General features: G+C 41.1%; 2 protein-coding genes across 6 annotated transcripts; both read right to left on the reverse strand.

Moving 5' to 3' along the window:
- Positions 1-26,971: 26,971 nt before the first annotated feature.
- On the reverse strand, positions 26,972-35,449 carry ASMT (acetylserotonin O-methyltransferase). Its single transcript, XM_059840386.1, has 8 exons — positions 34,959-35,449; positions 33,042-33,216; positions 31,710-31,839; positions 30,946-31,014; positions 30,308-30,426; positions 29,383-29,523; positions 28,072-28,194; positions 26,972-27,439 (listed from the first exon to the last, which is right to left on the reverse strand). Exons 1-8 carry the CDS (start codon positions 35,028-35,030, stop codon positions 27,228-27,230), a joined length of 1,041 nt encoding a protein of 346 aa, XP_059696369.1. The 5' UTR covers positions 35,031-35,449; the 3' UTR covers positions 26,972-27,227.
- Positions 35,450-41,220: 5,771 nt separating this feature from the next.
- AKAP17A (A-kinase anchoring protein 17A) lies at positions 41,221-49,242 on the reverse strand. 5 transcript variants are annotated; one of them, XM_059839371.1, is made up of 5 exons: positions 49,176-49,242; positions 47,626-48,841; positions 45,411-45,559; positions 44,542-44,782; positions 41,221-43,131 (listed from the first exon to the last, which is right to left on the reverse strand). In XM_059839371.1, the coding sequence occupies exons 2-5, from the start codon at positions 48,385-48,387 to the stop codon at positions 42,235-42,237; spliced, it is 2,049 nt and encodes a 682-aa protein (XP_059695354.1). In that variant the 5' UTR covers positions 48,388-48,841; positions 49,176-49,242; the 3' UTR covers positions 41,221-42,234. The 5 variants fall into 5 exon arrangements, with proteins under 5 accessions (XP_059695354.1, XP_059695352.1, XP_059695355.1 ...); XM_059839369.1 differs by lacking the exon at positions 49,176-49,242 and adding an exon at positions 48,957-49,125; XM_059839372.1 differs by lacking the exon at positions 49,176-49,242 and having other exon boundaries at positions 47,626-48,368; positions 48,709-48,901.
- Positions 49,243-68,150: the final 18,908 nt, after the last annotated feature.

The following is a 68,150-nucleotide window of genomic DNA, read 5'->3' on the forward strand; positions in this document are numbered from 1 at the left end:
GCAGAAATGGGTGTGGAAAAAAGCCTCAGCTTTGTAAAATCTCAACTGAAAATTTCTGGTTGTATAAGCAACTGTTTTCCAGACTTGTGGAATAAAAATGTTGACATTTTGAAATAATTTCCCCTTATTTATTTTTTTAAAATTAGATCTAAGAATTTTCTCCGGACCTTAGGCAATAAATGAGTTAATTCTTGTTTGGGTTTAATTTCTAATGAGATAGATCCCTCAGCCTTTCTAAATGCAAATCATATTTGTTATATAAGAAAAACCCATTCTGCAGTCAAAATAGCCTGAAAGACAGGCCAGGTATTATTATAAAATTACTTCATTTTACTGGAAATAGTTACGCCTGGAAAGTCAAGAATAGAATTCGTCAAGAAAATCAGTCTATTCCTAGGTCTGTGACAAAGATATATATTTCCTTTTTTAAAAAACCTTTTCAACTAAAAGGCATGTGGTGTCAGTAAGAGACTTAGAAGAAAAACATGCTAAATTCAAACCAAATTGTCATTTTCAGAGCATTTGTGTGCTCTGAAAAGTAGAGAAAGACACTGAGTTCCACCAGTCAGCTGATGGCCTGGAAGGAGATAAACCAGTCCATGAGATGCTCTGTCTGAATGAATAGGCTGTCCAGAGCAGTAGGGTGAATTGGGCCAGGGTCAGCACTGTGCTAGCTCCTCTACCCTTGGGGCTGGTGCTGGCCCCTGCAGAGCATTGTCCTGCAGAGCATGGATGCATTCCTTAGCTTGCAGCTGCCTTGGAAATGCTACACTATGCTTTTCTGTGTGTGCCTACTTACCTCTGGAGCTGCTCTCTTCTGAAATACCTGTGTTCAGCCATCTAACTTGAATTCCTGAACCCTGATGTGATGCCACAACTCTAGTAAGTCCTAGCTCACTTCAAATTATATGTACCTTCCTGAGTTTTATCATTCCTTTCAGCAAATACATCACTTGAAAAATGGATGTTAAACCAGAAAGACAAAAGCCAAACATGCAGATTTCATATCCCAGTGGAAATGTTTCTACTAACTCTGTGTTCCTCCTGGCACATATGCATGTCTCAGCAATATTCAGACCTTTTCCTGAATTTTATGTTTTGACTAAGGAGAATAATATAGCATTTGATTTGGAAATCTGAGAATATATCTGACACAGGAAGCAGCAGCTCCACCCCACACAAGTGCTCCTCAGTCTTCTTACCGTCCCACTCTCCCTTCCTTAACAAAACCATCACAGGACCAAACAAGCAAAGTAAACCTAGACAAAGATGTATTAAGAGCACCATCTACCAATTACTGTGTCTGCAGCTTCTACAAGTGAGTCAGCACCAAGTAAAACTCTGCAACTACAAAAATGTGGAAGTTGTTGTGATGTGTGAGAATGGAGGTACCCCGCCAGGTTCCTTGCAAGGTTCCACTCTGGCCAGGCTCTGCAGGTGACCCTCGACAGGAAGACATTGTCCACTGTTGTATTTAGCTTGTCGCTGGGTGTCCAACTGGTGCTGTCCCCTTGGCTTATTTGTAAATTGTTGTAGTGATGCACTAAGGATGTATAAGCAATTTGTCTTCAGCAGCCAGTCTCCTTCTTGTCCAGAAGGACTGTATGGAGGTTTTGAGGTAACTGCTGAATGCCCCTTTCCCTTTTTATTCAGTGAATCTCTATGCCCACTCTAGCATACCAATTCAGTTTTCTAGGCCATGTAAAGTCTCTTCCAAGGAAAGAATGATCCTAGGGTATTTTCTTATCAAATTTTTTCTACTTGCTAAATTGTAGCAGCTCCTTATATCCTGCATGGAAGCATAATTTTATGGGATCCTTGTTTCATCCCTCAAATCTTAAAAATCCAGCCATCGCTTTTGTCCTTCTGTTTTCCTCAAGGCACCGAGACCTTATTAATATGTCCAGATTGGTTCTATGTTCTAAAAGCTAAAAAGTCTGTAATTCAAAACAGCTTTTCTTGGGAAAGAAAAGTCAACAAGAGAGTGACAGCTCTCTAGGACAGTAGGTGCTGAAAGGTCTGATATAATGGCATGAAGAGAAAATCCTCTGGTTTTTCTTTTCTCCCTGGTCGTCTGTGTTCTTTCTATAAAACTAAAGTGCTTTATGACTCCTTCCACCAGCATGGTACCTCTGTATCAAATAGAGTACAGGTCTGAGACATGGAGTTATTTAAAACCTCTGAGCCTGAAAGTTCAATTCATTCTTGTCTGTTTTGAAAACCATATTTTGCAGGAAAGATGGAAAGTGTTCCTTTCTTACAATAAAGACAGGACTCAAGAGAAATATCTGCTACCATACTCTGAGCTTTCCTTGTCAGATGAAGAAGCATGAGCCACAGAGTGTATGAACAAATTCAGAAAGATAAGCTATTCTTCACTCTTTTACCATAGACTATCCTCTGGCTTTAGCATATGGCCAGGATATCACACAGAACAACAGTTTCTTAATATAGATTAGGAACAGCACTGAGCCAACTGCAGTTTCAAACCCATCTGCCCATGCAAAAATACTTTTTCACTGGGATCTTCCTTCTAATGCTGAATTATTTCTGCCCACAAACCCCTTCTTCCCAAATAACTTATGAAACAATGCACTTAAAAAAAAAAAAATTAAAAGAAACAGAGGGCTCCTGCCACCCAGTGTCCCTACAGTGGCCTGTCATTAGGCATGAGGCTCACAGTCTTCCAAGGTCCTGCCAGGACAACTTCATAATGCTTATTGTCATTGTGTTGATTCTACAGTCTGTGAATATCCATATGCAAGCTTTCTCCTGTAATCAGACTGATCAGAGCAGACTAGTGTCTAGGCAGAGTCCCTCCATAGTCTGTAACATTCAGCATCTTTGCAAAGATCTACGGCACGCCCCGGACCTGCAGCTCTGGGCCATTTCCTAATTTTCTTGTTGCCTAGACAAGATTTCTCTTTCTGAGGGGAAAAAAATTGTGCTAGCTTTTTTGGGTGCTTGCTAGCTTTTTTTGTTTTTCCTCAGTCTGACTGGTTTTTGTTCTGTGGGGTGTTTTTCCCCCAATTTTCCTGTTATTCTTCCCAGACTTCTGATAGTCTCACTCAACATTTCTTTTTTGCATGATAATAAAAATACATCCACCATATTTTCAATCTCTTCTAATCATTATCAGCTCAAAACTAACTACATTTCCTTCCAACAGAAACAAGACTTATTCAACAATTTGTCGTGAGTTTAAATGTTTCTTCTCTAAATTGTCTGATGAAAACATTACTCATATTTGTAAAAGGGAGTGAGTGAGGGTGTGGGATTAGTTTAATATGACTGCTTTCTCTTTTGCATTTTGAATTCAATACTGCAGATCTGGCACTGCACTGCAGCATTCTTCCCAAAACTCACAGGAGCCCAGCTCTCATCTCTCTTGCTTTTGCTGTCTATTGGTTTAACTCCATGCAAGCCTAAGAGATTATACCTATAAAAACTTGAGATGACGCATTAGAGAATCAGGTCTATATTAACTTGATTTTTACAAAGCCAAATCTTTTTCTAACTGAGTTCAAAGCATTCAGAATTGTTTCTAGCTATTCTTCCAAATGATTCCTTTCAATTTGGAGCCTGCTGTTGAAGTACCTTGTATGTAGCTCAGCCACTTCTGTGCTTTTGCTGCATTTTAGTGAGCTGTCTATCATAAACATCACTCCCAGAATGAAGAACAACTTTTTGGAGAGGCAGAAATGAAGTTGTATAAGCTGAAGTAGCTGTATGAACCTTCTTACTCATAGGTAAGTAACTATAAGGAAATTGAGATTGAAATCAAATACTACATTAACAAGTTAACAGCCTATGTAAATCATAGCTGGCCATCACCCATTAACTTAAGAGTATCTATTCTAAAGGTCTTAGACTTTAAAAAAAATTTAGAAATGAATAAGAGGCTCAAAGTGCTTTTTAGTAATTAAATCATTGTCTAGATACACATTACAGATTCATCGAAGAAGGATGAGATTTATGTTTTCCATTAGCTGTTGAAATGGTCCATTAGCTGTTCTTGGTTCCCAACAGGAATACTTTGTAGGTACACAGTTTGTGGTAGCTGGGGGTGGGGCTGAGACCACGCTTCATCCCCCATGGGCTACAGCTGTGAAAAGCAAGTGAGCAGTATTGAAGGTAATGAGGTGCCCAGGTGCACTGACCAATCACCAAAGGGAACCGAGGACACACACAGGTGCAATGCATGAACCATGAGGGGTATAAAAGGCTGGGCTAAAGGACAAGAAGGGTAGCTCCTTGAAGCCTTCTGAAGTGGTCTTATTCTGCACAGGTTGAAGTCTGCTGAAACTGTGTGATGTTGCTCTGTGTATCATGTCTGTCTCATCTGCAACATATGCTGCATCAAAACTTGTAAGTAAATAAAGGTAAATTGCTGTAGACTGTAGCTCACTTTACTCTTCACTGAGTAAAAAAACTGGCTGGATGACTGAGCCTAGAGAGTGGAGCTGAGTGGAGTTCCAACCAGCTGGTGGCTGGTAACAAGTGGTGCTCCCCAGAGTGCAGTACTGGTTCCTCCTCTGTCTCAGGGGAGGGGATCAAGTGCACCCTCAGTCAGTTTGCAGATGGCATTGAGTCATGCTGGACCATTGATCTGATGGAAGGTAGGAAGGCTCTGCAGAGGAATGTGAATAGACTGGGTTGATGGGCTGAGGGCAACAGTCTGAAGTTCAAAAATTCATTGTTCTGCCCTCAGGTCCCGTTGACCCACTGCAGCACTACAGGCTGGGGGAAAAGTGGCTGCAGAGCTGCCCAGTGCAAAACGACCTGGGGCTGTCTGTTGACAAGTACCAGCATTTGAGCAAGAACCAGTGTGTGCTCAGGTGGCCAAGAAGGCCAATGGCCTTATGTCAGAAATTGTGTGGCCAGCAGGACCAGGGCAGTGACTGTGTGCCCCCATATACTTGGCACTGATGAGACCACACCTTGAATCCTGTGCTCAGCTCTGAGCCCCTCACTACAAGAAAGACATGAAATTGCTGGAGAAAGTCCAGAGAAGGGCAGCAGAGCTGGTGAAGTGTCTGCAGCATGGGTCCTATAAGGAGTGGCTGAGGGAACTGGGGGTGTTTAGCCTGGAGGAGAGGAGGCTGGGCAGTGACCTCACCACCCTCTACAACCATCCTAAAAGGAGGCTGTAGCCAGGTGAGGTTGTTCTCTCTCCCAGGCAAACAGTGACAGGAAAAGAGGCAAGTCCTCAAGTTGTACCAGGCGATCTTTACATTAGCTATTAGGAAAAATTGCTTCATCCAGAAGCTTGCCATGCACTGAAACAGGCTGTCCAAGGAAGGTGGAGTCACCAGCCCTGGAGCTATACAAAAGGCATGCAGATGTTACACTAAGGGTTGTGGCTTAGTGGTAGAGTTGGCAGTGATGGATTAATAATTGGACTTAATGATCTTAAAGGGATTTTTTTAACCTAAAGAACTAGGTTACTTTTATTTTGGCTTTTTATTTTTTAGGTCTTTTAATTAATAACAAGCTTTGAAAATATTTTGTTTGAAAAAATAGTAACTAAAAATGTTATTAGTTTTTCTTCATGTTGGGGACATGTCCTGAGATATATGACAAGGCATAATGCAAGTCATAAAACCAATTAATTTTAAGAGGGTTTCCATCTATTCTGCGAGGGTTCTTTTCCATTCAGATTTCATGTGTTCATCTCAGCTTCTGTTACTTGGCCTAGGTAATTAGCAGACATTTTAAAAGAGATGACAACAGAAGACATTTTCTGCTTACTCCTACCCTTCTCTATAAGAACTGAAATGCGGAGGATTCCTGGTGACAATCCAGGTCTAAAATCCACTCCAATGAAAGCTAGCAAACAATGTCCATGGTTTTCCGATTTCCCCACAAAAGAGATGAGCATATAACAATTTTAGCCTCACTTCCCCAAAAAATGAGAATAAAAAATCTCATGGCCTATGCCAGACCAGCCTTTCACCTGGTAACTATGGACTGCCGTCACCTATATTAAAAATAAATTTTTGAGGAGAAAAAGCCAGCATGGTATTTTATTCCTAAGAGTGTGAGAAAAGAGGGAGACCCTAAATTGGTGATTGTTGATGTTAAGGGCAGCAGTAGTGAGACATACATTACTTTTTTTTTTTTTTTTTTTTTGCTTGGAGAATTTATATAACAGTAAGAGTGTAGTATTTGCCATTGGAATATTCCACAGTAAAAAGAACTGAAAATGTACTTAGATATGTCCATGCCTCGCAAAGAGCAGATTTAACTCAAGAGCGAAAGTTCTGATGGACGCAGCCAGGATGGGATCTGAATTCCTAGTGTGCAGGTGGTTAAATGTATTGCTAGTGGACCCAACTGGAAGCATCTTTTAGGAGGCTTCAATCCCATGGCTTATGGAGCCTCCTGGGCTGCGCTTAGTGAGTCTTAGAGAGCTTAGGAAAGCCATTTACATAGGGGAAAACAGGGCAAAGCAAAGAGACACTAGGTCTTGCCTTTACACTTGTTGAAATGGACCCTGCTGTATTTCACAGAATTACAGAACTGTTGAGGTTAGAAAGGAACTCTAGAGATCATCTGGCCCAGTCACCCTGGTTAAACAGGGCCACTTAGAGCTGGCTGCCCAAGACCATGTCCAGGCAGGCTATGAGCATCTGCAAGGATGGACACTACAACTTCTCTGGGCAGCCTGGGTGACCTAGAGGAGTTAATTCTTAGGTTATAAATAAAATCAGATGTACTTTTCAGAATCTTCTCTCCAAGGATGGTATAAGGAGGTTTGTGACTTATTTATCAATAGTTCAAAAATATATAGAACCATACTGTAAAAATCTAGTTTTTACCCAAGCTGACAATATTCAACCCCTTTTGACCAGCCTTTCAATGTTTTCCATCATATTCATTCAATTGTGCACTTTTTTCCTCACTTATCTAGTCAACCAGTAATTTTTTAGATACTCATCTTTCTCCTTAGTGATTAAGTACAGCCATTAATGAAAGATTTGCCAGAATAAAAAGTGAACAATTACTGCTCTGTACAAAAGCTAACAAGAACATTTCTTAAACAGCTGGAATAAAGTACATGGGAACTGTAAATGTCAGTCTTCTGCAAAATAATTACAGCAAGATATGCACTCTCAAACTCTTTTAATGGGAGGCCTGAAAGAGTGATACAAAGCTTATGCTTTTCATCCAGGTTCTTACACCCTTCATTTTCCTTCTTTTGGTGCAAGTTCTCATGGTGAGGCAGCTCAGCCTCTGCCTCACCTGCTGCAGTGTTGGTGCTAAGTAGGGAGAGCCCTCTATTCCAGCATCCATCCAGCCTGATCCCAGCTCTGTTTCATCTTTCTCTTCCTCTTTGTGTCTCCAAGCATTGATAATACCTCTTACTCCTGGGGCTATCTGCATGTTCTGGTTGCTTAGAAACCATTCCTGAATGGCTACAGAGGATTTTAAAAAATTGTCTTCAATAATTCTCCCACCTCTTTTCTCATAGTGGAGTACTGTTTTAAGTACTGTAAGCAATTCTTTTTAACTTTCATTTCCATTAAGTTTAATGTGGTGGTTGTTAGGTTGTCCTCTGATCTTACAAACACCACACTTTTTATTTTTTCTTTTCTTTCATCCTTATGGTCCAATGTAACTTTCAGTTCCACAGTTCTATAGTATCCTTCTGCTGCAGAGCAACTGAAAAATCATCACAGCCAGAGCCCTGGAAACAGGATTTGTTTGGAGGGACAATTCAAAATCACAAAGGTCTAGTCCTAAAAATATCATAAGAGCATAAAGAAGAGCTGCTTCCTTTAACCATGCTAACTTGATGATGTCATGAAATGCAGAGACCTGCAGGGCCCTCCCAGGCACTTCTGAGGCTGAATAAAAAGTGTGTGATAAGGTCTTACCAGATTAACACCTTTATAAAGATCAAAGGCCAAAACAGGTAGCAGATCCATTGTGAGAACCCAAATAAAAGCAGAAAAAAGGCTCTTTGTCTTGGCAAGTACTTAAATTGACAAAACATAATTTACCAGTAGCCCTGTAGCTTTTTTTATGAACACCATCAAAAATGCATGTTTTATGCTGTATATTGATTTTTCAATAGTCTGATACAAAATAACCAGTGTTATATGTCCAGCATGGGTTCTTGTAATACACTTTATTAGATCTAGAGGACAGAGCTAATATTTTCAAAAAGACAACATATTTGTTTCATCTTTTTGTAACTCTTGAATCTATACCCACATTTCCTATAATTCCTTGGGTCAAATATAAAATTTATGTTATTTTTCACTACAAATGTGTGTCTGAGTCTTATGGCTATTCTAGCTGGCTGTCTAAAAATTTCTGTGAATAAGAAAGCAATAACTTTGAATAACAGCTTCTTTTGATTGTCCTACATAACCTGGATCACAAATAAACTCTTTGATAGCTGAGCAATTAACTGCCCAGTTAAAATGGCTGTGGAAAAGTTTCTGGTTAAGACCAATAATAGTGACTACCATCAGTTGTGCACATTCCTTATCATCCTTGCCTGGAGTCTGATCTTTCACAGCATCCCGGCACAGGTCATTCTCTGATACTTTGTAGTTGTAAGTGCTAAAGGATCTGCAGATGGACAGAAGGTGTGAAGGTTGGTGAAAACACTTGACTATGCTAGTGCAAGCCAGGGCTAGAACTCCCTCTCTTTATTGCACACCAAGATGCAATATTAGTTTGCTATTTTTCTTTTCTGTGTTTTATGGTATTCCAAGGCCAAGAAGCTTCAAGAGCTCAGAAGTCAGATTTAGATAACTAGAAAAAAATATTTTGAAAAGTGAAGCTCTTAGTGCTAAAACCAGAAGTGTATTTGACACCCCTCATTATGATTACAAAAACTATATCCCTGCCTGGGGGCAGCTATGTCTTCAAGTGAAGACACAGCATGATGGACCCTTGCAAAGGGTCTCCCAGACTTCACTTATGCTACTATGATTTCCATCCTGCAAGATCTGCTTCTGTAAGCTACAAGAGAGGCATGACTCTTCTGTCTTTCCCCGGGAATGTCACACATGTCTTGCACTGCACAAGAGCAGGGAACAGCCTAGCCCTTAATACAGGGGAATGTCCCCCTCCCTGCCATTTGAAAATAAAACCCTCAGCAGCTCTTGTTTCTACCACTCTTCAAGTGATTTTATTGCTGCATCATACCCCTATCTTAAAAGCAGAACTTATAAGCAGCATACAGTCAGGGTTTAAAATTTGTACATAAGCACCTGTTTAAGCATGGTGAACTCTTCAATAGACCTGAGACAATTCAGTGGTCATCTTGTTGTTTTGGCTCAGTCCTGTAATCCTACTACTTCTCTTACTTTTTCTGCTAACATTTTAAAGAGCAGCTGAGTGCTTATACCCCAGTGTCCTATATGCTGGGGAAGGAGGGAGAGGGAGGGAAAACCATTTATTTTGCTGCCTTTATTCCCATGAGAACAACTAATCACGTGGGAGTAGAACAACAAGTTCTGCTAGGCACACAGAATCTGCTTATGAGACATCTCTGCATGCTCTTGAGGTTTCATTAGCTTAAAGTGGATTTTTTCCACTCCTCCAGATCATTGTTATTTCAAAACCAAATTTATTCAAACTAGGGAAAGACACATCTCTTCAAGTATGTCTACTTCAAACTTAAGCACAAAATGTACTATATGTATTTTTTCAGTTATTAAAAAATGCATCAGTTACAACAATGGGTTTGTGGAAAACTCTTTTCGTGCTGTAGGGAATGCTAATAATTAGTGTGATTTTTGTCATCCTTCTAAGACACCTCTGAACCAGGAGTTATTATGGAGAAATATTTTTTCTATACAGGCTGTCTTGCAAAAATAACCAGTTCTGTGTTTGTTACACGATAGTCTTGGGAGAGAGTAACACAATAGCTACACCCAATGGCAACTTCACTAACAGCTAGTTTTCAAGGAAAACTAGGATTTTCTTACCAGGGGCTCAACAAATAAGGTCAAATATAAGTACTTAGGCCAGTTTTAACAGTTGTTTTTTTCTTGAAGATGAATGCATTTTTAAAAGGTGATACATTGTGTAATCTTTGATAATTCAATTTTTTTCTTGTAATTCATCTTTTAATACACAACAGTGTTGTACTATTGCCTGGTTTATTATTTTCACTCAGACTAACATAACGAATTGAGCCACTTATGCTTCTCCTTACCAGATTCTCAGGTTTTAATACGCCTATTCCATTGTTGTGAAAAAAGCAGCTTTCAGATTATTGACCACAGGAATTGATCCTATGTTACACTGTGGGTTTGCAAAGAAAACTGTAAGTGATGCTCTAATGTGCATAAAATATGTCTCAAATTCTGTAGAACAGTATAGTAGCCCGTGAAACTATAGAAACCAATAAAAAATAAGGAAAGAAGCCTAGTTCTTGGCTTCTGAATTTTATTAGGACAATGATTTTTCCTACTGCAATGTTAGAAAATTTTCTTGGTAGTTAAAAACTTCCATTTTGCTTTAAGGGTAATGAAAAACCATATTACATTGTTTCTCGGTAGGTATAGAATTACACATTGAGTAGAAAGAAGTACATTTGGGAGCTTGCTACTAATTGAACCAGACCAAGGAAAAATAAAGTGAAGTAAATCATAGTCTGAAATTTTAGAGTCAACAGTGCATAGGACACAATTTTAACATCATAAAATTAATGTCAAAGAAAGACCTGAGAAATAGGAAGAAATAAAACAATGGAATTGCAACCAAAGCTTCTGATGAAAAGCAGAGACCTCCATACAATGATTTTTCTAAATTTTATTTTTGCATCACAGCTCCTTTAAGTTTGATGGATTAACTTTTGCCTCAGAAAAAGTGTCAAAATACTGAATTTCAGTTAAATTTCACTACTAGGAATTTTGGGTTAATTTCTCTAAAATTTAACAAACGAAAGGCTAGAATTTACATATGTCCTTATAGCTTCTAAACTTGTGGAGTTCATACAAGTTTATACATTCATTTTCCAGTCACATTCTGTACCAGTGTGAAAGAAAAGGGATTCATGAGCTGCATCATGCTTTCAGAGCCATGAAATTCAATGGAGAACAGATACCTGTCCCCTGCTCCCCGAGCAGTTCCATTTCATGACATGTTGCATGTCACAAAAAACCCAGTGATATTCCTTTTAGACACATAAGAAGATTTGATCCTCCTCTTCAGCAAAGACCCCAAGATATAATAAAATATAAGGGCAGAAAAGGTGCAAGGGGATCTTAGGTATGGGATTAGCCAGTTTGCTTCCCCCATTCCCCTACTCTAAGAAGAACCCAGAGAGATGCCAAGAAAACCAAAATGACACAGAATGATTGAGCACAAGTCATCACTCAAATGCACCAACATGTTATCTCAGCTGCACCTCAATAGGCTTAGAGTGGCACTAAAGCCTCTGCTGAAATCCTGCAGATATTTTCCTTTGAAAATATCTTCATCACTGTTAAAAAAAAAAAAAAGCCTTCATCATTGCCATTGCCCATGAAAATAAAACAATCTCACTGTTTGAAGGCATCTTTCCATACTCAGCCTACATATTTGCTCAAAGCTTGGAACTGCTTTTTGGTTTCATAGCTGGAAGTTCAATCCAGCTGAATATTTACCCACGTGGAAAACTTAAGTTCAAAGTTACTTGCTTATTAGCAGGAATGCTTTTAGAGAGAATTTTGTAGATTGTACTATTTAACCATATGTAAGAGCCTCCCACACATTCCTCAATCCAATTTCTGCTAAAACTAGTTAGGCTGATTGCAATTTGCTTCAAGGACAGTTAAAGGTTGCTGGAAGGAAGTCTGTGTGTCTATTGCTGGAATATATGCATTAAAAGACCAATGACAGGCAAAAATACAACGGGAAATTTTCAAAAACAAAAAGGTGTAATCAGAAATCCCTGTTTTAGCATAAAAATGATAGCATAGAGTTTTCATTCCCCTGCATACACTAAACCACTTGTTACATAGAAAGACCCCTGAAAAAGCATTTTTTTCCTCAAGATTTATCACCAGTGTTAGCAGACACCTTGCAATGGTGGCTCCTCCTCCCACAGCAGTGTCCTCATAAGCAAAAGAAGCAACTTGGTTCTGCTAAGCACATGTGTTCCCAATGTCAGGAACAGCTCTTCTTTAGTAATTGTCATTTATGGAGAAAAATGGGAGGAGTCTGGTGAGACTAATGACACCTCAGTGCCTCAGTTTTAAATGCAGAGCACCCAGAGATTACCCTGTCACTGATCTGGCCACCACAGCTTCACTTCAGGCTCTTTCAGATCCTCAATACAGAATTCATTCAGAGAAAAACAATAAGGAAAAAAAAAATAAAGGATCCTTTTGAAGGAGAGGTGGCAGGGTTTTAGATTAACCTCATCCATCCAAGCTGATAATTACCTTCCCTATAAAGAAGCTGATGCCTTAACAGCAAAATACCTTCAGCATTCAAAAGAGCAGAAAGGACTCTGAGCTCACTCTGTAAAACTTTCCCAGCAAGGACACTGTTGTGGTAGGTCCATGTCATAGTCCTTTTCCTCCTGAAATGAATTCATTCACAGAAGCACTGTGTTTAGGGAATTAGATCTGACAAATCAAAATGCCCCATTCTTGCACTTACTGAAGACAAGAGAAGAATCACCACTGACTCTGAGACAGGAATTTTTTGACTCACCAAGCTTAAATATCAGTTTATATATGCAATTAGCACATTGACTAGGACTAACCTATTTGCTAACTTGGGGAACAAAGCAGCAGCATGAGCAAGTGGCAGTCCATGGGCATGCCCTGGTTTTACCTCTTTTTCCACCTTTGCTTCCTTGCACACCTTGCATTCATCCTGGGAACCAAAGGCCCCTTGTTTCATCTTTTTGGCAAGCCTTCTTATTTATGGTGTAAAGGTCTTCAGGACTGAGACCACACCCTGAGAGCAAACTTTCTCTTGAGTTGCAGCAATCTGTGGGCATGAAGGGTGTTTTACAAGCACATGAAGTTATAGCTCCATAACCTAAATATCTGACTTTTTATAGCTGCTTCACACAGCAAGGGCCACAGCAGGGAGTGGCAGGGTTGAAAAGGATATTAGAGGACAGAATTATAAGAAGGGAAGACATTGGGATGGGCTTGTTTTTGTGTGTCCACTGTGGGAAGGAAGTTTTTGGGAGACCTCGTGGGCCCACATGTAAGGGAGTTTTTTTTATTTTTTTCCCCCCAGCATATAACATTGGCTGATTTTTGTAGTATTCCTCAATCAAGAGTAAATTAACATTTTCTTGGTAAAAACTGTGGAGGGTTCATATCTAGCCACTTAATTCCTTCACTTAAAAGGGTAATTAATTCACAGATACCACCACTTCCTTCAGGCTACTTCTTAGCATGATACTAATATAACTGGTACCATCAAATAAGCAAAATCATTTCTCTGAACTGTTTTATTTTTAAGGTGGTGGTAGGGAATAGCCAAAGATCTGAGTCAGCCCCACACATCCCTGCTGGCTGTTTGGTCAGCCTCACATCACTATTTGTGTTGGTGCCTGGCTGCTGCAGGATGTAACACCTCACTTTCCCTGGAAAGTGAGCAAGCATTCAGAATATATTACTCACAGGCTGCAGTTCCTGGCAAAGTCACCTTCATGCCACATAACTTGCAGGTAGGAAACACTGCACAGGGACTGCAGCTTGAGGGAAGTCCTCAAAACCACTTGCCCAAACTCCTGCACTATCTTGCAGATAACTACAGGACAAGATTCTACTTGAGATTAAGCGGCTCATTAACTTTGTCCTGTTAGTTGTCAGGATAATAAAGACCATTACAGCCTTATGATTTCATTTTATGCCTATCACAGAATGTGACAAATGGCCAACTTTCCTCTTCTGAGGCTACTTTCTCCCTGTGATCCTCCTACAACCAAGGGAGAAGGATGCTCCTGTATATGGCTATGAGTTCAGACTCCTTCTGTACCTGATTCATTCCATCTCCTCTGACTATAATGGGAGCCCAGTGAGATTAGCCCCACAACGTTTATAGCTTTTGCAAAGACTTCTTAATCATGCTTTGTTGTCCATTACTGAGCTCAATAACTCACTGAAGTGAACATTCATTTCAGAAAGGCATCTGTTCTTGAATTGAAGGCACTACAGATAAGATTATCTGATATCTTTGTCTCAGCCAGTCATCCTCATTTTGCTTTCCAGTCCTTCTAGAAAAATAGAGCATGCAAAAATACTTTGGAGAAATGGTACTGTGGAGTGCCTTGAACACAAGAGATCACTTTAAAAGGCTCAGATGAGACGAGTCCACCCCAAACAATGCTGAATACACCACTGCTTCACTGCTTTCATTATCCCTAAAATTTAATTTTCTTTTTTCACCTGGTTTTTCCTGATAGCGAGAGAATCACAAGCAAGTAAATATCATCTTTCAATAAAAGAAAGAGACAGAGAGGCTTCTAGCCCATGTATCTGTGCAGACATGCTCATAAACATAAAAAAACTTGTCCTACACTCTCATAAATGTGGAAGTTTAAAATGTCAATACATTTTAAAAATAAATCTCATGATTTGCAGACCTTCCTAATCTCTGAGCAGTTAAGGTTGACAACACTGTAAATAGCAGCTTCTGGGCAAAAACACAAAGCAAGTTTTAAAACTTAATTCAGAATGACACAAAAGATAAATAAAGATGACCTTAAACTTCTGTCAAAAAGTTCATAAACAAAATAAGCCATCCAGGAGAAAAGTATCACATTTGAATTATCTGCTTACACCATAAAACAATCTTTCAGATTCACAAGACAGATTAGCAAAGAGTAGTAATACATTTCCACCATCTGCCCCAGTGCAATGAAAAGAGAAATATAAGACTTTGTCAACAGATCCAGAAGGAACTCCAAGCCTACAGTCTGCACAGCAGGTGAAAAACAAGAATTTAAGTTTGGGCTGAGTCTTCAACAAAGTCATCAAGTCATTATCATGACCAAAAGCTTCTTCCAGTCAAGTTCTCTTTGCAGTAAATCATTCCTGTTGATAGTTCATTTCCAAAATCACTCCACCTGGAGCTCTAGGCTTTTCTTCTCTCAACCCAAACATTGTCACTAGCCCAAACCCTAAATGAACCAAGTAGATTGCCCTCTTTCAAACCCACACTTCCCACAGTATCTCTACTATGCCATCTTTGTGCAGACTGGGTGTACAGATTTCGTGAAGGAGCTGGGAAAGCAAACTGCAGCATGTCAGGCTCAGCTCCTTATTTCAATTGCCTCATGATAGTTCCTTGTCATACACCTGGCATTGCCTTCTTCCTGGTACTTATACTGCCCTCTTCAGCAGATCTTATGTGTCTCCTTCAGTAGTTTTGTATGATCTAACCCTCCAAGTTTCAATTTCCAGGTGTGTCAGACCAGAAGATCCCTGATGTACATCCAAGTGCTCAGAGAATTAGTTTTTAAGACAACAGGACAGGCTTAAAAGTTCATTTACATAAATATAAATAGCTCATCCTGAGAAGGTAAGCACAGCAGAAGCCTGCACTTTGAAAGTCATTAATTAGATTTATAAGAAGCCTTTCTTTAGAAAAATTCAAGATTTTTTTCTCTTTTATTTAGCATTGATTTGTTAATCATTACTATGCACCTAGACTGCATTTTCAGGACTTTTCCTTTGAATAACGTAATTAAAAGGTATTTAGAAAATAAGAAAGGTATTCTTAGACACAGATCACTCTTAGAAGCCTGAACTTTGACATGGTCATCACATACACAGAATAAAAACGTGTATCCCATTAAGTGCTTTCATCTACCTCCTGCAATGAAGGATAAGACATGAAAGAAAGTGAAGAAGACATTACTTTCTCAGATGAAAAGCACTGATCATTCAGATGTTTACTTTAGTTAACAATACCAAATCATGACCATGAATCCCTACATAATTATATTTTAAATTGGTGTACTGGGTCTATTTGAGATGGGGTTAATTTTCCTCATAGCAGCCTGTATGGTGCTGTATTTTGATTCTGCAATTTAAGCAGTGTCAATAATACACCCATGTTTTAGCTATTTCTGAGCAGTGCTTGCTCAAGGCTGGCTCTATTTCCCTCTTTGCTCCCCCAGTGAGTAGGCTGGACAGCTGACCCAGATTGACCAATATGATATTGCATGTCACACTCAGAAATAAAAACTGAGGGGTGGATGGTTAAGGGAAGCAACACATTGCTTGGAAACTAGCTGGGAATTAATTTGCCTGTGGGAGGCAGTGAGTGATTGCCTTTATATTACTAGATTGTTTTTCATTTCTTCTTACTCTAAGCTTTTTATCTCTCTTTATGTCAACTCATGAGTTTTCTCACTTTTTGTCTTCATATTCTCTCCCCTATCCCACTGTGGGAGCTAAGCTGACAGCCAAGGTCAAAACACTGTCATTGGGATGAATTTGGGTCTGGGGAAAACAGTCCTTCACAATCTCCCTGCAATGATGCCTTTTGCCTTCAAAAGTCAGAAATTGTCCAAAAGCCAACAAGCTCTGGTTTGCATGAGTTCACATGCACTTGTTGAATGCAGGAACATGACCTCAACTACTGCAGGAAACAGTACTGCATGGACTTGTGCACAGCATGAATCCAAAGCTAATAATATGTACTGTGTGCTCATCACAGACTACTGTGGGTACAGGAAGTTGAAGAAAAACTTCAAAAATATTCCAGTTGTAGCACATGGACCGCTGTCTACAGTGCGTGTGTGGGTGCTGGTAGTAGGGGAACTCTGGAATGACCAGATCCTTGGAAAAACAGGTTAAGTATCATGATTAGACCATGCCAACGACAAATACCAGTGGAGTTTCTCTGGTGACAGTGCATCCACACGGTGTTGGTGGGGTTGTTTCTACTGCTGTGTTCACCCTGGGTGGTGGGATGTTTCTATTCACAGAGTAAGGAGAAGGAATTAAACATAAGGGCCACGTGCAAATGTTGGTTTTCCTGTGGTGCTGTTACAGGGATTTACAGCCCACCTCTGAAAGACCTCAGAAGAAGGGCCCTGGGCTCAGCTTGGCAGTAAGGAAGGATGGGCTCATGTTGTCATTGCCATCGCTGCACACAAACAAGGTTTTGATCCTTCTTCCACGCACGAGCTGCAGGACAACACCAGGTCTGAATTTAATGACAGCTGGGTACAGAGGCTCTTTAACCACTTTCACTTTGATCCTCAGTGCCTAAAGTGCTTCATTTAGGCGGCACTTTGACTGCAAATGGCTCAGAGCTCGGTTCTTTCCCCTTCTCCCCTGCCGACCCCTCTCATCAGACCAGCGCAGCAACAGCAACATCTAGTGGCAAGTGGGCTGGTGGCTGCCAGCGCCGCAGAAACCACCTCCCAGTTAAGGAAGGATAAACCAAGCACAAACAATCAAGGTTAAAAGTAGCAAACAGAAAAAAAAAAAATCTGCATTAACTTATATTTCAAAGTTTTATCATGTTTTCATGCATACATAACATATAGAATATATATACCTCAAAAATAAACTAGTCTTAACTCGTTCTTTGCTTCACACGACTGACACTACTTCAAACGCCAACTGATTTGATGACAATATGTTTATATCCTATTTAACATGCTTAGATTTTACACACCAGAAGCATAACAGCGGAATTTCAAGGGAAATTATACATGCAATTATGGTTTTGTTAGATACTCAGTCAGAGAACAGTATGATGCCTTAAGCATCAGAGAAACATTAGCTGTACAATAAGACATTCAGTTCTCCTGCAAGGACAGGATTTTACCTTGTCTTTCCTATGCAAGTTTCAAAGCAAATTCAGGTTTTTTTTCCCCTTTCTCCCTTCTGGTACAAGTCCTGGGTTTTGCATGCCAAACAACCATTGTTCAAGATGATAGATGATTTTTTAGTTAAAACATGCACTTAATCTACATGTCCTCATTGCCATTGTACTGAGTCTGTCTGGGATGGAGTTAAGTTTCCTCACAGCAGCCCATATAGTTCTCTGGTTCAGATCTGTTATCAAACCACTGTTGATAGCACAGATATATTTTAGCTATTGCAGCACAATGCTTGCACATCATCAGAACATTCTTTGTTTCTCTCTCTGACCCCACACTGATTAACCTCGGAGTGGGCAAGGGGCTGGGAGAGGACATAGCAGGTACACAGCTGACCCAAACTGACCAGAGGAATATCCCATATCATGAAATTTCATGCTCAGTGGTAAAAACCTATGGGTAGTCTTTCCAAGGCAGCTGCTGCTGGTAGGAAGTGGAGAGTGATTGCTTTTGCCCCGCTTGGAGTTTTTTGGTTTGTTTTTTTTTTCCCTTACCCCTTTCTTTCACTTGTTAAACTGTCTTTATAATGACCCAGAAGGTCTTTCTTGCCTTTCCTCATTCAATTGTCTCTCTCTCACTGCTGGGGGCAGGGAGTGAGCATGCAGTGGGTCTGTTGTGTGATTGCTGGTCAATGTACCCCACCACAACCAAGCCTCCTTTGCTTAATATCCTGTTTTAAATATGCACATGACACTGTTTCCAGAACTACCAAGTGTGATATTTCACATCCTGATGTGATGTTGCTATGAAGTTCCCAATTTTCACAAGTTAAACTATATACTGAAGGAAATACAGCATCATTTTTCATACCTGGAACATTTCTTGAGTCTTGGCTTCTTCATGAACTCATCCCTGGACACTGCCTTTCCCTTGAACTGATCACTTACAACCAAAGTTTCCACCCCCTGAGATTATCCCAACAAAACTCAGTCTGGACTTGTGCTCCCCAAAGTCCATTCCTCATCCACGATGCTTTTTCCATGAAGAACATTTTTCACAGATGAGAAGAACCACAGCAAAAGGGCACCTTTCCCCTCTATTCAGTTTCTGGTTAGAGAAAAGCTGTCTTCAGCAGCAAGGTTCCTCCTGAAATCTGGTGTAGATAGGCAAGACAATGCATATACAGAAATCCAGTGCTTAAATCCTAAGGAGGATATACAAAGAGTATATTTATTCCTCTAACAGCAAATCATATTACTAACCCTCTCCAGACCTTGTGTAAATGCTGTTCTACACCCTGTACCTATATGTGACACAAGGAGACAATTAATTTGCTAGGTTCTTCTATTTTTTTTTTAATTTCCTATATCAACTATCACTCATTCCTATGCTTTAGGACAGAATTACAGGTTCCAAAGAGGTTCATCACAAGGAGTTAGAATTTTCTCTGTATTGTATCAGTCCACAGGGAATGTGAAGAAACTGGGAACTCACTACAGGGAACACTTTTATTTTACAGGAAGCAAACAGAGTACAATTTGAAAATTGTATTTGTCAAGTACTGTGTTAATGTTGGAAAAAATAGGGGTAAAACATGAAGCAGAGACTGTGAACAGAAAAGGAATTATAATCTCTCCTTGGAAAACTTATTTTCATAGGTAATTTCTTATGGAGTACATGTTAATTTATTTTTCTCACTCTCAGAAAACAATTTGTATGTGTTCAACAGTCAGTGTTTCTACTGACAATGTGTCAGCTTACCAAAGGGATAATTGCCCTAAATAAAAACTAAGTGGATGGCGTATTTCATTTTCCCACTTATGCATGCAAGATGGCAGAAGAAAGAAGAGACAATTATTTCCTTCCTAAAACAGCATCATAGAGTTTTCCAGTCCTCTTTACTTGAATCACTCCAAAGCCAGCTGCCTCCAGGAGCTTGCTGTACTCTGCTGCTGTTCTCTCTATCCCTTCTGTCTGCACCAACATATTCATCGAATACAGCTGGGTTTCTACAGGCCCACTTTTATCTTCCTTCAGAAGGGATGCAGCCAGAAGCACTCCCCCACCTGGTGGAGAGAAGAGAAAGAAAACACTCTCTGAGTAATGAAATATTACATTAAGTCACATTTCAGCATCACAGAAGACAATGAAAGAGCCAAAGCACCAGAGAATGCCTTTGCTTGGCCATGTAGGTACTGATGTCCCAGGGAGGAAGTGGGTGCTATCACTGGGATAGAAATTTCCCATTTTCCCCAGCTGAAATTGACAGGACCTCCCTGATTTTGGTCAGAAGATGATTCTGTAGGCAGTGCTTTCAAAGCTCCTAGGGTTCAGTTTAATGCTTAATGGGATTTTTTCTATGATGTATATACTTGTCAAAGAACACAGTGTTATGGCACATATCTGATATTCCTTCTGAGAGCAGTTATTTTTAAAATAAAATACCACAAAAGATTAAAGTATTAATCCCTCTCAGAAAAATAAATGTCTTTTAAAGAGCTCACACAATTTTCTCATAAAAAAGGCACAAACATTGGTAGACATTAAATAACCACTCTGTTAAATTTCATTATCTTGCACAAAAATAAGCTAAAAAATATGGCAGCTGAACCTGAAGCACAAAGACTGCAGGGTCTCTCCCCCTGGAGATGGCTGAACCTCATCAGAGGCACGTAGGGAGCCCTCACTGCCAGACATGCAGACACAGAGTTCATGAGAGCAAAGAGACAAAGGCTGATGAAAGAGAACGGTGCCACCTCCAGCCTAATGGTAACACCCTAAGTGGCCCCTGGCATCAAAACACTGGCAATCACAACTTTGGTATTTATAACGTGAAAAAAGTCACTGCAGACTAGCCTTCTTTGGCTTACTCTTTCCAAGATGGGAAATTTAAAACAGAGCCACTAAACCAGGCACTGGGAAAGCAGTGATGGAGCCCACAAGGGAGCCATATGACTCTTATGAATCCTGGCAGTGCTCAGCAGCACTGGGACAGCAGTGTAAGAGGCTTCTGAGAGTCTCTACCTAATGGCACTGACTGAAGGGCAGAAGGGAGACTCTGGCACCAGAAAAATGTATCAAGCAGGGAAAAAGAGAAAAAGCCACAGCTGCCATGTACACAAGGGGATAAACCACCACTCACACAAATGAGATGGTAGAAAAACACTGAGCTTCCTAAAGCTCTCATCACTGTCACATTCCTCTTTTTATCCCAACCAGGACAGTAAAATGCTCTCTTTACAGCTTACAAGATTCTGACATACGTCCTGTTTTCCAATGTCATACCTATCACATATTATTGGAGTTGTTTTTTTCTTTTCATAGTTTGTAAAAGAGAGTTCAGAGGCTTGTTAAGAAAGATCTATTGCCAGTCATATCCCAGACCACAGACCTACCTGAAAGGGAAAAAGTATAATGCAGCAAGAACATCTCTACCACATTTATCCACAAGGTTCTGGTCAGACATTAATTTCAGCATTTCTATTCAGCATTAGTTTAATTGGAAAACAGTTATTTTTATACCCTTATATCATGGAGCCCAAAGCTACACACAGTGCTCAAAGTGGGACTGCACCTACCCTGAGTGTAGTGGGCCAGCCACTTCTTTCCACAGCTCAGTTACACTGTGCTTCACACACCAAATGAGGCAGTTGTCCTTTATGGCCACCACAGTAAACTGGTGGTTCCTATTGAGCTTACAACCAACCAAAACCTCCAGATCCCTTTTCCTGCAGAGCTAGTCAAGCCCCAGTACCCCAGTCTATAAGTACATCCAGGATTACACCATCCCAAGTGCAGAATCTGGAATTTGTCCTTCTAAAATTTCATACAGTTGGTGATTGCACAGTGGTCTAATCTATCAAGTTAACTCTGTAACTCCTCTCTACCCTCATGGGAGCCAATGCTTCCCCCTAACTAAGCAACATAAGCTACCTAGTTTAGCATCATTGGCAAACAACCTGGTAACGTCCATCAGAGGGAGGACTCTTTTATCCTCAGTTAGAACATGGCTGAGATTACTTCTCAAAAACATGACAAGAATGTGAATTTTGAAATCACTGTAGATTGTTAATGAGGAACATTCAAACTGAAATTGAAAAGAGGAATTTTATGCAAATGCACATACAGACAGGAAAACAGCATCAGCAAACATTAAGGAAATTGAAACTGCTCCCTGTCTGCCTTAATGGTATGCTGTCTGGGAGAGAGTCATTATAAGACACTCTGTATTCACAGTCCCTTCCATCTGAAGGGACATAATATACAAATGTTATCAAACTTTGCCATCTGCATGGCAAATTAGGAAAGGGAAGAAAATAGGTGAAAAATCTTGTTCTTGGCATGGTATAACAGAGGGTGAGAAAGGCAGTTGAAGTCAGCCCTTTGTTTCTCAAACTTCAAAAATTAAAAGTGGGAAGAAATCCCACCATGGAAGAAACCTTCCACATTTAAAGCAATCAATCTGTTATGTATAAACCACTTTGTTTTTAAACCTTCATGCAGAGACAAGGTCTATTCAACCAAGCCTCCAGAGGTGAGTGGGGTGTCAATAAATGTTAGGTCCATCCTGAGGGCCAGATCTGCCTTAGTTGTTTGCTGGGGTTTTTTCCTTTTAGATTCTATCATGCTTGTTCAAGTTCAAAGTCAGTTTACATTATGACGCTTTATTATGAACTATTTTATCCTCAGAGAAGAATGTCCCTGAGCATTTCAGTTTTAGACTTCTATATAAGACTAAGTTATATTTCTTACCTTGGGGACTAAAAAATCTGCTGATGTATTGCACAATGATTTGGGAATAGTCAAGGTCTTCTGTCAAATTCATCTTTCTGGACTGAGACACAGATTTCCTGGCTCTCTTAATTTAAATAAGCTTCTTTCTACCAGACACAGAGCATCTGATCCACATAATCTTATTGCTTCTGAGAAACACACTGGTTACAAAACATGCTGTTTGGCTTTGATGTGTTCTTTTATCAGGTTCAGCTGTTTCTTCCATCATCAAGTATAAGGCTAAAGAAGCAGTGTGGATTAAAGCTTGTATTGTCAGTTCATCAGTCAGCAACACCTCAGAAGCACTTGAAAGCTTGTAACAAGCAAAACAGGATTCAGTACAGAAGAATACCAAGAACCTGAACTCAGCATGATGAACCAGAGTTCATAAACCAAAGCAGAATGTTACTTTAGGCTTGTTCAAAAGCATAGATTCTCCACTGAACTGACTTTTGGTGTGGGAAGGCTTCACAAAAAGAAACAGAAGGTATCAAGGGATAGAATGAAATATGAAGAAAACCTTAATTGATCTGGCATGCAGCTCAGCCAGACAGATGTGGGAAACCGCAGCTTGCAAAATATGATCAGTACATTTTCCCTCACCTTTTCTCTGTTTCACTGGGCTGGTTCCTCCCCTACCCACCTTGATTCCTCCATTTCCTGCCTTTGGCCCTTTCTCTAAACACTCCAAGTTTCCCACAAGTCCCACAGTAATTACCACAAACCCCCTTCAACTTCCCATGATGTTTTCACTCTGATAAGCCCTTTGATCATTTTGTTTCCACCCTTCTCAGCTAAAAATATTTGGCTGAACTTCTTCATGGCTTTGTGGGCATTCTCCAGTGGGAGGGGACTAAGGGGACAGGGAGTTCTAATATTTGTCCCTGTGCTTCTCATTGCCTGTTTGCTAGCTTTTGTACCTAGATGTGGTTGATTACTGCTTTTGTGGTTGATTCTGCCTTTGTCTGTGAGGCTGAAGAGCCCCTTAACAATCTGTCTCAAAACTCAGGTACCCTCACATTATGGATTTCTTAATATTCTTAACATTCAAAATGTCATAATATATACAGATCAGAGACAGTATCTGTTTCCCAGCTTCTAATACTACAGGGTCTCCTGTGTTACTAAAATACTAGTCCTAAACATACAAAAATCAGAGCAAATTCCAAACTCCAGAAAAATGTACAGCTCCTCATTCTGGACAACGTAGCCCAGAATCTGTGAAGCTTGCATTTAGCAAGACACCATTTTTAATTTTTGCATGTTTTTAATAAGCATTGAGAGGTGAACAGTTTTGTCAAGCCACAGCATCCTTAGCATTCCTATCACAGCCTGGAACTGCAGTCTTACTTCTGTACTATAAATGCTGAAAGAAGAAATCAGCAAGGCATAATACAGGCACTGCTTCATTCATCACACAGAAGGTTTATGGGTTTAAGAGTGTATTCCATTTCAACAAAGCATTACCTGTTTTAAAGGTACAAGACACAGCACTGAACAAAGACTTAATACGTATCCTTCTGTCAGCATGAGTCTTAAGTCATTCTCAAGCCTCGTACTGAGATGTTGGAAAAAACCCCAATAAATTTTATGTGCTGTAAGTCAGCCCCTGACAGCCTGATTGCACCAATATGTAACATAAAGACCTATTTCCTATTTAAAGGGATCTGTTTTACCCTGCAACAATTAAATTGCTTTTAGCAAGCCTGGACATGTATACAGCATCCTTTCAGAAGCTGCATGTTGTGAAAACACCCAGTTCTGAAAAGGCCACTTCACTGGCAGCCTTTCAGAAGACACTGTGCTCAGGGAGTCAGTGTCTTGGACAGGCCACATCTGCTCTTAGGGCATGAGAAACACATGTGTTATTAAGGTAATCTGTTATCCATAAAATATTTGGGAAAGGTAAGCTGCAGGTGGACCAAGGGATGGAAAGATTGATCCTGAGCAGGAGCTTTTTGTACATGCAGGAGTCAGTGCCGCCCATGGCAGCTGCCATGCTGCATTCCCAGGGTGGCCTCAGGCCTGGGCTGTGCCACAAATATCCCAAATATCAGCTGCAGGGGGGCTCCCACTCCCACACCACCATCACAGCCTTGCCTTTAACAATGCAGCAACAAGTGCTTGTGAGAACAGCCTCTTTCTTGTGAGAAAATTATAACCCAAATGACCCAAAATGAGGCGTTTCCTTCCAGGCACAGTGTCTGTACAGCATACTGTGGGAAAATCCAACAGGGCTCCAACCACTGCTGGATGGAGAATGAACATATGTGGCTGGCATCTGAAGAAACATCAAGATTTACTTGCTATCTGCCTATTCTTTCTCATTAAAATAGTTGTTTTATCAAGCCATTTGTCGCAGGCCTTCCTCACTGAGTTGCAGAAAGCACCCCTGCAGTCTAGAGCATTGTCCATAACCCTGAGAGAGCTTCATTGGAAATGCTGCATTCATTCAAACAGCTGCTTCAATCAAAGCATTGCCCTACACTAAGCTAGTCTGCAATAAGGCTTTTCTGAAGGGCTAAAGCATTAGAAGGGAGAACTGTGGAGAATTTTGGGGGGAAAACCCCACACATTTATAGAAGCACACACAGTTCAGGACAGCCTGTGGACAGGTCCCCGGTGCCTCAAGGGTTCTCTAGAGCAGGGCAGTGGAAGAAGGGAGAGCTGAACCTTGGAGCCAGCAGGGAACCTGGAGTGTGGGTCCTACTGTCCCACAGTGGTTCTACAGCCGCAGATCCCATGGGACAATTTCTCACCCTTCTGCCCTCCATTTGAGGTCTGATTTGGCTGGATGTTTCTAGGCAGCATTCAGCCCCCAGCCTGATCCTTCTGAAGTGGGCCAGTTGTCTTTCTAAGCAGGGATTCCTTACTCTGCGCCTCTCCTGCTTTCTTCTCACTTAGTTACTATTTCTTTTGTTATATTTGAAGCAGCATCTTCCTAGTGCTCAAAGCTGTGCTTCTTCAATGACCCACAACCATCAGCAAGTTCTGAAAAGCAGCAGCCACCAGCTTCCAGTTAGCACTCTGAGATGGCAAATTTCCTGGCTTTTCCTGCCCTCTGCTGTTTCCTTAACTCCCAGGCCGTCAGGCCAGGGCCCTGCTGGAAGTTTCTGTCCTCCCAGACAGAGGAGCCTGGGGAGCAGCTGACTTAACTCAGCCCAGCCAAGCACAGCCAATCTCAGCTATTTCCTGCCCCGGGCATTCTTCTGCTCTGGGCTGATTCTCTCCAGCTGTGGCCAGCTTTCATTCATTACTCCTAAGCCATACTGGAGCTAGAAAATGTATCTCAGTCTATACAGCAAAAAACTCTGTGGAAGGGGGAAAGAACTCTATTGGCAGAGCCATCTGCTTCCAACAGAAAACCTCCCACTGCAGCACCAAGAAAGGGCGTGAACTTGAGAACAGCTTTCATTACCCAAAACATGGGTAACTTGGAAACCTCCACCTTCAGTCCTTTCTTCTGGCACAAGCTTTTTGAAAGTTAACATATCCAAGAACAAGCAAAAAACAAGGACACGAGACTTTATATATAGCAAGGTGTCATCAGAAATGTCTGTTGGAACACGGAAACTATAAAACAAACAGGGTTTTAATTTGTCTGCATATGGCAAAGCCCTTATTTCATGTTCTCTTCACAGTGTTTGTCATTTAGAAGAAAAAACAAAAACTCCCCAAAACCCACCATTCCAATCATGCAAGCTGTCCCACCATGCCCCTGTAATTGAAATGATTTTAAAGCCTTGTGTCTCCTGTGTGTACTGAGGCTACTTTCTCCCTGTCCTTCTCCTACAGTCTCGTGAGTGGGAGGCTCCTGTAGATGGGTACTGAGTAAACTATATCAAGCTCCTCTATTATCCAGCTTAATGGGCAAATACAATTACTGTTCCAGAAAAAACTGCAGAGTGATTTTTAGTGCCTTCTCCAAACGTTTCTCACTGCAGTAATGTATTATTCTGCTTCCAAGAACTGCATGGGTAACAGCAGACTGTTTGATCAAATGATTTTAAAAAATTGCAGGAGTCATGCAGTAAGGACAACCCAAGTACATAACAGAGTGACTTGGCTTCATCTTCTTCCTACCTGTCTTGTAATAAGAATCCCTGGGCTTCAACCAGTCACTAAAGTACAACACTTCTTCATAATTTAAATAAAAGTCTAGAGGAAATAAAAAATTAATACATATTTTCATGCAAAACTCCCCAAGGCTCAGGCAAGGTTTCTCCTGGAACTATGAAAAGACCATAAGGAAACATGATTTGGTCTGATTTTATTATATCAATATTTCAGGAATAAAAATGCAGGCACAAAAGCTCAGTACAGGGATTAGTTTAATTTTGCTGGAACTCAAGTACAAATTCAGCTATGCTTTTGTCAGATGCAGTGTTAAAAATCAGAGAGACTGATACAAGCTGAAGCAGACAGACTACACATTTCTTTTGTGGATTGTTTCTTGTAGAACAGGTGCTGATTTCTTTCTTTTCCTCCCAGACCCAAAGGCAAGCCAAGCCAGGCTTCCAGATTTGTAATACATGCAGGTTGAAAATCTATTATTAGTGGCTCTTCTGACAATGTACCAGCTTACAAAAATGTTGGCAGCCTTAACTAAAACCTAAGTTGATCATTGCCCACTAAGAAGAATAGCACATTTCTCAACCTCTTCTGTTTTGTTCCATACATAAAACACATACTACTATTTCCTTCCTAAAACAGCATCATAGAGTTTTCCAGTCCTCTTTACTTGAATCACTCCAAAGCCAGCTGCCTCCAGGAGCTTGCTGTACTCTGCTGCTGTTCTCTCTATCCCTTCTGTCTGCACCAACATATTCATTGAATACAGTTGGGTTTCTACAGGCCCACTTTTATCTTCATTCAGAAGGGATTCAACCAGCAGCACTCCCCCACCTGGTGGAGAGAAGAGAAAGAAAACACTCTCTGAGCAATGAAAAGGTGAGCTATTTTTGAGCTGTGACTAGGACAGATCCTAACCTGACTTTCAGGAAGAAGCAGTCTCTACATTAAGTCACATTTCAGCATCACAGAAGACAATGAAAGAGCCAAAGCACCAGAGCATGTCTTAGCTCGACTATGTTGGTACTGACATGCCAGAGGTGAAGAGGGTGCTATGGCTGGGATGGAAATTTCCCATTTTCCCCAGCTGAAATTTACAGGACCTTACTGATTTTACTTTATAGGCAGTGTTTTTGAAACTCTGAGGCTTCATTGTGATGCTTAATGGGATTTTTTTTCTGTGATGTATGCACCTATAAAAACAATACCTAAAATTCTCAATTCTTACACTTGATGCCTTGGTAGAGGAGTCCCTGCAGAGGAGACAAAAACTGGAAGCCAGACAAAGAGATCCTAGACAGTGTGCTGTTTTTCTTAGCTGCATGTGGCTGGCTTAGGGAAAGCAAATGACTAAACCAAGGAACTCCTGCACTGAAACTCATCCACCCAAACCGAGCATCAAGACTTTTGTCCTTCTCATTGCTGATAGGTAAGAGTCTCTCTGCTCTTCAAGAGCTCACACCTACCAGGTTTGCAAGCTTTGTAAACTTTTGCCAGCAGCTGTTTGCATTTGTCATCATCCCAATCATGCAGTATCTTGGATAAAATATACAGTTCAGCTTCAGGTATTGAATCATTAAAGAAGTCTCCTGTAAAACAAGAACACATGCATTATACAAATCCCCACAACACTGAGAGCTGAGTTATGCAAATATTTTCAGTTCTGTTCAATTCCAGGCTCGCAATGTCCTTCAGACATATCAGAGAGCAATGGAGGTACCAAGTGAAAGTTGCACTGCATAGGGAATTTTGCCCTTGATCAGTCTCAAGAAGATCTGAAACATTTAAAGGTAATAACTTATTCTGAAACAGACTGATACACAGGAAAGCATTTGAGTTTAGGTTTTTCTCCAGTGACAGAAATTCAAATTCATACCGCACTAAGGACATAGGTTCACACAGTTCCTGTAATGAGAAAGAAGGAAAGAATACTGACTTCTCTAGGAAAGTTTTCAAAGATCTTTGGTAATCATGGAATTACTTTAGAAATCCATAGGTAAAAATACCCATCTCTCACCTCCTAGCACTAGCTTTGTTATTTCTTTTGTTTAGCACCTGCTGTACTGCATCAGATATTTTTTTCTCAGCATTTTAATTTGTCATTTCTTCCCCCATTTTGTTGCATCTTTGTTTTTATAAACTCCCTTCGCTCCTCAAGGCTCCTTTTCACTCTCTCAGCTTTGAGCAATTTTAAGCACTTCCATCACTTTGAAGATGTTTGTAAACACTGAAATGAGATCTCCCTATACTCATTTTCTTCATACATAGTACAAAGACTATGCAGGATCAGTGGTCTAGCCAAGAGGAATAGTAGCTAGCTCACTCACTTTCATGCTCTAAAATATCTTAGGACTTGAAGATCAATCAGTTGTGACCAGAGAAGGAAAAACCCTTGTTCAGAGCAGACCTGGCATCCCTCACATCTGCCAGAAGGTTTGCATGGGAGAAAAAGGGAATGTTAGGAAAATTTATAAAAAAGCATAGCAGATTTCAAAATTGCATGATGCTTTTTTTTGGTTTTGCCAATGTACCCTTGTTTTTAAGAGATGAAATAGTTCTCTTCAGGAATTAATGTTGCTGAATAACTGAGTTGTATCTCTGACAGCTGCTGGTGGACAACTGGGACAGCTGCAGAGCCGGGTTGGGGAGGCTGCAGCCTGAGACACTGTTCCCATAAGGAGCAGCTGGAGACCTGAGCCTCCAGTATGACACCTCTGAGCAGAGCCAGGGCTCTGGAAGAACAGCTGTGACAACACCACACCACTGTCCCCACCTACCTTCGTGGAAAGTGATCTGATGCTCCTTGGGGGAAACAAGCTGTTCTTTGGCCACCTGCACAACTTTGGGCAGGTCATAAATTGTGACGGTGGAATTTGGATACAAAGAAACACACTCTCGGGCCAAAGCTCCTCCACCTCCTTTGGGCACAGTAAAAGAAGGTCAGTACTGACACAAACCCAACCTGTTCAGTAACACCCCCATGAAAGTATACAGGCAATGGTGCACTCAGCCTCATGGAAGATGGTAATGTACATCTGCACCCCTTGAAACCCCTCTTCCCATGTGTTGCTGGGAGGGAAGAGGAGGGGCAGGAGAAGTCATTGTCTCCATGTGTTCTGCAGGAAGGTCTGGGGCCTTCAGCACTTAGGCATGTGGGGTCAGCCCCAGCCCTCACCACCCTTATATCCCCACCTAGCCAGACTAGCTGCGGGTGCTGGAAGGTGAAAAATGAAAAAGAAAGTCACTAAACCAGGCTCTGAGGAAGAAGTGAGGGAGGCCAGGAGGGAGCCTGCCTTGTCCTGTGAATCCTGGCAGCAACCAGCCGTGCTGGAACAGCAGGATGCTGCAGGATAAGAGGCTGTAGGTAGGACCTCAACAGTGACTGTAGGGGATGGAGCAAAGAGTCTGGCACTGGAAGAATGCATCAAGCAAGGCATGGGAAATGCTAAAGCTGCCACATCCACAAGGGGATGAGTGACTGCTTACATAAATCAGACTGTAGAGAAAAACATTCAGCTTTCTAATGCTCTCATCACTCTCATATTTCTGTTTTAACCCAACCAAATCAGTAAAATTCTCCTCATATTGCTATGTCCAACTTTCCATTGTTTAGCCCATCATATAATATAGGATTTATTTTCCCCTGCAGAGCTTATAAAAGACAGTTCAGAGGCTTGTTAAAGAAGATCTTCTGACACTCACCTCCTAGGTCATAGATCTGCCTGAAAGGGGAAAGGTCAAATGCAGCAAGAACATCTCTGCCACATATACTCCATACTGAGTTCTGGCCAGCCATGAATTTTAGCATTTCTTCATCTGATCTAGCAAGGCAAGCAGAGGCAGCACAGAGAGAAGGCTCCTTACCACATCCTCAGAGATTCCTATAATATAACTGCTGCTACATATTTTAGGTTAAACAAAAATCTCTGGTTTTATTGACACAGAATATGTCCTCTTTGCATATAAACCTACCTTGAATATTTCTGTATCAGGAGTGAACAGCTATGAATTCATGCATTTAAATAGGGAATTAAGACTAGTGAAATCCAACAGTGTATTATGCTGCTTATTCTCAGAATTTCCAAGGGACTTTTGTTTTCCTTCAACTGCCATTGCCTCTGTCAGAGATCTGTGATGTTTTTCAGGTTAGGAAATTATATACTTCTATTCAAAATATCAGACAGTTTCCCAGCAATTGATATTGTTGAGAAGTAAAAACATTGCATGACGCTGATGAGAAGAATTGTCACCTCATCATATTTAATTGTCCTGAGTCATAATTAAAAACATTAGTTTTATCCACAGCAAGAAGAATAAAAATTCTATATTCTAATGATTACCTGTACATTGCTCCAAAAGGGTCTTTAGATGAAACACCAAAAGCTCTTTCGTATTGGTTTCTTCCTTCTCTAAAATAGCAATTGAAAAAGCCTATGAGAGTGCTGATATATTTCCCAATCTCTCACAAGAATGACTGGTTCTTTTCAAGGTCAGGGAGGGACAGCACTTTGAGCAATCTGATTTAGTGAGTGGCATCCATGGTAGGAAGGTTAGAACTAGATGGTCTTAAGAGCCTCTTACAGCCCAAACCATTCCAGGATTCTGTGATTTATGGGAGCACACCTGAGGTAAAGGTACAAGACTGATGCAATCATCACCATCACCTACACCATGCTGGGTCATCAGTTGCATGGACTGGAACGAGTGAGACTCCAGACCCATATTAAACTGCCCCTATAAACCTTTGCAACAGAAGGACCCTTAGCCACCACTACTCATTATTTACTTGGTTGATGCCACGTCCAGTAAGATCCACTGTTATGATAAAGTGCTTTACTGAAGGTGACACGTAAAGAAATCTGATTTCTAGATCATCTCTACAATGTCAGGGAAAAGGAAAACAAGAACATACACAAATGGAAAACAAGGATGGGGGGGGGGGGGGGAACACACATATGGCCATGCTAACAGCTGAATTATCTGTTGCTTTTAATTTCTGAGAGCCAGCCAGCATCTTTATTGAGCTCTTCCACAGAAACAGACCACTCAGAGGAGTGACACAGATGCTGCAAAACACCAGACAGCACAGAGCACACCTCCTTACCTCACAGCATCAGCCAGGTACTGCCAGCACAAGTAGACTGTGTTGGAATAATACATCATAATATGATACTGAGATTTTGGACTTGATTTTGTAAGGTAGACATTGGAAATTTCTGTGTTTCTGTAGAGGGCTAAAGGGTAAAATAAATATATTTACTAACATATATGATATATCACCTTGCCAAATCTGTTGTGCAGCTTGTTTAGCACCAGAAGATGTCTATACAGCCACATTACTTCTACAACCAAAGCCTTCTTCTGCAGTGAGCAGTAGGTGAGGGTTGCTGAAATCTGTGTTACCCCATTCTATCTAGGTAAACACCATCTCTCTAGGCTTACCTCCAGCCCCAAACATTCCTTTCAAGAAGAGCAAAAAAAAAGCTTTTTAAGCATCGTCATTTACATACAGACTTCTGCTCTCAGAGGAAGTTTTTAGTGTGCTCTATTCAAGTAAGAACTCTTTGCCGACAACTCTTTTTCCTGATCAACAAGGTCAGCAGGTGGGGGGAAAGTCCCCAAAACAGCAGGCCAGCCACACCTACCCTCCCTCAGTTCACTAGGACAGGACCTTCTGCAAACAGAAAATGCCTAAAGGACTCCCAGAAATCTCCCCCACTCCCTCCAATGCATCTGCAATGGCATCACCCACCCACCCACAGGACTTGCATACCAAAGGAATATAAAAGATAGATCCTGCTCTCCCCAGACTTATTGGGCAACAACTATAATCCCTAAAGCAGAGCATGCCAACACAAGGCAGAGCAGGGAACACAACTTGTGAGATTCTAGCTGGTCCTGACCAGCTGTCTGATGGCTACAGATCCTTTCTGTCCAAGTGGATTCCATGTTTCTGACATAAGGAAAAACTTTATTACCTCTCAATTCTGATCAACAACCTAACAAAATAGTTCACATAATGGTAAAAACCCTAAGAAAAACAAAACCTGTTTTAAATCATGCTGTTACCATCTACCCCGGCATTTTGTTTTAAGTTTAAAATCCTGCCCATATCCCAGAGATTTCTTGAAACAAGCTCCACAGAGCTTGTGGAGCTATCCTAAGTATCTTCTCCAAAGTCACATGAGGCTCTTGTACAAATACATTTAGAGATATAGAGCCCTGTGCCTATGTTTCTTTTTATAGTTGTGATCATGCTGACATTTGCCTCTTCTTTCAGCTGAAGAGTAAATCCTAAGAGTGATTCTCTCCTTCTTACAGCTACATTAACTGACTTAACATTTGGTATCACCACTGCCCACACATCTTACCTCACTTTCAAAACCATCAGAGGTTTAAATCTTTCAATTTATTCCCATTCCTCTGCCTTTATTACCTCCTTCTTGTGTCATCTCTACTGCCAAGAGCTTCAATCCCACACAGGCATCCAGCAGTCTTCTCATCCCCATGGTGCTGGTGCCCAGACCTGCAGCAATGGCATCTGAAGACAGAGGCTTTCCTGACTCCAGAAGAAGATCAAACACCCCCAACTCACAGGCAGTGAACATAACCTGGGAGTAGGGAAAGGTGGGAGTGAGGGATTAGGTGAAAGCACAAAGCCTACTGCATTTCACAAGCTGCTTAACTAGAGAAAATATAAATTTAATAATATTTATTTCCAATGAACTTGTATTTCATATAAACAAGTCCAGTTGTTAAATTGTAGTTTATCTGAGCACCGGTATAACACATTACGCATGTAATGCGCTCATTAATCTTATATTTTTTTCCTTTTCCAGTGAAGCCAGCCAATGCTTTTTGGCTTCCAAAAGTCCACATTTAGAGACCAGATTTTGTGCGTAAATATCCCTGCCTCTTCCTTAGTTTAGAAACACATTCTCACAATCTCCTAGAAAGAACAAAGGCATATCTGGGTGGGGGTGCTTGTTGTCTGTTTATGTTTCTGTTCTTTAACTAAGGATCTAACACAGGCTTCAGTGAACCCTGGAGACTCTCTCATGGCTTGCAATAGGGGAATATCCCAAATATCCCACTCTATGGACCTTGTTTTCAGGGACTGATGTGAAGGACTGTGACGATGTTCGCAGGGGTCCCAGGATGAGGGAAGACACGAGAAAGTTGACTCCATGTTCAGAAGGCTTGATTTATTATTTTATTATATATATTATATTAAAAACTATACTAAAAAATAGAAGAAAAGATTTCAGCAAAAAACTAACTAAAAATAAAAAAAGAATGAAAAACAAAAACTTGTCTCTGACCAAGACAGTCTAGACAACTGGACTGTGATTGGCCATTAATTAGAAACAACTAAATGAGACCAATCACAGATCCACTTGTTACATTCCACAACAACAAATAAAAATTATTTACACTTCATTCCTGAAACATCTCTACTTCTCAAGAAAAAAAAAATCCTAAAGAAAAGATTTTTCATAAAGCAAGTCAGTGACAAAGGACTACGGCGATCTTCCAGAAGCAGGGAGGTTCCTCTCATCCAGAAGAACTGCTTCATTTAACTGAACAAAATTGCCCAGTCTTTCCCTAGAGTTGTTTAACTTCTCCAGCAACATTCATCAACCTTCAGACAAACATAGCTAATCATACATTAAAAAAAAAGAACCAACCATCTTTCTTTAGCTATGCACAGTCAACCTTACAAGTATCAGCCTATTACCCTGGTCACATAAAACTCCTGAAAGAGTAACAAAGACAGCTATTTAACTGACTGCCTGTTATCTACAACGATCTGAGCTACAGTGATTCCTGTACAATGAAGCACCTTTTACTCTGAGTAAGAACATGGCTTAACATGGCCAAAGTTGAAGTTGTTTCTCTAAAACAGAGTACTAACAGTGTTTAATTTGGAAAGCATTGGGCACTTCTTTTTCTCACAAAGTGATTTTTTGTTATCTATTTTTCCTCTTATTGTCAGCTCTGCCTTTCAGGAGCTTAAGGTACAGCAGTATTTGCACAACTCAAAGAGCATTCCTTCTGTTACCATATTGGCCAGAGGATCAGCAAGGGACAGTAGGAAAGTTAAGTATTAAATGAGAAAAAAATCATCCACTGCACTGGACATTTTAACTTTATGCCCATGTGCTTAAGAAAATAACTTCAGCAAACAATAAGAAAAGTGAAATTTATAGTTTTGCCTTTGTGCCTTAAAAATGTGTTTGGAAAAACAGTCATTATAGCAGTGCTTTCACGTCTTCCAAAGACTTACATTCAGGACCTAAAGAGAAATCCCTGAATATTTCTTTCTGCATACTTTAGGAGTTATATTTCTTACCTTTGAGATTAAAAATCCATTGCTGTATTGCACGATGATTTGAGGATAGTCAAGGTCTTCTGTGGAACCCATCTTCCTTCTGGACTGAGACACAGATTTCCTGGCTCTCTTAATTTAAATAAGCTTCTTTTCACCAAACACAAAGCACACCAGCTGATCCACATAATCTTATTGCTTCTGAGAAACACACTGGTTACAAAACATGTTAGCTGAATTATTTGGCTTTGATGGGTCTTTCTACTCTGGTTCAACTGTTTCTTTGGATCTTCCATCATCAAGTATAAGGCTAAAGAAGCAGAGTGGATTAAAGCTTGTATTGTCAGTTCATCAGTCAGCAACACGCTGGCACCTCAGAAGCCCTTGAAAGCTTGTAACAAGGAAAACAGGAATCAGTACAGAAGAATACCAAGAACCTGAACTCAGTGCAGTGCACCAGCATTCATAAACCAAAGCAGAACCTTACTTGGGACTTGAAACTCTCTGTGGGCACAGCCCAGGGACCTGGGCTGGCAGTAGGGTACACCTCATCCCTAAGTGCAGAAGCAGCAAGTCCAAAGAGAAGCTGTAAGAATCTGTTGCTGTTTTCTTACTGTGATTAGTTTGCTCTGATGATGATCACTCAGATGAAGCCTACGAGAAATTAAATCTACATTTTTTACTTATCTGTACTTTGCAGGTCCTCCCACCCACCCTGATACCAGCTTAGAAAGGGATACCTGGAGCACCTCAGCAGGGGTGTCCTACTTGTACTTTGCCATGTTTTGACAGAGCAGGATGCTGAGGGATGACAACACATTTTACATTTTCCAGCTGATTACTACAGTTTTCCTCCCCTTCTCTGCAAAACAAATCATGGGCAGCAGAAGGCCCTTGGGAAGGAGCAATGAAATGACTGCAAAGTGCAAGATGGGGCATGGATTTCAACTTAGCACAGGACATATCTCATAGGTTTTCATCAGAAAATTAAACCCCTGGATTACTTCCTGAAATCTTGCTGCCCCACTGTTCATTTCTCTGTCTGACATCTTGCCCATCTCACCTTGGGGGAGATGTGGCAACACTCAGGTAAGAAAAGAGCCTTTCCATCAAGGAAAAGACTCAGAATTTATATCACACATTTAGTGACCCTTCAGGAAACTACCTTATTTAGATAGTACACCGAAGGCAAAATGTGACAAGCCAGCATTTTTTCAGTGGCGGCTTTCTCCATGCTTCAGATTCCACTGTATAATCTTTCTCTGAATCTGTACTTTCTAACTAAATTTTACATAATTACACATCACTAGCCAAAGATAACTATTGTTAGCCAAAAAAAATTATGTTGTATGAAAGCTGTATGAAAATAAAAAAAAAATTCTCTTCTAAAGTCCAATTCTATGTGCTTCTGAGAAACTGGTGCAAATTCATGCAAGCTTAAGTATTTCCCACTCCTGGGAACAAAACAGCTATTCAGCCCCAGGCCATAAATGCACTTCACTTTAGGCAAAGTTATATGGTACGGGAGTCTCCCCTAATAAAATGACCACACAGTTGATTAAATACACTTGAAGTTCTTTTTCAATTATAACTAAATCTGTCTGTTGAGGATACCAGTTATAATCATCTAATGGGATTACCACTAGTAGTGAGATGTAGGGGAGGAGGCTTGCAGATAACCCACACCAGATTGAAAAAAGCCACATGCAGAAAGCTGTTTCCAAGTAAATTGTTAGTGAGGCTTAGAATTTAAGCTCCTTTTAAGCTAGAAATGCATTCATGAAGATGAAATTGCAATGGCTTTCTTTCTATGAAAACCCTATCAAGATTTCTCTCATAGGGCTTAGACCACATGCAGGCTAAAGTCCTTATTTTACCACCACAGCTCTATTTCAGTGATGCATTTTTCTTTGCCTAAGTGACTCACTACAGTCAAATGCTACACAAAAACCAATTATGTCATTTTTGCATAACATTTGAAAGTTAGAAATTATCTATGAACAAAGGAGATTTAGTAAAGTGAATGTGCCTGCCAGTGAGAAATGGCAGATGACGCTATCTTCTCACACAAAACCTTCCTTGTAAGCAAATACTACAAATCCCAGGGATGTGACTACGATGAGTTTCAATAATGCCAGTAGGAAGCAACTGTGCCTTGGTATCACACTAAGTCTGTAAGCATACCCAGTTTATAACACATCCCCTGGAAGGGCCCTAAGGTAATAGCTTGTGGTCTTTTTTTTAACAGTCCTAAAAAACCAAGTACTCAGTATCATACTTTTCCTTTGAAATAGAATATCAAGTTTTAAATGCTCCTTTTCTTCTTTGTAGCTTCTAATTATTCTCATATTTTACAATAGATGCATTTTCCTAGTAACATGAGTATTATTTCCATCACTTTTGACACATCAATTTAGTTTTTTCTGTTTTCATCACATATACAAATAGCAAATATTTGGAGCGGGCACAAAAACCTGTATATCCAGCTAATTTTCTAAGCAAACCCTCCCTTCTCTTTAGATTCACTTACAGTAAAAACATCTTTTAAAGTGTATCTCAGGCCATGCAGAGTTGTTCTTGGTCTAACTTGTAGACTGCAGATAATCTCTCAACAAATAATTCAACTAAATAATCATTGAGATTTCTATCAGAGGAAAGTCCCAGCAGATAAGAGTCATAGTCTTCCTGAGGACAGCCAGCTACACCAGCTAGAGCTAGTAGATGCAGAAACTTTAGAGAGAGAGACAGATACAAACAGCAAACCAAGATGGATAGCAGCCGAGGCAGGCTCTGATTTCAGAATTTGCTTGTGCTCTGTCACAAAAACACAAAGAAAACTGTGGATATACAACTGCCTTGAACAGGCCATTTTAGAGGCTTGTCTTTGTTGGAGATGGCAGGAACACCTTCCTGCCCAGGGGAGGTGGTGAATAAATTCTTCATTTTGCCTTGCTTGTGCATGCAGCTTTGGCTTTACCTTTATATTGTGTTTATCTCAATCCATGAGTTCTTTCACTTTTACCCTCACAATTCTCTATCCCATCCCACTAGGGGTGTCTGAACACCTGCATGGAGCCAAGTTGCCAGCTGCTATAAATCACAGCAACAAGACATGAGCAATGAACAGAAAAGATTTTTTCCAGCCCTTCCCTTTTACATGGAAGGTAGAAAGTAACAGATACCACTAGGGAATTCCTTAGAGCATTGACATGTCTGGGATCATATGCAGAATTGCAGGGAAAATCTAATGTGAAGGTGATCAATTCTTGTTCAGACACTTTGCTGGCAGTGCCTGGGAGTGACATCTCCTCATATTGTCCTACAAATAGTCCAATATCATGGACAGCACACCTGAACATCCCATGCAGAGCAGGTAGAGCTCACCTGGCAGGTGCCACAGTGCACGTGCAGTTAGATTAGTTATCAATTAGAGAGCAATTTCAACCAGCCTTAGCCCTTCAAAAATTTCATAACATATGCTATGGCAAAACATTAGCCTGAGCTAACCTATTAATTCTTTTTTTTTTTGTCAGGCTGCAGGAGATTTGGGTGCAGCATGTGAGAGGGTACAGACCAAATTCATTTTCTGTGCTGCCACTAAAGAAGAAAGGGTGGTGGTGCACGTCACTTCAAACAAGCCTCAAGAGCCCAGTATTAGATTAATATAGGACATTTGATTCATTCTGTGTGCCCAGTTCTGAAGCATCAACCCAGTTCTGAAGAATCAACAGCAACTAGATTGCTGCTTTATACTGGCACTAGAGACAACTGCAAATTTACTGCGAAGCAGCAAATGATACTTTCTGCAAATAATATACTCATTAGACTTGGGAAAGGCCAGACCAACAGAATGCAATGTAAGCTTACGGAAATGGGTGTTGTATCCAGAATAACCAAACCTCAGCAGCAGGATACCAGATCAAGACACAGGCAATGCATAATAAACACAAATTTGATCTGTATAGTAACACAAGACATCAGTGGCCAATTTTGACCACACATTTATAAATTAAGATATTTGCCAAACTAGTTGGTTAATTGCTGTCTTATATAGAATGTAAAATCTCAAGCTCTGCCATCAAACATGAGCAGACACAATAGTCTGTTATAAGATCCTATACAAGAACTGCCCTAAAGCTGACATTGGTGTGAAATCCAGGTAGTTACCAATCAACTCTCACTAGTTTGTCTTTATAGCCTTATGGCACTGATAGAATCTTGTGTTCACAATTTTGGGAGCAACTGAAGAAATTTCCCTTTTCTCTGTCAGCTTTAAAGATGATGCTTCCAGGTAACATATTTTTATACACATACCTAATTATGCCTATGTCTTTATTTTAGGACACTGAATAGATTACTCTACAAAAGTAGAGCCAGTTAGAAACAGGTTTTGGATATGGTTACAGCTTTGGTAATAATTTTTACTGATATAAATTACTGCTGGCAATTTGACTCACACATTATCAAAATTCCTTTACCACAGTGGGCAGTAATCAGATGGAAAATATCACCTTAATAATCATATTGAAGGGCTTTGGCCTTGCTGTTGTAGCAAAGCTGTCATTTGACTAAGCTTCTTCCCAAGCCACCTAGAGCAGGCTGAGGCCAGGAGATAAAAAGAAAATTGCAGGTCAAAAGGCTGGTATGTGCAGGGGCTCATCAGTCTTCAGACAGATACAAGAGGAGACATTCCTTAAGGATAAAACAGGACTATGCAGTAACACTGTCCATGGCAACAGGAAGTCAGATTTCTTATCCCTTTGGGACTCCTGTTCTTCTTCACTTCACAAGGGCTGCAGAAAAACCATTCCTGGTTGCCACTGCCAACGGCTATGATGAGGCAGCAGCACATGCAGAGAATATATGCACCAGCTCCTGCCCAAAAAAGGGAGCTCAAGAGCTTTGGCCCACAAACTTCCTGCCCTCTTCAGCTCAGACCTTGCTGAAAGCAGTCTGTGATTAGGAGGGTTCACACCTCCAATAGGAAGAGGTCACATGCTCCCTTGTGATGATCAGTACACTTCAAAACCCTACACATCCTCAAGAGCAAATAGGGTTCCCACTTGATCCTATCCTTCTGGCAAAGACATAAAGGAGACATTGTGGTGTCAGATGTGAAATCTCTCCTGGAGTCAAGTGCAACAATTGAGGTGCATCCTCACAACAAAGAAAACTCTCCTCCTGCTTCATCATGTGAGTTAAGAATGATCAAGAACGACAGCAGAACACTGGAATAAACACTGGGCATTTCTTGGGACTTAGTACATGAAATAGGGCTCAGAGGTCTCTTTCCCTGCTGCCTAGACTTTCTAGCATGCATGAACACAGGGCTGTAGCATGAAGTTGCCCAATCCATGGTTTAACAGGATTTACACCCTGTATTTATACCACACCAATCATGCTAAATGGGGAAATTTTTCCACTAGTGAAGGAAATAACCCACCAGTTAAGAGTGAACCTGAGCCTTCCCCAGCAACAAAGCCTGATTTTAAACTAAGCTTAAACTGACAGGTATGGCTGCCTGACACAAGGCAAGAAGCTGGGTGAGTTCTTGACTTCACAAGGGAAGATTTTGGAACGACACAGAAGAAACAATCCCCTCTCTTGACCAGATGGCAACACAGTAAGTGATGTGCCTCAGGACACAGCTGGCCCTCCTGGCTACACTGAAACCCACGCTCAACCTGCCATCCATCACAACCTCCAGGTCCCCTTCTGCAGGGCTGCTCTCCAGTGTTTTGTCCCCCAGTCTGTGTGTACATCCAGAGCTGCCCCATTCCAGCACTTGCCCTTCATACGGCTGGTGAATGCCCAGCCCTCTGATGTGTCTATGCCTCTCTGCCTTCAAGGGACACAACAGCTCCTCACAATTTAGTGTTGTCAATGTCTTACCTTTTCTGTCCACAGCTAGTAACTACAAAGATTTCAGCAGCATGGTCTAGTAAGAAACAAACCCACATGGATTCTGAAAGTAAAGCAGACAAACTCAGCCAGCCAAGGATTCAGCCGAGCTGCAGCACTTAGGTGCTTCTCAGACACTCCAGGAAATGGATTGCACTTTGATTTCATGCATCAGTGTGAGGAAAATGGCATCTGAAGGCTGTAGTTAAAGAGCACACATCCTGCAGAATTAAGAGTTGACATAGCTGCAACATAACAGGACCATCAAAAAGAGAAGCTGAACTCCATTATTCAAATGTGCTGAGTGATGCTTTCAACAAACAGGTTCTTAACACAACACTTCTGCAGATTTTAATATACTGACACATGAAAACAGCAACTTCAGTTCACTGGAAACAGTTTTCTTTTTAATTTTACCATAAAAATGCAAAATAAACTTTTTCACTGTAACATTATAGCTTTTAATATTCCTGAGCTGCATTTTAAAAGCAAAAGTATTCTTAAATGGATTTAACAAGAGACACTGCAGCCTTACTTTTCAACAACACAAGTAAAAATAATTTAGCAAGAAGGCCCCTTTTTCAAGACAATGTCTAGCTCTTTATGTACCTGAAAAAATGTTTCAAGTAGCCCTATGCAATCTGAAATAATTACAAAGCCAAATATGTCAACAAAATATCAGAACAACTTTCAACCATTTTACCACTGCTTGTTACTTCCTATACCAGGTGCGCCTCTCTTACACAGAAAGTATTATACAAAGGCATTACACGCCAGAATAATTTGGGCCACAAAGCTTGGCATCAAACAGACACATGAAGGAATCAAAGCAGTTTAAAAGGTATCCTGCATAACTTTATCATCAGTTTTAAGAAAAAAATATGAAAGTCTTTCTATCCATCTCAATCAACAAAAACTCTACTTTGTTAAACATGATTTCATTGAACGCACCAGGAAACGCTTTAAATCAAATCTGTATGTAATAGCTTGTCACCTCTGAAGTTCCTGTAACTGGCACCCATGTATTTCTCAAGCCAAATTAGGTGATAAAAACTAAATACACTAAAATTAAGGTTTAGAAAACTGAAACTGAAGAAAACAGGTTGGCTTTTAGCACTGTAGGAACTTCAGCACAAGCACAAGTGATTACACCTACATCGTGGTAGAAACTTAGAAAGAGACAACAAAGGAAGAAAGGTCAAAAAAATCAGGCATCTCTTTTCTTGATTTCAAGGACTAGATGCAAACTAAGAATTGGTTGAAACAAGTGTGTTTTCTACAGCAGTCACACCGATGAGGTCTGGTGTCCAATTCTGTGGCGCTTTTGTCCTACCAGAGCCTTTTAAAGGAGCCAAGGCCTCCACCACCCACTCTAAGTACTCCTTTGCTTATTCAGTGATCACCTTCGGTGCCTTTGTCTCCTGCTCACACTTCTGCGACTACGACTCCTTTCCCTTCTGTCCCGCCTCCGCTCCCTACTGCGCGTTCTCCTGTAGCGGGAACGTCTGGGGCTTGCGCTCCTTCGCCGAGGACTGCGGCTCCGGCGAGGGCTGTAACTTCTGCTGGAGCGTCTGTAATACCTCCTGTCCTTCCTATGCTTTTCATCCCGGGAACTCACATCTCTTCTGTGTCTGCTGCTCTCCCGTCTACCCTTACTCTCATCACTGTTTATGCTGCTACATGAATGGCTCTTTCTTCTCCTTGGCTCTGTTCCATGTTTGTCCTGCTCACAGAGCAAGTCTTTCTTGCAAGTGTTCTGGTCATACTTAGAGAGGCTCTTCTGGTCCTGGTTATCAGAGGGAACACATGAAAGTACCCCCGAACCTCTTTTGTCAGAACACCTCTCAGAGTTTGTAGTATGAAGATTCTGACCTTCTTTGACATGAACTTTGTCGTGAATGTTGCCATTTAAATACTTGCATTGAGTGTTTACACTTTCAGGGGATGCTACTTCTATTTGAGAGCCAGGAGCCAGTTTGGCTGTAACAGCCTGTCCTGAGGTAGAAGTGATGCAGCTGGATGACACAGTGTGGGGAACAGCACTAGGGCTTTTCAGCATGTCAGTCTGAGATGCTTTGGTTTCCTCTTTGTTTTGATTAAGTGCATCCATTTTCTTGCTCAGAAGATTGTTGAGTAGTTTCTCCCTCAGTTCCTTTTCTTTTCTCTGCAACCCCAGTGCTCTCTCTTTTTCCTCTTCCACACGTTTAAGCTCAGCCTCCTGGAGCCTCCGTCTCTCCTCTAGCTGCTGAAGACAAATCTTTTCTTCATTCTGTTCTTGCTCCAAAAGCTTTACTGCCTGAAAGACAGTCAAAGGGAAGAGTAAACAAAAAATACCTCCTCCTGTTTCCAAGTTACAACATAACACAAAGGCAGCAATGTGGCAAGAAAATAAAATCTAACCAACAGAACTTAACCATCCCAAAATAAAATGGTGTTTCCTTTTTAAAGGGAAAAGAAACCATCAAAACCAATCAACCAACAAAAGCCACTAATACAAAACTGCTGTAAGTTAAAACAGTATTTGTCCACAGTTCTTGAGAGAAGTTTTGTCTTCATGGCTCCTCAATATAACAAAAGTAATAACATGTAAAATCTGCACTATTGAAATACATTTATCAGGGTCAAAACCTGAAGGTTACAGTCAAATTTAAAATTTCAAAATTCAGTCAAATTGAAAATGTTTGAAATTTTATTGAAAATTACTTCTTTTAGATGATTGCCCTCTGTGGTTCATAGATGACTTTACAATAAGTCCACAAAACCAGCAAATAATTAAATGGACAATTATTGTGTAGAAATTGATTGTCATGTTGTTTAACCACTTTAAAAATTCACAATACTGGAAAAGGTTCAAACCTTTTTCTATTCTGACCCAGTCAAGTGGCATAGTGTAGACCTCAGAATTTTTTAAATGAAAGAAACACACAGTCTGTTTCATCAGACAACCTTTCTATTCCACAGCTACAAAGTTAATAAGCCTGAAAAAGGCATTTCTCCCTTCTTCTAGTATGTAACTGATCTATGAGTTCAAAACCACTCCTGAAGTGTACTGGCATCAAGGAAAAAACCTGTGCTTTTCCCCATAGCTTTTCGTTTCTACAGAAAAAACTTCACATTCAGTACACCCTAATATGGTTTTATCCAAGTCTTAAGCTTCAGTGTTTCAGTGAAAAAAACAACAATACTGTTATTAGAGAGACGGCATCTAACATTTGAAACCTTTGCAGACAGTACTTTTCCTACAGAAGAAATATTCTGTGCATTTCAAACACTGACTAATGGAAGTTCAATTTCTGAAACTGCAAAGAACAGTGAACAGAATTGCTGCAAGGCAGATGGGAAACAGCATGTAAACCAGAATTAGAAAAGGAGTCTTGCATCTTATGCTCTGTGGTTAGCTCACTTCATCAGGCTCATACATTCTTCTACTGGACTTAAGAAAACCTGACAATTAATTTACAAATAAAAAATGCTATTCGGGACGATAGGGTCAAGGTCACTTTCCATTTACCTACAAGTGCATATCTTACCAAGAGAAAAATACTGTTTCATTGTGCTTTTCTGAAATTTTCGTCTAAGGAATAGCAGCTGCAAAGGTAGCAAACCTTGTGTTTAATGAACAGTGCTCCCCACCTCCTCTCAAGCCAGCAAAGGACTTTGTTCTGTTGGGTTCTTCATTAGCTTCTGAAATAAATACTGAAATTACCTTTGCTCTGCTTAGCAATTCTGCAATTAGTCTAATGGACTGAAGATTTCTCTGAGCTAACAGCAGCTTCCTTTCTTCTAGCTTTATCTTCTCTTGAAGTTTTCTCTGCTCTTCAGCTTGAAGCTTTTCAAGTTGCTTTTTGTTCCGTCGAACTTCACGATCTTTCTGTTTCTGTTCTCTCTTACGCAACTTCTCTTCTCTTTTTCTCTCTCTCTCATATTCTTCAAGCTCTCTCTGCTTCCTAAAAAGAGATAAATATTTTTGCCTTATCTAGGCAAAGCACAATTTCAAACTCCTACTGTATGTACAATACATTTTACACTTCAAGTAAAATTGTTTCTAAATAAGTCATGTTGATGAAGAACAAAAGTAGAAAACTGAAAATTTTAACCCTTACTTGTGACAGCAAACAGTCATATTCTATTTTTAACAAGTCAGAATTCAAGGAAAAAAATTGCTCTAGCAAAGAATTTATTTAAACTTTGACCAGAGATGACAACAATGCATGAGGCAGCTGGGTAGAGAATTATCGCAGCCACAAGAATACCAAGCCAACAAATGTGTGCAGTGGTGGTGGGTGGGCTCTGTTTCTGTGATTAGGTAGCTTCTGCTGAAGGCCAAGGGTCTCTGAAACTAGGTGTCTAGTTTCAGAAGCAAAACTTTTAGGAAATTTAGTATTTTGCAGGTTTAATATTTTGAACTGAACATAAGCATAAATGGTAAACTAAACCACACTCAGCTTTAAGTGCTTCATTTTAGCTAGAGACAACTTGTGGTTTTTTATTTTCTATCTTTTGATGCTGATATGAAGAAGCAGTTTTCTAATGCCTGATTCTTAAAACTATAACTGAACAAAAAGCGGTAAATACCTTTCTTCTTCTTTTTGTTTTTCCTCAGCTTCTTTCTCTTTACGTTTTTGTTCTTCTCTCTGCTTTTCAAGCTCTTGAAGCTTTTGCCTTTCAAGTTGACGCTTCTTAATTGATGCATCACTGAGGTGTTTTGTTGAGTCAAAAGAAACCTTTACATGATACAATTGAAAACAGTTTTAGGGAAACAGAAAAAAAAAAACAAAATTACAACCTGACAATTTTAACTTAGACCTTGGTGTAAGTACAGTCAGATGTGTGAAACCTTCTTCAAAACAAAGGGAACTTCTCAATGCGCCCAGAGAAAGCACCACTATTCTAATCAGGTAACTGGGTACTAAATGTGTGCACACATGTAGCAAAATCAGATACCACTTCCATGTCTCACAACCAAAAATAAACCCCAGTGTGGCTGAGGCTCTGTCTGTCCAATGTTTTCAATGTGTCAGAATGGGCATGTACAGAACTCTTAATTAATGCAGGCTGTTAGGAACTCTACAGCACTATGAAGAAATAGGTTTAAATAAAGGCCTTCCTTTCTGTCTAAAACTGTGATCCTTCAATTCAGCAGAAGACATAGTTCTACAGCATTCAGCACCTGGTTCAAGCCTCCCCACCAGTTCTAAAACCAAGATTCCCAAATTGAAGTACACTGGGCAGAAGATCCCAAGTCATGGCAACAGAAAGAAAAGAAAGACACACACATCTGAAAAATGAGACTTCAGAGGTGCTCAGCTTCCAGGATATATGAACACACCTTGGTCGTGTCCAGCTGCGTGCTGGAACACGACACCACCAGACATGACAGCCCTGGTGTCCTAATCTCCAATTCTGAGTGCAGGCAGGGATCTATAACACATTTCCACAGACCGATGGTCATTGAACCGTGGGGCAGAGAACAAGGAGCACAGCCTCTGCAGTTTAATCTACTCAGGCTTTATGCAAAATGATGTTTCACTAACAGACTGAGAGGACAAATAGACACAAACAGACAAGGTGTGGTGACCTTGTATAACAGAGAGCTGCTGTCCTGACAGGGCAGCTGCCAGGAAGGCCTGATTCTTCTTGCACAGACATACTAAATTTGGGAACCCTGATCTCCTGCACGTAAATGACAGGTTGAATTTCACCAGGTCAAGGCACAGTTTCTATCCCACAACTGACAAGCTTTGATAACAAGATAAAAGATTGCAGTATTTTACTTACACTGACTAAACTACAATTTTAATAAACATCTGCACATTCCCACATTGCACAAAGGAATACTCAAGGTTTTTTTCTGAAATACACTCCTTGGTTTAATGAATGACTAATGAGCATACCAAAATACATCCACAAACATTTCACTCCACCGATATGTAAATGCATAGACCACCCCCAAACAGAGTAAGTTTTCTTGAGGCCTTGCTTTCAGAAACACTACATCTGAACAGACTGCCTTGTTCCCTCCTGTCACAGCTGTAATTTCTAAGACAATGAGGTTACAGAAGATCACTTCTGAAAAACTCTGTATGCAAATATTATGAAATAAGCATAGGAAATTCACAGGAAGCTGTGCTACAAATGAAAATTACCATTTAAATTTTTGTGGAGCTTTCCTGTGTATCAGGTACACTGACGATTAACTGTGTATTTCCCAGACCAGACAGGCCACATGCTACCAAGCTTTTAGCTCTAACCTTCGACTGGTAGACCTAGCTATCAATGCAGGGACCAAATACAGACACTGTGACATCCTCCCCCAAAATGTCTCTCTGCACTGAACACATGAAAGAATTATGTACTTTACAGTCAATCTTCTGGTGAAATTTGTCTGAACTTGTTCAGAACTGGAATTTTAAGTGAAATGGTGATTTATAAACACATATTATTTTCTAAAGCAATTTAGAAAATCGTGTTCATAAACTTAATCCTTCCATCAGCAGTTCTCATTTCTAGAACCACCTTGTTTAGGAAAAAAGCAAAACCCCAATCACTTTAGTTACATACTCTAACAACACATTTTTCTACCAACACTTTCCTTTGAAAATTGTATTATGTCTGTCCCATAAAGCTACATTAATGCTGTCAATGTCACCTGTTGCCATCACTGTGGTATACAGATAAAGGTTTCAAGCACTATGGAAATAAGATAAAGGTTTCAAGCACTATGGAAATAACATTTACTTGTACTCAGACCTTCATATGGGTTCCCACACAAAAGGCTGCAGTCTCTCACCTTTATATTGCAAGCCACAGCTTTGCCATCATCGCCCTTGTACATCAGCTTCATCCCTCGCAGGGCATTCATGGCCTCGATGAATCCTGCATACTCTCGGTACTGAACATAGGCTTCAAAGTTTAAATGGCCTCCAAAGCTGAATGTGTGAAAATTCCTGCCAGTCATCTCTTCTCTGTAAGGGTCCAGCATGGGTATGTCCACGTTACGGATTTCTCCAAATTTCTGGAAAACTTTTATAAGGACTTCTTCACTTGGCTTTTCCGAGCCAGTCTCCTTTGCTGCAAACCACTTACAAGGCAAACCCTCCAGGTGAATAGTGTCCGGCCTTTCTCCAGGCAAGGTTTCGTTCATATCTTTTGCATCACGAAAAAACGAGTCCCAGTCATGTCTGGTAGGAAAGTCAATCTTGTATTCCGCAGCACGCACTTTCAAAATGTCAGAGAAGCCGCTCAGCTTTATTGTTTTGCCATCAAGGCACGCCAGGAAAGATTTAACCAAACTTTTGTTCTCGACCTCTCCTTCAAACCTTATGAAATCCATTGTGCTTTTAGAAATCCGAAGAGTGGAAAACTGATGAGTTTGCACCATCCCCTTCAATCTTTCCATCACTTCCCAGTTCGAAATGGATTTTCCCGGTTGCTTCAGCTGAGGGAGTGCCACACTGATGGTCATTTTTGTAATGGGTTTAAGGTATAACCCACAGGGAGCACAGAGCTCTACAGCTTCTGATGTATCATGAACTATTGTTGCAGCAGCCATAACAAAGAAAAAGCATAGGATAAAAAAATAAAAGATGCAAGTTTAAGTTGCAGGCCAACAGTAGTCAAATAAAATAGCCCTTATGCATAAATAATTTAATTCTTTGGCGATTTAACCATTCCCAAGTTTAAACGATGTCTCTTAACACAAGAGTGAATTAGATAATTACAACCGAGTAGTACAAACATCTTAAATTACTTTACAACCACTAGAACCTATAAGTAATTAAATCTCTGTAAGGCCTCTGAATAGAAAACTAGAAGCTGATGAGAGTCTTAGGAATACATGAGGTTGGTATGTGATTGCTCAGAAAGCAGCTACCCTTTCTCAGGAGGGAAGGGACTGGCGGCGCGATGTCACACCGCTCCCAAATCTACTTAACAACCAGTGAAACCCAGCAGGGCTGGCGCAGAGGCGGATCTCACGTTCTCCGGAAGGAAGACCTGGAAAGTGTCTGCAACGAGAGAAAAGCGCCCCTTTTATTTAAAAGCCCGAAGCCCCACCGCCCCTCCCTGCCGGCAGCGCCGATCAGGCTCCGCGGGACAAGGCTGGGTAACACCGCGACTCACACTGGAGCCAGCGGCCACCGCCGGCAGCTGCCCCCGGCGGGCGGAGCCCGAGCGGCGGGGAGACAACCCGGGAAGACGCCAACGGGAAAAGCGCCCCTCGCCGATGCCAGGGCCCACCCGCACCCCCGCCGCCGGCTCCTGCGCGCCCCACGGCAGGCAGAGCCCGGCCCTACGTCTCTCGCTCCCGCTGCCCAGACGGGACCCCCCCGCCCGCCTCACCCGCAGCCGCCGGAACGCGCCACCCCGCGTGCGCTGCCGCCGCTTCCGCTTCCGCGTGGCGCGAGGCCGCGGCCTGCGGGAGCGCCTCGCTGCGGCGGGATGGCGCCGCCTGGCGGCGGGGCGGGACGCGCGGCCCAGGGACGCGGGGACTCGGCTCTCCCGGGAAGCACGGCCCGCGTTCCCGGCCTGCGGAGGGACTCTCCGTGCGCTGTGCTGTGTGTGCTGTGCTGAGCTGTGCTGTGCTGTCCTGTCCTGAGCTGAGTTGTGTCCTGAGCTGAGCTGTGCTGTGCTGAGCGCACACCCGGCGCCTGAGGACAGCTGAGGCTCGCCGTATGGCAGTGCTCCCCCTTGCACAGAATCCGTTCGGTGGGAAAAGCACCTCTCAGTCATCGAGTCCAGCCTCTGACTGAACACCACCGTGTCCATAGGCCATGGCACTGAGTGCCACCTCCAGCCTTTCCTTAAACATCTCCAGGGACGGTGACTGTGCCACCTCCCTGAGCAGCCCATCCCAATATCTAATCATCCTTTATGTGAAGAAATTCCTCCTAATATCCAACCTAAACCTTTCCTGGTGCAGCTTTAGGCCATTTCCTCCTGTCCTGTCGCTGGTTCCCTGGGAGAAGAGGCCAACCCCACCTGGCTGCAGCCTCCTTTCAGGTGGTTCCAGGGAGTGATAAAGTCCCCCCTGAGCCTCCTTTTTTTTCCAGGCTTAACAACCCCAGCTCCCTCAGCTGCTCCTCACAGGACATGCGCTCCATGGGACACGTACTCCATAGGAAATGCGCTCCTTCTGTCAGCTCAGGACACTAGGGCACAGCCGAGGCCACCCTGACCCTGGGAGGCACAGCAGGGCTGATTGTGCTCACCTGCCCCTGCTCCACCATTTTAAAACAGGCTCCAGGTCCAGCCTTGGATAGAATTCCACCATTTGAGAAACTGTGACTACAGAAGCCTTCAGCAGCAGGCTGGGTGTAAATAGTGGCTTTGAAGCACCACTGACCTCAGCGCAGGAGGTCACCCTCAATCCAGAGCTGCAGCAAGACCGCAGCTGTTGTGCAGAGGTGCTACTTCACACCACAGGTGTTGGTAACTGCTGGCCCTACTCTGCTTCTGTTAAGGTTCGGTAGCAGTATAAACACAGAATAAGGAACTTCTGCTACTGACAACATTTGAAACAGTGTGTGCTTTGTAGTCTGAGAGCCCCTGCATTGTATGTCACACCTTCTCCTACAAACCTGCCCTTGGGAGCACACAAAGCTAAGCCAGATATCTTCCAGGGAGTTTCAGCAGCAGTGCAGGGATTCACTGCATATGGCAATGATTTCAAATCCTGTGCATAATGATAGCCCCACTGCTCAAGACTGTGCCATAAATCAATATTCTGTATTTTAAACTAAAAGACTGGAACAATGCTCTGAAAAGTTACAAGTTGCATTGAGGTTACTCATGACAGGACATCAGCCACAACTTTAAAAGCTATCATAGACTATTTTTCTGATATACTCAAAATAACTATTACAAACATTATATTTAAATGGGCAAGAGGAAGTATTGATAATGTACACACCTTTTAAAAGAGGTAATCACGCATCAGTACTACAGTATAGAAAGCATAAACTGTCTCTGCTGAAATGCAGTCCATTACGTTGGGCAGATGTGTTAATCTCATTTTCATTTTTTCAGTGAGATACTCAAATGAATAAATGAAATGTCTCCCTTTGGCTTTCAGAGTTTGAAGTGATGGTCAGTAAAGGATATGACACCAACAAGGCAGAAGGATGAACCAGCAAAGTAAACATCCGTAAAGGACAGTATCTGAGTGCAACTGTCCATGTAAATCTGGGTTTTACTGTAAGACATTGATTTTTCCCAACTCTGTCAAATACATTGTGCTGTTGACCTTACAAAACATCTGTCATGTCTGAAAGATTTTACCTTTTTTTGACTTCAGCAGAGAGTATTATGGAAGATGTCACTTCTGCCTGTTACTCTGTTTTGTCCCTTCCATATTAAAACACCAAATCTCACAGAAGTTCACTAGAGGGAGTGCTTGTTACTTACATATAAGGAATCTGTTCATAAACACAAATAAAATAGGCTATAAACAACATATACTAGGTTTTGTATTCATGCCAGAATACAGATCATTCTTCCTTTCTTGGAAGAGGATATAATCCTCCCAACTACACACGTCCTCTCTGGGTACTTCTCCTGCTTTTCCTGAAATGCACTGCTTCCTTGACCTTAGTGGTCATTTGCTGAAATGCATGCAAAATGTTACGTGGGTGTTTACATAAAATAAAACAACAACCCAGTTTAAATCCATTTCCTGTCCTTCCATCTTCCTTCCTCTCTGAAACACACCACAGAAGAAGAAAACCTCTTTTTAGTTTAAAGCCTAGTTGTATCTCTTGGAGAATGATTCATCTAAATGTGTTCATCTAAATCTTTGCTACTGCTCCAGAAATGTTCCTGGTACATGTAATTTCAGAAACAGAGTATGTTGCACCCTGTAGTTCCTTTGGATATGATTTTGGTTTTCTGTTGTCACTGATCAGGGAATATCTTTTTATTCTCTCCCACAAAAGGAAAACTGAATGATTCACTGGCAGTTGAACAGTTTATGAATGGAAATTGGAAGTGGAGGCAGGAGCACAGAAGAATCTCTTAGATTAAATGATTGCATAACAGTTGAGTAGACATCACAATGTTGGTTTTAGGTTCTAAACAGCCTCTCCCCACAAAGCAAAATTAATCCCTGAAGTGGGTAGGAACAGAGGAATTAACCTGAAATATATTGGTTTATTTCCCATGGTAAGAAACAGCTCCACAAATAATTCCATTTTCTTTCATTAGCTCTGCTCTTTCTTGTTTGGATTGTTCTGTGTGTCAGTGAAGTTTGTGGGTGTGACGGATCATCTGCTTTGGAAACAACACATAACATTAGAAATAATACATATGCTGATGTAGGGCAACTTCAATTAACTAGCATTAATAATCACTTCCCAGGCCTGGTTGTCTGCAAGTCTAACTATTGCATTCTGCTTAAAGCAATAGAATATGACAATATAAATACCCAGTTTCACTCTCTCTAACACAGACTTATGGCAGAGAATCAGCCTTGAAGCACTGTGTAGGATGCAAAGCAGATAATTTTTTACTAATTGGTCTCTGTGCCTGTGCCCACTGCCATCTATCTCACACTAAACAGAATTGGCAACATTTCTTCTTTTTGCTTTCACTGAGGCAGAATTGGCATCCGTTGTGGTACTGGTTTATGAACTGTCTGGTCAAACTATACTATAGGCTATAGCCTATAAAGCATAAAAATTATATTTAATTGCCAAGACACATTGTACTATACTTGTTAGCACAATGTGATTTTTAAAAAGTTTTAGTGCTGTGTTGTCACATGCGTTGCTGGTTATTTCAGTTTTTTATACATGCAACCATGAAATGTTTTCCCATAATGACAGATTTCATGAATTATCACTTAAAATAAATCAAAATGTAAAAGACTTGAATGTTTTTTCCTACTTTTTTTCCAATGTCTGTTTAGGTGAAAATATTTTAATTGGATTTAAATTAGTGCTTGAAAATGAAGTATTTCCTCCATGGTATTGCATGTTACAGATTGACACCAATCATGAAAGCATCTCATGCTTTTGTGTACACTTTTTAAATCCAAAAATTTTCTAAGTAAAATGAAACAGCTCTTGCCTTTCACTCTTCTTACGGAGTGAAAGGCAAGAGCTGTTCACCACTCTGAAGCAAAAAGAGCATCAAGTTAATAACACTAACCTTCCTCAGCAGGATATTTCTTTTGACAGCTTCCACAAGAGTAATTTCAAATGCAACTGTTGACACCATAAAGAGTTTGTTTGAGTTTTTTAAAGCCGTAAAACTGTATTATTAAAATTGAAGAATTACAGTTCTGAAGAAGACAAGACCTTTTAAGCAGACAATATCCTCTCTGTAGGTTCAGCCTGCCCTGCCCACTAAAAGTCTCACTAATCCAAAAAGACCAGAGATATTTTGGTAGATCTGGCATAAGTATAAATGACCGGCATCAATTCTGTGTTTCAGCAGCAATGTCTGAGCCTGTTTCAGTGCCCCACTAAAGAGTAGTGAAATACAGGCAAAACACAAAGAATGCATAGGTGACTATACTATAACATTTAGCTTATGTAGATAATGGCCAAGAAGGAAGAAAAATATGAATATTCAGAACTGAAGTTTCACCTTGAACACTAACAGGAGAAAAGCCTAATACAGGAAAAATGGAATGTAACTTAAATTGAGTGACTAAGCCTCAAGAGGGATAAGGAGTGCTAGGCATGGGTGCTGAAGCAGACACTCTAGCCCAGAGAGAGGGACATACCTGCAAGTAAAAAATTACTAAGTATTACTAATTCAGAACTGCATTAATTATGGGAAATTATTATTAGCACCCCTATTTTTACCAGTTACTTCTAATTTTTGTCAAGATTTATACAGATAAAACTAACACTGAGCTTTTTACTCTATATTAAGAACTCTGAATATATACTGGTTTTAATCATCAAGGCTTTCTGACTTATGCTTCTTGGAAAGCCCCAGCTTACATCTCACTTCTGAATCTTTTCACTTCTGATGCTTTCAGATTCTTGTATTTCTTGTTTGTGTGAACAAAGCTGTGCTGGACACACAGATTTTTTTTTCATTTTTACTAATTTTATGAAAGCTGCTGTGTATATTACTACTCCAATCTATTTTGCTTCTATCTTCTACTGCTTAATATATGAGGAGCTCGTGTTAAATGATGACTCAGAATGCCTAGGTTGAAAGAGACCTTAAAGATCAATCTGCTAAGGAGCAAATGAATAACTTAGGTATTAATTTCTTTCAACATCCCAGCTAGACCTCACAGAGGACAGCCTTTTCCCAGTCTCAGACATTTGCACCAGTCAGGAAGGATTCTTACTTGATCTGTTTAGCATGGGGCACTACTACCAGTGCAGAGAAGTTCTCTGGTTTAATAAATTAGGAAAACAAATGCAAACACTGTCATTATGAAGAAGCTTTAGCATAGAAATGGATTTTACAGGAACAACAGAGGTCTAAGGAGCCTGTAAGCATTGCTGGCATCACCTAATGGGATGTCTTTGTTAGTTGTCTCCAAAACAGGGTGTCTGTTTTGGACCTCAAAGTGTCCAAGACCTTTTGTCTGTTTTTACCTCAAGGTGTTTGAAAGACAATACAGGGGAATGCAGGAAGAATATGTTTTTGTACCATTAACAAATGAAATAAAATTTCATCTTTATCTCATCCTTTTTAATTCCTATTTCTTGTAGGTTTGATAATGTACATAATATGTTATTACAGTGGTACATCTATATAACTTGTTTGTAATAAATATGCATATATTGAGAGATTGTGCTTAACCTTTTTTTTACTTGAGTTGCATGATCAAAGAAGTTTGGAGATCTGTGTCACATTGGAACCGTCCTGCACTGGACATTTGTCTGATCAGCTGTAAAGCATGAGCCTTGGTACAGATTGGGACTCCTCATGTGGCCAGACTCAAGTGGCACTATTGAAACAGGTTACTTGTTTTTCCATTATGGAAAATTAATCCAACAGGGACAGATCAGGCTGCTAATATAGAGACAACATATTGCTTCCCTCACACACATCTCCATCTTCTTCTTGGATAGTACTTAATATTTTAAGAAATTCTTTGCAGTTTTCCTATCTTTAAAGGGAAGTTACAAATACATTGGAATTTCAGTGTTGCAAACCATATGTCAGTTCTGGAAAAATGCCTCTGATGGTGACTCCAGCATTTGTGATGCAAGGTAAGTGAAACAGCCATACAGTGCTCCATGAGTAATAAAAAAGGTTTTTGAACTGGAATATTTTAGCAAATATTCTAAAATAACTTTGTCAGTGATTAAAATAAAAGAAAATAAGAAATAAGTGTAATAGTATAACAGATTTTTGTATTGGCATCCTACAGCAGAAATACATTCAGTAAGAAGAGACTGAAGAAGTTCAATGTAGTTTAAAAAATCAGGAAAGACAATAATTTATTTATTTATAATTTATAAAGTCATTAGGAGCAAAATTAACTCTTTCCACAGTTTGTTTGACTGACAGGAGTATTTGATTTGTGGTAGTATTTGTTCAATATTTGTAGTTTGAAAAGATTGAGTTTGTCTAGACTGGAGAAGAAGAATGTTTGGAGGGCTTAGGTAGGAAAGAGCTCATTATATCTGTTCAGGGTGAGTTAAACAGGAGTTCCAGGCTTCTAAATGAATAAGAGTCACATCCGGAATTATTTTTTTCTTTTTTTCTTGTTTGAAGGTGGCATCTGAACAAATTGTCTGAAAAATTTAGGCTCCCCATCATTCTGTCTAAGAAAATGTTAGATAAACATATAATGTCAGAAATGGAGCTGATTCTGCCGTAGGGAAAGGATATGAAGAAGTAAGACCCCGTCCAGCCTTATTTGTTTTGTGATACTGTAGCTGCTGTTTCTTAATATTGTTTTGAGTTATACAGGGCTAAATCTGGATTTTGGTCTACCTTTTTTCCATCTCTCCGTGAAACAAATTCCAGAAGGATAAACCCCTGTACCCCCCAAAAATATTTTACCCAAAGTCCCATGGATTGTAAGTGATGTGGTTTTATTTTTCTATATTGATTGTGTAATTTTGTAAAGCTGTACTGTAACAAGCCACGTTTTCTTAAAAATGTCTGTATGGAATTCAGGCTTGACCACAGTTAAATAAAGCTGTAAAGAATCCCTAAGGCAATAGCTCTTTTCTGAAAACAGGGTTTCATTGTTATATCTACTGATCTAGTTAATTTATTTAGCTAACTATATGTTTTGCTCTTGCTCAATTGTGTAATTCCACTTGTGTTTTATGATGCCAAGTACTTTACATATATAGATCCATCTCAGAAGAAAGCTGAGGTTTTCAGACCTGCTTCTGTAATTTAAGAGGAGCCTGAGTCAGATTTTGCCTTCTGAAGTCACTTAGGCTTCATAAAGAAATATTTTCCTCAGTGTCTCTTTCCAAAGACCTGCTAGTGTTAAACGTGGGCAAGGTTCCCGCAACAGCAGAAGTGAGCAGGACAAGGACCGTGTGACAACAAAACCCAAAACTCAGAGAGCTGCTCAGTTTATTCTGCTTGTTCTTCACAAGTCTGCTGCAGGAAGAGAGGCTGTTCTTGTCCTCATGCCTGCATATGAATTCAACAAGCTGCTGAGAGGGAAAGTCATATTGGAGTGATGAGAACAAGGAAAAATGGGTGAGATGTGGATGCTGGAGGGACAGTGGAGTACAGAGAGATGACCTGTACTGGTGGTGATGCACCATGGTTAGCTGGTTAATGTGGGGAATTAATTGATTTTTCTGTGGAAAGCTTTCACTGTCCTGGAAGACAAATATGACTTTATGAAGACATTATTGAATTAATAGTCACTGCATGTAGAGCTTATGAATACTCAGGTTGACAACATACAGAGCTTCTCAAGGATTTCAGATAAAGAAATTTATTATAACTAGGCAAAAGGTTCAGTACAGAAGTGGGTTTGTGGTAGCTGTTTTTCTTGTGAAAGAGTTAATGTGAAAAAGTCTGGTTTCTGTCTTCACTCCACTGTTTTCCTCACAGGACAGTTACTTGACAATTTAGGATAAACCGCAAGGAGCGAGTGAAAAAGTCCAGTGGTTTTCACTGGTTTTTATATGACTTTTTTTAGAAGGATAGCATGTTACTTAAGGAAATTGACACCTTCTGTAAAAACTCCCATTAAAGGACTAAAGCAGATCCTGGAGTCTTATAGATTTTGTCCTCCACTTCTGTTTGATATGATGCCAGAGCTAGTGAGTTCACATCATAGCCTATACCTATACCTCTCTGGTGAAAGGGTAAATCCTAATGCGAAATGTCAAAAATACTTCCTTTTCTGTTCAACTGTGCTTGCTCATGTGCTTGCATCTTTATGTGCACAGAGAGTAGCTGTATTATGGCGATTTTTCCCCCTCTGTTTTGTGCCCTTGTTTTTATTTAGGAAATTACTGGAGCCTGTAAAACCAGCGATGTTCACTAATTACAGTAGCTAAAACATGGGCAAAAGAGCATCCTTTCTGTTTTCACTGTTCCATAAGGATATCACAGCCACTGTGGGCTGCACCACAGGAGCAAGGCAGGAGCCAGGAGTGGCCATGAGGTTGGCAGGGCCATTCCCTCCTGTGGCAGGTCAGTCCATCAGCAAGGGAGCAGGGATAAGACAGGGATGGTGCTCATGGCCAGCCCAGAGCCCTGCAACCACCTGGCAAGGCCCCAGTGATGGGGCAGGTGGGAAAGTGGGGGCAGTAGGTGGTGGCCAGCAGGTACAGGCTGGGCACAGACTCTGGGATAGCTCAGAAAGGGCCGCGGCCGAGATCTGGGCATGGATGGAGTTCCCAAGAAAATGGGAGCTGTAAAGTTGCTTCAGTGATACTTCTGGCCCTTTCTGCTCTGACTCTTTTCCAGCAGTTTGAACCTAGCCAGAAACAGGGGCAGCACCCCCAGCCTGGGAGAATGGGGGCTCAGCAGCAAAGCTGGACTGAATTTTTCTTGCGTCACTGAGAAATGCTGTTGTATTACCTGGAGAGTTTTCTTGGAAGCATACTGCATTATCAGCAAAGTCTCTGGGTTCCGAACAGGGCTCTCTGTGTCCTGGAGCATGAGGCCAGCAGCGTGAAAAAGCTTTGGGGTCCAGCGAGGGCCAGTGTGGCCATGGCCAGAGGAGCCTGTACTGGGGGCAGAGGCTGCAAGGTGTTTGTGCAGCAGACAGGGGGCATACTCAGCAAAATCCTTGAGGGTTTGAAGCTTTCAGAAGCATCAAGCTCCTGGAGGAAGGGCACCACCCAAGGTGTGTTTCCTCAGAGGAAATGTAATTTCTTAGAATCTTTGGTTTGTGAGAAATGAAGGGAAAAAGGAGTATCATTGTGTGTATAGTTTTGTTCTGACTCAGACCAAACCCAAAGTTTAAGAGCGCCTGAACTTCCCAGAAACTCAGAACCCTTTCTGATCATCTCTGGAAGAAGGCTTGCTCCACTCACCATTTTGTTCTTTAGAACAAAAAAAAAAGAAGATTTCTGCGCAAGTCCTTTTCAGGAAGCACATTGTTCTCTTGTGCTTATAACTGAACTTTACAGCACAGAATATGTATATTAAAGAAAAATACTTTCACAGTAGAGAAAAGAGAGGACTCTAAAGCTATAATGAGGCAGAAAAAAATGGAGCAGGTAAAAGCCTTGAATGCTGAGATTACCCTTATTTACATTTACTTCATACAGCCACAAAGATAATGACTTTTTTTATTGTGGTATGGACTTACTGGTATCGGGAAGGGATAAAAGCAGACAGTTTTAAAATCATTCTCTTCAGACAGCAGTTAGACCATAACAGAAATGTAAGTTGATAATAGTGTGGCTCATATATATTTCAATACAAAGTTTCAATGTGCTACCTGATACTTCAGTGTGAAAAAATATTGCTATGGATATAACAGTCATGAACATGCAAATGAGCTTCATATCACTTGTTTTAGATGTTGAAGTCTCTTTCCAGGCAGTGATGTAGCTCATGTTACACTCAGGTAAAAGATGTAATATGAACAATGCATGGCTTTTCAGTTTCTTATCAGAGAAGCTTTTTGATTTTTTATTGATTTATCCCTACCTCACCATACACAGGCAAGCGTGGGGTGTTATTTGGATGAAATCTTTCATGGAGAAGCAGCTGCATTGCCAAAACCACATCAATATAAAAGTCTTAATGGATTCCAGGAACTGGTCTGTATAGTCTGTCTGATCCATCCTAAGTGGCTTCTACTTCAGGCAGTTTGCCACAGGGGTGAGGTTCTAGCCTCACCTAGACACAACAAATTAAAAATTAACATCTTCTTGTTCCTCATGATATGCTACAGGGAGGAAACAGAACTTTGTTGACAGTGTAAGTGCAGTTTCATTTATGGATTGAGATTGTGGCCATGCCATAACATGAAAGCCAATAGATTTGACCTTTTATGCCCTCTTTTTCAAATGTACAGTAGAAACTACCATAAAATCTGCATGAGGCCGCAGAATTGACATGAAAAGGCTTTGGGGACTATCTCTCAGTCAGAGTAAAAATGTCCTTTTCTTCAGAGGTGTTTTGGGTGTTTTATTACTGTTACTAGAACAGTCATATGGGAATGAGCTTTCAATTACAACCCTCCACTTGGGGCTCAGAAACCCAACAATTCAGTCATACAACAAAGCCATGGCATTAACCATGTTCTTCCTGCCCTGCTTTGGCACAATTCCCTGGAAGTGAACAGGGGTTTTCAGCAGGTGTCACTGCCCCAGCCTCAGGAATCCAAAACTGAGTCAGCAGCACCTCTTGCAATGACCCTGCTCAACCCAAGGCAGATCTCCAACCTACTGAGATAAGCATGTTGCCTCTCTGTCCTTCAGTCTCAGGTACCTTCATCCAAGGATCTCCTCTGATGTGGAGCCAAGCCAGCTGCAATGAGCCTTGGGCCCAGTAGTGTCCCAGGAGCTCTGAGGTAGGTGCAGGGGTTTTGCTTTCAGCATCTGAGAACTCTTGTCACTCCTCAGCTGCGTATTCAGGGTCCTGCTTCAAAATAGCTATGTTATGATAATGCTTTGTATGAGTGCTGATCCCTTGCAGCATTTGTGAATTGGACTGGCTCTCAGTGAAGTTGTTCTTTGAACAGTACTGAACTTTGACAACTGTATTGTGGGCCATTGCTTCTTGGCCTTCAACATTCATCATAATTTTTTTAAGGTTTTTTAAATTATACTTCAGGTCTGTCTGGGTAAAACTATCAGGACTGTCCAGTTTTTTCCTCACTTCCTCTCATTTGTATCAAATCTCCAAATAACGCAAAGAACCCCCCTAAAATGAGATGCATTGAGAATCCCTTCTCACCTTCTGCCTGTACTTCAGTATTAATCTCTTGCCTTCAAAATGACCAGAATTTCCTGTAGCTTGTGGCTCCTCAGCCTGAGGATCAGCTGCATCCAGAGAGGGATGATGGACACCTGGGAGGAATTAGTCAAATGGAAAGGAAGTCAAATGCTTTGTATAGATGAGTAAACAGTCTTATTGGAGAGTTCAGGAAGGAGATGGAAGGCCAAGGATTGAAGATAACCTTTTTGGATTCTGAAAAAATGTTGTTAGGATGGGGGAGAGGGGAAGAGAGGAAGGGCATGAGAGTAGAAATAATTGTGTATACAAATGGAAGAAAGAGAGAGTATTACTGCATGTCAGAGCTCACCACCTCCTCCTCTGGGACTGCAGATAAACGTATTTCCATCCCAAGCTGCATTCTGTCAGTCTGGATATTTGCTGACCAAAACCCAAAACTTTTCAATTATTGTAACACCAATGTTCCTGTTCATGGCTGATAAGCCCAAGCTTTTCAGCTCTGAATCATCAGCCTAAACTTTTGTCTCAGGACTGAATACATGCTCATGTATTCAGGGAATAGGGGAAAGAAAGTACACAGACATAGGGTCAAAAAGCTATTAATTATAGCAGTAGCTTCTTTCTTGTTTTTTCCTTCATGATTACTTTACATTGTTTGTTGAAAAAGAGAATACAGCTCCAAAGAGCAGAAACAGATTTGCAAAAATTATTTGAGTTGGTTTCTGCTCAAAAAAACCCAAAAAACAAACAATCAAACAAAAAAAAAAAACACCAAAAAAACCAACTGAAAAAAAACAAACAAAAAAAACCCAAACAAAATAAAAAAACAATAACCAAACCAAACCAAACGATTACTCATATTTCTAGAGTTTGGAGGAGCCTAGGTCCTGCTGGAGGTACCGCGCTAAACCAGGGATGGCAACTCCTGTTGTCATGGCACCACCTCGTGGGACCTTCTCGTCCCTGCAGTTTCCAAATCCCTCACGTGAGATGGCAATTCCCCGGCGGGTTTTCTGCATTTTGCCCACGGCTGGTCATTCAGTGGAGCCCAGATAAACCCGCAGCCCAGTCCATGATGGGGCACAGGCGTAGCCAGGTCTTCAAAACTTTGTCCCATCATCACGCTCTTCTTCAGGTTTCAAAAGTCAAGTCAAGTGTACTCCAGGCTCATCCCCTTGCAAATTGAGTCTGATTTATCTGTAGGTACTGAGCCAAAACTGCATGTAGTCTTGTGTGCAGACACAAAAGAAATGGGGCTGGGAGTGCAATAATGAAGCTCCTCTAACGAGCAGCATCAACAAAACCTGGTTTTTTAGCATGTATGATTGACATTAGTAGTCCTTTGCATCCATAGAGGCAAGTAGAGCAAGGTAACCTAGAAATAGGCATCCTCTGACTGAGGTCAAAGGAAGAAGAGGAATTTGGGTATGCACTTAAAGAGCAGGCTTTCTCACAGTGTTTGTGCAGGGAGAGGGTGGTTTTCATGCTATACAATTTGGCATTCCAAGCTAATTCTAAAAGTGTCATTTAATGAGTGCTCACTTTCCTTTTGGTTTTTCCTGTTCTGGAAACATTTAGCTTGCAGTTTATATCTCTGTGCTGCAGTTGCCACAATATCCTTCAGAGAAAGATTCTCCTACATCTTGCAACAGCCGCATGATGTGTCAGTGCAGCTGCCTGGGGTTATTCCACCAGCTCATATTCCAAACTGTTGATGATGCTGGATTATTTCATTTCACTGGGAGGAAGTCTTTTGTGGATAAATAAAACTGGTTAAGGTTCAGCTCCATATCAGATCTTTTTTTAAAAATTGCATTAATTGGTTATTTTTTAATTATGACTTAGAGTTCCTTCTTCACCTATTTTTTGCTCTTAAGAGAAAGTTTTCTATCCCCATAGATGCAGGAAAAAGTTTCAAGATATGGACCTCAGTGAATGACAACCTATAAAGTAATTATTTAAAAAAATAAACAATAAAGAAATAAATTACTTGAAACCATTTCTTAATACTTATCACATCCTGAATTCCTAGATGCATGAGACTGGCAGTAGGACTTCCAAGTAAAAGTGTGAAGGAATAAAAAAGCAATACTTTCTGGTCCCATTTTCTAATTCTGCCATGTTTAATTTGAAAGATCTCCACACATAGCTAGCAATATTATAGACTTAATCTGCTAGAGCATCAGTTGCACCAACTGGTACTAACTCAGATTCTTTTTCTAATGTGTACACCCACAGAAATGTCATAGTTATATCACTTTATGAGAAATGGGGATGGGAGAGAGAAAATCACTTCTATACTTTTCTGTTATCAGATTTCAACTAAGCTTCAGTCTAAAGTAGTTTAGTTTTATAGACTGAGTATATCAAGGCTTATTTTGGGAACCTACAATCTGAATATATGCTCAGCAATGGCTTTAATGAGTTTACCTCATTAAAAAACCTATGAGCTAAAACTTGCCTTTCTGGAGTAAGTCATGGAGGATGGGATTCAGCTCATGTGAATTAAATAGTCTAAAATGCAAGAGTGTGGGTAATTCCTGGCAACTGGGGAGTGATAGACACTCCTATTTAGAAAAGAGATTTAATTTCTTGCCAAGGAGGAAGCGAGGGAGAGGGGAAGAGGAGGGAGGCAGGTCCCTGCTGGTGATCAGAGTTTTCTAGTTTCTGTTGCATCTGACAGTCAGAGCAGGGCCCAGACAGGTTCCTGAAGACATCCCAGGCTCTCCAAGTCACAGTCTCAGCTACCCTGAGAGAGGCACACTTCAGTTTGGCATTGGGTTCATGGGGCAGCAGTTTGAAAATACAATCTGTGGGACAGAGCCCCACATTGCATCCAATCCAGAGCCTGCTGAAGGGGTAAAAGCTGAGGAGAGAGGGAGTAAAAAGCAAAGACTTGGAAGTCAGCTAATTTAAATTTCCTGAAGCTGGCTGACAACAGAGGAACATTGCAGACTCTTGGACTAGCATCTGGCTTGGCCATCCCTCCTGCTGTGTCCCTTCCCTTCCCTGGGACAGCAGCTGTTTGCTCCTGCCTTTTTCTGGCAGGAACAGGAGGATGTTTGTGGTGCCAGCTGTTGCAGTAGCGAAAGGGGAGCACAGCTCATCTCAAAAGCGGGGAGCCAGGAAGTTCTGCACAGAAGGAGGACCTTGCAGCAGGTGGGAGCAAAGTTTCAGGATTGGATGTTCATGAAGGTCCATGCTCCTGTATGGGTGTCAGCTGAGGCTTCTACATGTGTGATTAGCCTACCAAATAATTAAATTTAAATGTATTCAGTGTAGCTCAGTGAGCTGCAATTAGTGATGCACTAGCCTTATTTCTTATCCTGTTTGCTCATATTTCTTCTCCTTTATAAATCGGTATTCCCTAATGCTTCATCAGTAGGAAATGCAAACTAAATGTGTCATAAAATTGCTGATTTCAAAAACACATTTCATTTTTCTCCATTGTTACAAAAAACAATAGATGGGGCTGAAACCTGCAGGAAGTATGTCTTATCATCCCTAGCCATGGGCTCGTTGAAGACTCAGCTTCTCACATTTGAGATACGTTTCTAAGAACAGAGGTTACAAACAGATCACACTACATGTGTTAATAAAAGCTAAGGCAGCCATTCATATCTGTGTGTGGAAGGTAAATAATGTCCCCACATCTGAGCCGAAGCAGGAGAAATCTGCAAGATAGAAAATCCAGGACAAATTAGGTCATGCTTTGGGAACTGGGGCAACACAAAATATTTTGCTTTTCTGGAAGCTTACATGTAATCAGAGATTTGAAAATCTAGCTTCCACTGCAAGTTCAAAATCTTTAAATTTCCATCAAGGCCTTAAATTAACACTAAAGATACTTCAACATTAGATGTAGAAAAAGAAATCAAACCTGAGAAAAGTTTATTTTAGATCTTAGCCTTTTCACAAAGCCATAGAGCCCAACTACATAGGAAACCAAGAATTTCTTGATTATTTTCTTTTTTGCTTATCTCATTTGGCTTCTAGCTGCTTCTTAGGAGTTTGTTCAGTGCTGAACTGGTCAATGAGAACCAAAGAAAATGCTGCTGCAGATGTTTTTTGACTGAATTTTTGTTCCCAGTAAGCCAAACAGGCTTGTTTTTCTGCCACTGGATCCAGCATCCCTAAAGGTGTCCAGATCATGTAAGAGAAGAGTGGCTCATAGTGGGCCAGCAGGTTGGCCACCTTAACTGGCATAGCTATTGCTGCATCCCACGTCTCCATTAGAGCTACAAAAATGTGTTAAACCAGCCAATTAACCTCGGCCTCTCCCCTCAAGGCCCTTCACCATTTTCATTGCTCCCCCCTTGGACACTTTATGATGGCTTTATATCTTATATTGCGGTGCCCAGCAATTAGGACATAGCAATTGTGGCTTCAGGAGCTCAGCATCATGGCAGAAGCCACCAGGAAGCCACCATCACCTGTCTTCTCTCATGCTGGCCCAAGACTTCCTCTACACCTCACTAACCTTGCAGCAGCAGGAGCTGTGGCAAGGGAAAATTAGAATTTCTGAGGTGGTAAGTGGGACTTTTTTAGAGGATGGGTGGAAAAAGTGAGAACCCACATAATGCTCAGGGAGGACACCTAGGGAGGGATGGAGGGACCTTCCCTGAATTCACATGGGGATGGTGCTTTTCAATCTCCAAATTCCTCTCACCTCTCTCCTCCAATTTCTGTTGTGGCAAACTGTGGGGTGAGAAGCAGCAAGCAGTGACCCCCGCCCACCTTCACAGGGGTGATGGGAATCACAGGAAAAGGAGCAGCTGGGTGGTGTAAGAGCAGAGGTTGCCTTTAGGCTGATTGCCCATCTCTGTTCTTTAGAATGACACCTCAAGCACAGAGCAAGGCAGGTGCCACAAAGCTATTCCCAGCACAGTGTTAGCATGTGCTTCCCCACCAGAGAAAGAAGGAATACCTTGACTGGGGCTGAAAACATACATTAAAGGAAATATTCAACTGGTGGAACAGATACTCAGAATGCCTGGGGAGAACATACTCTTGTGATACATTATGTACCAATACCTAAATTGCTATTACAACTAGGGGACATCCTAAATACTGCAGAAAATAATTTAAAAATATTTATGGATGAAAATGTATATTCTTTTCTGAGATGAAAATAAAGAAGTGAAAAGGTTTCTGATCTGTAAGGGCACTGTTCCTTAAAAATATACATTATATATAAATTTAAAAAAAAATGGGTTTCTTCTTTACTCATTTGGCTTTCTTCCATAAAAAAAGAAAAAAAAAAGGGCCTTCTTCTTTCACTTTGTAAAGCAATTTGAGTAGAGATCACCAGATCCATCCTACAACTGTGGCAGCATTAAGTGCCAAAACAGAGGAGATGCCTAAGACCAAAAGCTGCACACTGCCCTGTCAGTCCTCTGCCTGCTCATTCCCCTGCCAGCCCAGGCTTCTGGCAGGAATCCTGTAGCTGCCTGATGGCTTGGGCTCTCTTTGTGAAACTCCCCCATAAACTGAGCAGCAGCCCTTTGTTTTACAGCACAAGTGCCTGCATTGCCTGCTGTTCTCAGCAAAGAGCCAGCTCCTCAGCCCTGCTCTCTGTTACCCTGAAATTGTTGCTTTCTGCAGAAGGAGGTGATGCTCCAGCTCAAGCTGCATGCAGAAGCCTCAGGCACTGCCTGAGTGCCTTGACATTGCAACCACTTGAGGTGTTAAAATCTGCTGCTTTTGGTGTGCACCTTCTCCAACTCATTAATTTAGGAAGACACATCACACTTTTCAGTGCAGGAGTGACAGACAACCGCTAACTGATCTGTTTGTTTCCCTGACCTACATTTTCCTGAAGAAACACTGCTTACATCAGAGATACTGCTTTGGTTCATGTGTCTCTTCCTGCTCACTAGCAATGGCATCACAATTATTCAAAAACTTCTTACTAAAAACTTTTCACTTCCTCTTGTACACAGTTCAGGGAAACCAAAAAGCACACTGGTGCTTTCAACTTTGTATTGTGTAGGATTTTTATGATGTGCTATATGCCTGAAACAGTGATAACAATAATCCAGTTAGCCTATATTGCCAAACTGAAGAGTTTTTTGGGGTCCTAAAAGCTTTTGTTGGCAATAAACAGTCTCCACTTGGATCCTGTTGTTGTTATTGTGCTGCAAACAGTTTCAATGAAAGGCATAAATGAAGATCTGCAGATACATTGCTGAGACACGCATTGGAAATGAAGATATGCTGAGAACTTCCTGAAAAAAGAATTGCAGAACTGAAAATGCATGTAATCTGGAAGAGATGCCCATTTCATGATTTTTTGGGAACCTGAAAAGACTGCTATTTTAGACAGAAAACTGCTCTCTGCCAGAACAATTCCAACTTCTTTGGAAGACAATTACCATCACAAAATAGCTCAGTATGAATAGCTCAGTATGATCTTTCTTGGCATCAGCACACTCCAGCATATGAATGTCTCTGAATTAGAAATGCAAGGTGTACATTAATGCAGGGGCCCTGCACCCTGTTGGGCTACATTTCCTGGGCTTAAAAAAATTCTTCCAAAGCTTCTTTCCCTTTTGCATTCCTAAAGGAAATTACTCAAAAAAAATACAATAAACATTCAGTCAGGGAGCAAAGAAATATCTGGACTCAGAGCAAAATACATTGTTGCCTGGGTCAAAGGTAAGTGCAGATGAGTTGACAGACCCTGCAGTTAAAAACTGAATGGCAGAAGAATCCACAGATTATCTTCAATCTGTCTACGTAAATTTAGTTTCCTCTCTGCCATCAGTGTTTGTGCTGTTGATCATTGAGTGTTAACACATTGCACATACATTTCCTAATGGTGTTTGTGCTTTATCAGCCATTTCCGGGCACGGCCAGTCACGTTACATACCCCCAAATCTCTGAAGGGTAAGACAAAGCACAGCCCAGCAGAAAATCAGCCTGGTGTTCTGCACCTCTCCTCCCTCCAGGCACTGGCCTTGCTGCCCAAGGTTTGCTCCCAGGTCCATGTCTGCTGCCAGGGACCCTCAGCCACAAGTGCAGCTCCATAGGGCTGTGACTGTGCCCTAAGAGAGCCTGAGCTGAACCACAGCCAGAGCACTGTGGCTGTCCAAGCCAGCAGGTTTGCAGGTGAGGCTGCCACTCCTCTGGAAACCTGCAGCTAAAAGGACACCTGTCACAGCAACACCTGCCACAGCAATACCTGCCACAGAAACACCTGCCACAGCAACACCTGCCACAGCAACACCTGCCACAGCAACATGGGCCACAGCAACACCCGCCACAGAAACATGGGTCACAGCAACATCTGTCACAGCAACACCTGTCACAGCAACAAGGGTCACAGAAACACCTGTCACAGCAACACGTGTCTCAGCAACACCTGTCACAGCAAGCACCCCAGACAGCTCCTGCCCAGCCGCCCGGGCACTCCTATAAAACCTTCCTGACCCATGCTGCTTACTTCCTCTCTTCTTTCCCTTCCCCACTGCCCTTCCAACACAAGAGCCATAAGCAAGCAGGCTTTTGCCTGAGTCACCTCAAAGTGCATGCCCTGCCCTGAATGGGAGAATTCTGAGTGCACAGCTTTGCAAGCAAAGGCAATGAGGATGTCAGGAGTGAGGCTATAGCCCCGTAAGGATGTCAGGAATACTGGAATCATTCCAGGAGCTGCCATTTACTTGCACCTTAGTAGTGCTGGGAACATAATTTGACCCTCGCTTTTTTTTGTGTGATGGTCTCAGGAGTAATTACACAAATAAAATTACAAGAGTGATGTATTTATCATAGGAAGTAGAATCCAGGTTTCTGATTTAAACTGCAATACAGAGCCCTTTGGAAATATGCACGACCTGACCTCTGCCTCTCACACACCCCATTCCCTTTTTGCAAGAAATAACTGAATTTTTTGTATCTTGCTGAAACGATTTTTTAGCAAATGTGTGTCTGGAAAAATCAAGAGCTTTTCTGAGTGTAATAGCCATACAATAAATAATTAATGAGCAGTAAGATCATCTGGGG

The sequence above is a fragment of the Haemorhous mexicanus genome, chromosome 2 (assembly GCF_027477595.1).
Source record: "Haemorhous mexicanus isolate bHaeMex1 chromosome 2, bHaeMex1.pri, whole genome shotgun sequence".
NCBI classification, from domain to species: domain Eukaryota; kingdom Metazoa; phylum Chordata; class Aves; order Passeriformes; family Fringillidae; genus Haemorhous; species Haemorhous mexicanus.

Coding starts and splice junctions, on each gene's coding strand:
- ASMT (XM_059840386.1), bottom strand. CDS start 35,030: ATGGGTTCCACAGAAGACCTTGACTATCCTCAAATCATCGTGCAATAC. Junction 31,015..31,709: donor TACCTGGCTGATGCTGTGAG/GTAAGGAGGTGT, acceptor TTGCTATTTTAG/AGAAGGAAGAAACCAATACG. Junction 30,427..30,945: donor CCTTTTGGAGCAATGTACAG/GTAATCATTAGA, acceptor TTGCCTTGCTAG/ATCAGATGAAGAAATGCTAA.
- AKAP17A (XM_059839371.1), bottom strand. CDS start 48,387: ATGGCTGCTGCAACAATAGTTCATGATACATCAGAAGCTGTAGAGCTC. Junction 44,783..45,410: donor AAACAAAAAGAAGAAGAAAG/GTATTTACCGCT, acceptor ATCTCTTTTTAG/GAAGCAGAGAGAGCTTGAAG. Junction 43,132..44,541: donor AATTGCTAAGCAGAGCAAAG/GTAATTTCAGTA, acceptor ACTGTCTTTCAG/GCAGTAAAGCTTTTGGAGCA.